Source organism: Capricornis sumatraensis, chromosome 10 (assembly GCF_032405125.1).
Source record: "Capricornis sumatraensis isolate serow.1 chromosome 10, serow.2, whole genome shotgun sequence".
Classification (NCBI taxonomy): Eukaryota; Metazoa; Chordata; class Mammalia; order Artiodactyla; family Bovidae; genus Capricornis; species Capricornis sumatraensis.
Window position 1 is genome coordinate 45,901,223 of NC_091078.1, and position 71,367 is coordinate 45,972,589.

At 40.0% G+C, this 71,367-nt stretch overlaps 1 pseudogene; it reads right to left on the reverse strand.

Annotated features, from left to right (window-relative positions):
* Nucleotides 1-35,793: 35,793 nt before the first annotated feature.
* Nucleotides 35,794-36,178, reverse strand: LOC138087837 (NTF2-related export protein 2 pseudogene; annotated as a pseudogene).
* Nucleotides 36,179-71,367: the final 35,189 nt, after the last annotated feature.

Here is a 71,367-nt window from a genome sequence, read left to right on the forward strand (position 1 = left end):
ACTTGACTTCACATTCCAAGATGTCTGGCTCTAGATTAGTGATCACATCATCATGATTATCTGGGTCATGAAGATCTTTTTTGTACAGTTCTTCCGTGTATTCTTGCCACCTCTTCTTAATATCTTCTGCTTATGTTAGGTCAAGACCATTTCTGTCCTTTACTGAGCCCATCTTTGCATGAAATGTTCCCTTGGGATCTCTAATTTTCTTGAAGAGATCTCTAGTCTTTCCCATTCTGTTCTTTTCCTCTATTTCTTTGCATTGATTGCTGAAGAAGGCTTTCTTATCTCTCCTTGCTATTCTTTGAAACTCTGCATTCAGATGCTTATATCTTTCCTTTTCTCCTTTGCTTTTCACCTCTCTTCTTTTCACAGCTATTTGTAAGGCCTCCCCAGACAGCCATTTTGCTTTTTTGCATTTCTTTTCCAGGGGGATGGTCTTGATCCCTGTCTCCTGTACAATGTCACGAATCTCATTCCATAGTTCATCAGGCACTCTATCTATCAGATCTAGGCCCTTCAATCTATTTCTCACTTCCACTGTATAATCATTAGGGATTTGATTTAGGTCATACCTGAAGATACACTGGGAGGTGTTAAAACACCATGGAAGAAAGAAAGAAAATGTAGGCTAGGATCAGGGTACCAGACATGTGGTGAACGGGCAGCACAGGCTGCAGTAATTAGGTCAGGGTGAGCCTCCTAGAGAAGGCGACATCAAGTGTGAGCTTGGCAAGTGGGGGCATATGGCTGGCTCCATGAGGAGAGTGTTCCAGGCACCACACAGGCCAGAAGGTGCTCAACGTTCAGTGGGAACATGGTGCAACTGTTATAGACTGAGTAGGAGGAAGGCACAGAAGAGGTCAGGTAAGACCAAACTTTCCAGGTCATAGAAAAGACTCTGGCTTTTATTCTGGAAGGTGGTCTGAGTGTAAGTCAATATGCCTATATCATATTGAGAACAGACTAGGGATGAGGAAGATCAGATCTGGGTGGCAGCACCAAAGGCAACAACACAGGGTTGGGCTCTGAACTCTGTACAGGACTGGAGAGCATGTGAGAAAGAGTCTGGTAAACCTCAAATGTTAAGACTCAATAGAGGTGCTACTGTCTCAAATGGGAAGGCCATAGATGAGCCTGGCTGGAGGGCACCATGAGCAAGCCAATGCTTATGTTCTGGCCCAGTACCCACAAACAACCTCCTTGGAGATGCTGAGCAGCACAGGGGACGGGGGCACTTAGGAAAAACAGCATTCCACCATGGACCCAAAAGATACACAGTCTGCCCATAGCAAAGGAAGAATCAACTTGTTATTTATCTGTGATAACAGAAAGAAAATAGAAGAGATCAACTGAAAAATTGCTGTGAGCAATGAGAGAACTCGGTAAGCTGGGGACATACAAAAAAAAATTGTAATAACCCAGTTGCCTTCCTATATACAAACAAGTTTAACAATGTGAAAGGAGGACTCCCATGTAGAGTATCAAAAAAGAAAAAAAAAATTTAATATACATAAAAATATGCAACCTCTAAATGAAAAGAATTTCTAAATACTAAAGAATATAAAAGACTTGAACAAATGAAAAGCCATATCCTTTTTGGAGAAAGAAAGGCTTGCCATAATTTTAAAGTCAATTCTAACTAAATTGACCTGTAAGTGAATTTAGGTTCAAAAACAGATAAGCTGACTCTATTCAGGAATATCTGTACAATAATAATCAGGAAAATTCTGAAAAAGAATAGTAATGAAGGAGGACAAAACCTGCCAGACAGTAAAACACAGTATAAACCACAATAAATTAAAGCTGTAGTTCAGTTAGTTCAGTTCAGTCGCTCAGTCGTGTCCAACTCTTTGCGACCCCATGAACTGCACCACGCCAGGCCTCCCTGTCCATCACCAACTCCCGGAGTTCACTCAAACTCATGTCCCTCAAGTCGGTGATGCCATCCAGCCATCTCATCCTCTGTCGTCCCCTTCTCCTGCTGGTTCACAAATAAACAAAGAGTTCAGTAAAAGAGGAGCCCAGAGTAGGCCCAAATACAGTTGGGAATTTTGTCCCTGATCCAGGTAGCTCTAAGTATCTGGTGATTATTCAATTATAACAACTTCGAAAAAATAAAGGTAAATTCTTACTACTCCTTTCACCAAAATGAAAACTACCTGGATCAAAGAGTTAAATTAGAAAATGAAACAAAAACGCACTGAAATAAATATTTATGACTTAAAAAAAAAATCTCAAAGTAGGAAAGGCTTCATAAAGTCGAAAGGCCAGACAGTGGAAAAGCATGTGTAACACAAAGGATGAAAGTTAGTTTTCTCAATGTACAAAGATCTTCAAATCCATGAGAAAGAACTAAGCTAAATAGAAACAAAGTAACAAAGATATCTCCAAAAAGCATTCTGGGTTTAAAACAGAACAAGGAGGACTGGAACCCACACTGTGCCCTGCCTCCCAGGGAGATGCTTCTCTAATGAGGATGCCAGCTTCTCAGACAGGAGCAGGAGGCAAGGTGCCTGAGTTTTCATTTATGTTCATTTTGAAAATTGAGGGAGAGGGTGGGATGATTTGGGAGAATGGCACTGAAACATGTATACTATCATGTAAGAATCGAATCGCCAGTCTATGTCCAATGCAGGATACAGCATGCTTGGGGCTGGTGCACGGGGATGACCCAGAGAGATGTTATGGGGAGGGAGGTGGGAGGGGGGTTCATGTTTGGGAACGCATGTACACCCGTGGTGGACTCATGTCAATGTATGGCAAAATCAATACAGTATTGTAAAGTAAAATAAAGTAAAAATTAAAATTAAAAAAAAAAAGAAAATTTTACCATGCGCATTGTTATTAAGACAACTAACAGTTTTATAAAAAGTTACAATGCAGAGAATCTAAGACAGAACCACGTCTGAATTACAACAGAAAAAAGGCCTTCCTGACATGCAGGTCATCTCAATAGGAATGTAAAACCTCCTAGAGGGAATTCTTCTTTAAAAGAAAGAGCTGTGTCTAAGTTATTCTACACTCAGCCATAGTTCATACAAGCAAAATTGAGGGTATAACCACTCCACTAAAACAGCTTCTTGCTCCAATAAACCAAGTGAACACATCCTCACTTCACTTTCATTCCGAGCATGCCAGAGATGCTGCATGTGCTTTGTGATCAGAACAAAATACTGAAACGAACATTTTTGTTGTGCCACAGTAAATAAATTTAAACCAGTTATCCATAATGGGGCTGTTAGGCATCAAGTTTTAACTTAAACTTCTTACTGCTAAGTCGCTTCAGTCGTGTCCGACTCTGCGCAACCCCATAGATGGCAGCCCACTAGGCTCCTCTCTCCCTGGGATTCTCCAGGCAAGAATACTGGAGTGCGTTGCCATTTCCTTCTCCAATGCATGAAAGTGAAAAGTGAAAGTGAAGTCAGTCGTGCTGAGCCTCAATTTCTTTATCCTTAGAATACAGGTAATAATAGTACTTACTATAGGGTTACTATGAAGCTTAAATAACATATACAAAAACACTTCAAGAGGGCCTAAAAACACACTCCTTAGAAGCAGGCAGGATCTAAATTTAAAAGAACATTCCCTTGGGCTGGAAAACTCCTGACACTCATGGTTATGGGTAAGAAGAGGCTCTCGTTTAAGTTGAGAGAGAAGTCACCACATGGCACTCCATCTGACGAAGCACTGGCACATCTGACACCCGTGAGCATGTAAGTGGAGTCTGGTGAGCTGCTCTTGCAGAGCCAGGGATGCTTCAGCTATACCAACCCTCCCAGTTCTCTAGTTTTCTCCAGTGGGGACCCACTGGGGTGGCTGCTGGTTCACTGGGCAACCCCAGATCTACAGAGGAAGAGTGAAGTCTGCATCCTGCTGCCAAAGCCACATGCATGGATTCTTTGGAAGCCACAGCAGCTCCTGAGCAGAGGCTCAGGGCTCTTTTGGACTTCACCCAGGAGCAGATATATATACCTCATGTGAGTTCCTCAGTGTCTCATCTTCATGGTGTGATCTGTGGGCCCTTTCCTTCCTCCCCTTGCCTGGCCAGAAGACCCATTTTCCAACCAGTGTGCAGAGCTTGAAGCTCTTGTGGTCCATTTGGACCAGAACAGGCTTCAGTGGGAAAGCTGAGTCCTTCCCAGGAGGGGAAGCCCAGGATCCTTTCCTTTCCCACAAAATGTTGGTGTTGGAGAGAATCTTCCTGGACAGGAAAGACAAAAGGTTGCAGTTAAGTCTGGGGTACTTTTAAATGTCCAGTCGATGTCAATGTGAGCTACTTTCAGTTGCCAAAGGAGATGAATCCTGGGGGAGTGGCCAGGAGGGCAGGTGAGGTGTTCGGTGGCTCTCCTTGGTTCCCCTACTTTTAGTCCAGGACAGATCTCATCATCACTCCAGGCCCTGTATAGAGACTACTTAAGTGTTACAATGACCACATTTTCTAAAACAAAAATCTGAGGGTATGAGTTTACTTATGGGATATTATCAGTGGTTAGAGTTCAATGTTATCAACCAGATCAAAGAAATTAGGACTATTTCCAAGGGCTTTCCTTGTGGCGCAGATGGTAAAGAATCCACCTGCAATGTGGGAGACCTGGGTATGATCCCTAGGTTGGGAAGATCCCCTGGAGGAAGGCATGGCAACCCACTCCAGTATTCTTGCCTGGAGAATCCTCATGGACAGAGGAGCCTGGTGGGCTACAGTCCATGGGGTCGCAAAGAGCTGGACACTACTGAGCGACTAAGCTACCAAGGAGATATAAGGAGTCAGGGATGAAGTTTCTATTTTGAAGACAGGGTGAATGAAGATACCATTAGCTTACTATTTCTTGATTCAATAATTCCATCAGACAGGCAAAACTTTTAAAGTTTGATGTCATCACATGTTGGAAGGTGTAGAGGACCCTTACAATGTGGTGGTGGAAAGGGAATGTGGTACAATCATTTATAAGGATATTTGGTAGCATCAGCTAAAAAACAGACAGGTCCTCTGACCACAATTCATTGTATCTATTTTAGAAAAACACTTGTGCATGTCCATAGGGAGACACCAATTGTACAGCATTATCTTACGAAGAAAACTGAAAGCATTCTTAACTAGATAACATAAGCATGACAGAATATTATATAAATGTCAAATTTTAGGTAGATCTGTTTTTGTTTTCACATGGAAAGCATTTCAAAGCATACTGCTGGATGAATAAAGCAAGCTACAGAACAGTATGAGACCACTTATGTAAAAGAGAGAGCAAAGGTTTAAGATGGCAAATTTTATGTTATGTGTAAAATAATAAATTAAAAAATGGGGGGGGGAGGATAAAACATGTAAATGCAATAGAAAATGTCTGTCAGGATACCTGCCTAACTAAGATGACGGAAGGGGCAGGGGGTGGTGGAGAGTGGAGCATGTCTCTCTGATAAAATAATGGCCTGATTTAAAAAATACAGTTAACTAGGTTTGCTATCCCTCTAGACAGGTATGGATGGATGGTTGTAAAGTTGCTCTGGGTAGGAGCCCCTTCAAGACGGGCTGCAGGTGATGAAGGCCACAGACTTTGGTCCCAGGAAAATACACACTTTGTACAATTTCTTTATATAATAAAGAATACTAATTCTTTATTAGTATTTTATACAAATTCAAGTATATCCAAATACTTTACACAATTTCGAGGAATGAAGGACCTTGGAAGCCCACCTATAAATTATGAACCCCAGGTTAAGAACCTTTGATTTGGACATTTAAAGCTGCAGAAATGGATGCAATCATGCAAAGAATATGTGCTACGTAGGAATTAATGGAGATAGACTGTAGAACCCAAAGAACCCCCAACAATGAAGCAGCAGGCAGAGTAAAGAAGAGATGCAGGCTGTAAGGAGGTGCAGGCCTGCAGAAGAGAGTAGATGGTAGCAGGCTGATGAGCTCCATCTCTCCTGTCCCCTCTGCCACCTCCAAACTGCTGTCACATGAATTGCCCAAGAACTGTATGACAAACATCCTTCCATGAACAGTGGGCAGTAAACCCACAAAAGGAGGCTAGGTCCTGCAGTTTGACCCTGCCTCCAATTCTGGCCTTATCTCTACGTAGCTCCAAACACACTGAGCTGTGAGTCATCTCAAATATATCTTTTCCCTTTCATGACTTCATTTTGCCATTTTCTTTTGTATAATGTCTAGCACATTGGCAAGGTCCTCAAAAATTGTCAGAATTTCTTCTTTCCTTACCAACTCTCTTATGGAAATTGACACTTAGGAAAGAACACTAGATTTGGAGGCTCTTCCATATACAGCCCAGTAGAAATCATGGCTCCCCTCTATCCCTGCCCTTAATCTCTGGACTTATTCCTGCAGCACCTCGTCTAGTAGACCGACTTGGAAAGGCCAAAGGATTAAGAAACCAGGTCTGCCTGGCTAGACACTGGTCTATCAGCAAAACCTCCAGACATCTGGAGATGCGGACTGTTTCCAAATTTGTACATACCATAGTAAGTACATAGTTCTTTCCATGAAATGAAAATAAAGTATACAAAAAATGTGACCTCAGTTTTCAAATGGGTACCTCTAAGAAATAAGTACCAACTGCAGACTTATGAGATCACTCAAAAATACTTCAAACTGTAAATATCAAATCTGCACTTATGTGATCTACCACAGGGACACAGTTTAGGGACTATCAGCTCACAGAAGGGCATACCAGCCCAGTATTAAGTCCACCTCTGACCCATGACTACAAAGTAGTGGACACCTAATGCACCATCACTTGTTAAAAGGCCTCATGGAAGCCCCACCCAGGCTCAGCCAGCCCTGCTGCTTCCAGTCTGCCCTGCCTCACCCTTTCCTGACAAGAGGGCCAGCAACACAGTGGGACCTTGAACCTTTGGGTGAATCAACCCGGCCTTCTGAGGAATGACTGTTTATTATATTTACAACCTCAAAGTACTGGGTACTTCTGACTGCTCCTCCCCAAACCTAGAAAGACGGCAGGTAGATGGAAAATGCCCATGACTTGGCTGGAGTCAAATCCAGCTTGCTCCATTAAGAGCCACTCCACTGAGTTAGTTCATTAAGCCATGGCATGAGTGAACTCCCATCACCTGTAAGGGTAGTAACATCCATCATTTCTACCTCCCAGCAACCCCACCCCCACACCACGAACAGGTAAAAGCCCTTTGAGATGTGAAAGGATGTACAACTTGAATTGTTATCACAGCCACTAGGTCTATGACACTCTCAATAGTGGACAATAGTCAAATGAATACTAGTAACAACTAAAGCAATGACCTTGAGACTAATTTTCCTCCTCTGTTTGATTAATTCTGTCAGTCCTAGCTTTCATGATCATAATGAATTGCTGAGGTTTTACTTTGCAATAAAATTTTTTTGAAATTACAAACTCTGTGCCACCATCACTTCCTAAAAGAACATTTTAACACCAAGACGGTAGAATGGAGGTGATGTCGGAATCGCGGTAGCCACTGTAACCAGGCCCACGGCCCAGATCAAGAAGGAGGCCCCGACCTGGCCAAGTCGAGGGCTGACCCTGCCCTTACCCCTGACGTTCGGGGACATTCACGCTGCGTCCTGACTGCGATGAGAGCCCAGCATCAACTCTAACGAAAACAAGAGGAGAAAACAGATGCGGAAGGCAGGGTGGCAAACCCCAGCCGAGCTCCGGGCGCTGCGGCTCCAGGCCCCGGGCGCCAGTGGGGGTGGGGAATTGCCGCGCCCGCGCTCCAAGCCCTCGTCCCCCCCGCGCTGCCCGCCTCCGCGGCCCGGGACCCCGATCCGGCCCCCCACGCTCAGAGCCTCACCCCGCGCCCCCCCAGCCCGCCCCTGCCCCCGCCTCGGCCGCCCGCGACCAAGGTCGGCAGCAGAGGGCCGCAGGGCCGGGCGGGCGAGGGTCCGGAGCCGCGAGCCGGGGAAGGCCGCCGGCGGTGGGCCAGAGCACCCACCGCGCAGCCCGCACCGGCGCGGCCGCGAGCGCTGCACTCACCCGGACGACGCCATGAGCGCGACGAGGCCTCGGTACTGTCGCCGCCTGTGCTTCCTCCGCGCTGAGCCGCTCCGCCGGGGAGGGGCCTCTCGCCGGCCCGACTCCACCAGCAGGCGGCGGAGACGGCGGGGAGGGCCCGGGGTCAGCGGGAGAACGGTGTGAGCGCGCCGACGGCCAGATGAGGCTGAAGCCGGGCATCGGTTCTGAGCGTCTAGGGCGGTGGGGCCTCGGGAGGGGGTCCAGGGCCCGCTCCGAGCGGCCCAGAGTGGGGGGCGGGGGGCCGTGGGCGCTCTGACGGCGCTGGGTGGCACCGAGGACGAGGGCGGTGCGCGACCCGCAGGCCTGATCCTCCCACCTGCTCAGGTGCACCGCTACCTAGAGGCCAGCAGTCGCTGGAAGACTCGGTGCCAGACCAGCGAGAGAACCTGCCCTGGGGCCACTAAACAGCTTCAGGACCCAGATGAAGTCAGAACCTCCCAGATTTGAGTTTGATTTCCTTAAGAAAATCCTTTTCTTTAGCGCTGGTGTGTGAAGATGTGTTGTTGCTATGAACTAAAACAGTAACTTTGCTATTTCTTACTTGGTGTACTGTGTTGCGTGAATGTTAGCCTCGGAGTCAGTTATCCATTGTAAAAGATGTGTAAAAATCACATTGTGAAGCCTTGAGGACTGTGAGAGCACTTTTTAAAATTATTCTTTACATTATACTGTTTATCCATAGTGATGGCTCTGGAATTCCTGCAGTGGGTTTCACAGCATCAATGATGGGTACTTGAACCTCAGTTCTTGTCTCAGCAAAATGAGTTTTCAGAGGTAAATGAGCTCTTATAAGTAAGAACACTTAGTAAAAAGCTCTGGATAATGAAAATCATTGTTGATAACACTTCTGTGTTATATTAAATATTATTAATCATTATTTCATTATTTTTACTAATAATAAGAGTTAAGAGACAATAAAGTTGTGACTGAAAGCCTTGGCTCTGGAGCCAAAATACCTAGATAATTACCTGTACTAATTACCATCTGTGGAACCATAGGAAGATAGAACCTTCCCAGGGCTACAGTTTCTTCAGTTGAAAAACGAGGATAATGATAGGTCCCTTCCTTTCTATGAGGATTGAATGAGTTAATATTTGTAAAGTGATTAATACGTTGCCTGGTAGATGGCCTTGTTGACTTAAAGATTAACAACCTAAAAGCTGAGAGTTATGTTTTATTCAGTGGGAATTTTTAGGACTTTAAGCCTGGAGACAGCATCTCAAGTGACCCTGAGAGAACTGCTTGGAGAAGGTGAGGGGAGGAGCCAAGTTATATAGAAGTTTTGTAACAAAGGACAGGTAGTCTGAATATCAAAATGTTATCATTAAAGAAAACTAAATAACCCAAGTTAAGGAATTTAGCACTTTTCTATGTATGGAGAGATACAAGAGTCTGGGCTTCCTGAAACCATTGCTTTGATATATACTCCAGCTTTCTGGGGCAGGTATCCTGTTTTTATATCCTGAGCTTCCTGGAGGCTCACTGTAGGTAATAACTGCAGTCTGACAGCTGCTAAATGGCATATATTTTCTCTTTTTTAAAATTTTATTTATTTATTTTTAATTGAGGGAAAATTGCTTTATGATAGTGTGTTGGTTTCTGACACACATCATCATGAATCAGCCATCAGTTCAGTTCAGTTCAGTTCAGTCACTCAGTCGTGTCTGACTCTCCATGACTCAAATGAATCGCAGCACGCTAGGCCTCCCTGTCCATCAAATCCCGGAGTTCACACAGACTCGCATCCATTGAGTCAGTGATGCCATCCAGCCATCTCATCCTCTGTTGTAGCCTTCTTCTCCTGCCCCCAATCCCTCCCAGCATCAAAGTCTTTTCCAATGAGTAAACTCTTCGCATGAGATGGCCAAAGTACTGGAGTTTCAGCTTTAGCATCATTCCTTCCAAAGAAATCGCCTTCAGAATGGACTGGTTGGATCTGCTTGCAGTCCAAGGGACTCTCAAGAGTCTTCTCCAACACCACTGTTCAAAGGCATCAATTCTTCGATGCTCAGCCTTCTTCACAGTCCAACTCTCACATCCATACATGACCACAGGAAAAACCATAGCCTTGACTAGATGGACCTTAGTGGGAAAAGTAATGTCTCTGCTTTTGAATATGCTATCTAGGTTGATCATAACTTTTCTTCCAAGGAGTAAGCATCTTTTAATTTCATGGCTGCAGTCACCATCTGCAGTGATTTTGGAGCCCCCAAAAATAAAGTCTGACACTGTTTCCACTGTTTCCCCATCTATTTCCCATGAAGTGATGGGACCAGATGCCACGATCTTCGTTCTCTGAAGGTTGAGCTTTAAGCTAACTTTTTCGCTCTCCTCTTTCACTTTCATCAAGAGGCTTTTTAGTTCCTCTTCACTTTCTGCCATAAGGGTGGTGTCACCTGCATAGCTGAGGTTATTGATATTTCTCCCGGCAATCTTGATTCCAGCTTATGTTTCTTCCAGTCCAACATTTCTGATGATGTACTCTGCATAGAAGTTAAATGAGCACGGTGACAATATACAGCCTTGACGTACTCCTTTTCCTATTTGGAACCAGTCTGTTGTTCCATGTCCAGTTCTAACTGTTGCTTCCTGACCTGCATACAGATTTCTCAAGAGGCAGGTCAGGTGGTCTGGTATTCCCATCTCTCTCAGAATTTTCCACAGTTTATTGTGATCCACACAGTCAAAGGCTTTGGCATAGTCAATAAAGCAGAAACAGATGTTTTTCTGGAACTCTCTTGCTTTTTCCATGATCCAGTGGATGTTGGCAATTTGATCTCTGGTTCCTCTGCCTTTTCTAAAACAAACTTGAACATCAGAAATTCACGGTCCATGTATTGCTGAAGCCTAGCTTGGAGAATTTTGAGCATTACTTTACTAGCGTGTGAGATGAGTGCAATTGTGTGGTAGTTTGAGCATTCTTTTGCATTGCCTTTCTTTGGGATTGGAATGAAAAGTGACCTTTTCCAGTCCTGTGGCCACTGCTGAGTTTCCCAAATTTGCTGGCATATTGAGTGCAGCACTTTCATAGCATCATCTTTCAGGATTTGAAATAGCTCTACTGGAATTGCAAGAGGGCATCGGAGGGCAGACACACTGAAACCATACTCACAGAAATCTAGTCAATCTAATCACACTAGGACCACAGCTTTGTTTAACTAAATCAAACTAAGCCATGCCCGCGGGGCAATCCAAGATGGGCGGGTCGTGGTGGAGAGATCTGACAGAATGTGGTCCACTGGAGAAGGGAATGGTAAACCACTTTAGTATTCTTGCCTTGAGAACCCCATGAACAGTATGAAAAGGCAAAATGATAGGATACTGAAAGAGGTACTCCCCATGTCAGTAGATGCTCAATATGCTACTGGAGGTCAGTGGAGAAATAAATCTGGAAAGAATGAAGGGATGGAGCCAAAGCAAAAACAATACCCAGCTGTGGATGTGACTGGTTATAGAAGCAAGGTCCGATGCTGTAAAGAGCAATATTGCATAGGAACCTGGAATGTAAGGTCTATGAATCAAGGCAAATTGGAAGTGGTCAAACAGGAGATGGCAAGAGTGAACGTTGACATTCTAGGAATCAGTGAACTAAAATGGACTGGAATGGGTGAATTTAACTCAGATGACCATTATATCTACTACTGCAGGCAGGAATCCCTCAGAAGAAATGGAGTAGCCTTCATGGTCAACAAAAGAGTCTGAAATGCAGTACTTGAATGCAATCTCAAAAATGACAGAGTGATCTCTGTTCGTTTCCAAGGCAAACCATTCAATATCACAGTAATCCAAGTCTAAGCCCCAACCAGTAATGCTGAAGAAGCTGAAGTTGAACGGTTTTATGAAGACCTACAAGACCTTTTAGAACTAACACCCAAAAAAGATGTCCTTTTCATTATAGGGGACTGGAATGCAAAAGTAGGAAGTCAGGAAACACCTGGAGTAACAGGAATATTTGGCCTTGAAATATGGAATGAAGCAGGGCAAAGACTAATAGATTTTGCCAAGAAAATGCACTGGTCATAGCAAACACCCTCTTCCAACAACACAAGAGAAGACTCTACACATGGACATCACAAGATGGCCAACACTGAAATCAGATTGATTATATTCTCTGCAGCAAAAGATGGAGAAGCTTTATACAGTCAACAAAAACAAGACCAGGAGCTGACTGTGGCTCAGATCATGAACCCCTTATTATCAAATTCAGACTGAAATTGAAGAAAGCTGGGAAAACTGCTAGACCACTCAGGTATGACCTAAATCAAATCCCATATGATTATACAGTGGAAGTGAGAAATAGATTGAAGGGCCTAGATCTGATAGATAGAGTGCCTGATGAACTATGGAATGAGGTTTGTGACATTGTACAGGAGACAGGGATCAAGACCATCCCCATGGAAAAGAAATGCAAAAAAGCAAAATGGCTGTCTGGGGAGGCCTTACAAATAGCTGTGAAAAGAAGAGAGGTGAAAAGCAAAGGAGAAAAGGAAAGATATAAGCATCTGAATGTAGAGTTTCAAAGAATAGCAAGAAGAGATAAGAAAGCCTTCTTCAGCGATCAATGCAAAGAAATAGAGGAAAAGAACAGAATGGGAAAGACTAGAGATCTCTTCAAGAAAATTAGAGATCCCAAGGGAATATTTCATGCAAAGATGGGCTCGATAAAGGACAGAAATAGTATGGACCTAACAGAAGCAGAAGATATTAAGAAGAGGTGGCAAGAATACACAGAAGAACTGTACAAAAACGATCTTCATGACCCGGATAATCATGATGGTGTGATCACTCATCTAGAGCCAGACATCTTGGAATGTGAAGTCAAGTGGGCCTTAAAAAGCATCACTATGAACAAAGCTAGTGGAGGTGATGGAATTCCAGTAGACCTATTTCAAATCCTGAAAGATGATGCTGTGAAAGTGCTGCACTCAATATGCCAGCAAATTTGGAAAACTCAGCAGAATCAGCCATAGGTATACCTACATCCTCTCCCTCATGAACCTCCCTCTCACCTCCCGCCTCCCACCCCATCCCACCCCTCTCGTTTGTTACAGAGTCCCCATTTGAGTTCCCTGAGTCATACAGCAAATTCCCATTGGCTGTCTATTTTGCGTACAGTAGTGTACAGAGGATGAGATGGTTGGATGGCATCACCAATTCAATGGACATGAACTTGGACAAACTCTGGGAGATGATGAGGGATAGGGAAGCCTGGCATGCCTGCAGCCCATGGGATCACAAAGAGTTGGATACAACTTGGTGACTGAATAACAAGTGTATATGTTTCCATGTTACTCTCTCCATTTGTCCCATTCTCTCCTTCCCCCCACCCCCCGCACCATATCCATTAGTCTGTTCTCTATGTCTGTGTCTCCATTGCTGCCCTGTGAGTAGGTTCATCAGTACCATCTTTCTAGATTCCATATATATGCATTAATACAATATTTGTTTGTCTCTTTCTCACTTCACTCTATATAATAAACTCTAGGTTCATCCACCTCATTAGAACAGTCTCAAATGCATTCCTTTCTATGGCTGAGTAATACTCCATTGTATATATGTACCACAACTTCTTTATCCATTCTTCTGTTGATGGACATCTAGGTTGCTTCCATGTCCTAACTATTATAAATAGTACTGCAGTGAACATTGGGATGGCAGGTATTCTTTTCTTCCTGAGTTCCCTTGTGGCTCACCAGCTTACCATCCATGGTAGCTGTAATCACTGGTGACTGTGACATTCTTGTTTAATGATATGGGAGGAAATATTCCATTTCTCAGCCTCTTAACCTCCAGAGAACCCATCCAATGTTTTGAGAATCCTCTTTCCTTCAGTAAAATGGAATGTCACGATTGATGCCTTGAGTTCAGAAGATAATGCTCTGTAAATGTGAGCTGAAAAGTAAAGCTACAGGGGTTTGTGAGACCCAAAGTAGGCGTGAATCTTAGAGGGTTAAGGAAGAGTTTGGGGAATGGGCAACTGATAAAGTGGCCTGATTCCAGGCAGCAGTAGTTGCCATTGGAGCAGAGGAGGTCCAGTGTTTTTTAAAAATAAGCTGTTGGTTTTAAAATATGTTTTGAAATAATGACTAGTATTAGTTCAATGAAAGTAAATATTCTTCCTCAATATGAGTTATACTAGGTATGTAGCATTTTACTGCATGGTGGACCATCATATGTTTTAACCAACCCCTATTATTGTGGTCCATGTGTGGATTGGAAAAGCATTTTCTTTTTTTTTGTTTGTTTGTTTGCTTTTGTTTTTTAATTTAAATTTATTTATTTTAATTGGAGGCTAATTACTTTTCATATGAGGCAGAATGAGAGGAGAATAAAGTTATTAGAGTGGGAAGCACTGTTAGAACAGAAGGCCAGCCCGAGAGACAGCAGAACCCTTTCGCAGGATTATAGCCAATTTTTATAGCCTCAAGGCACAGAAAATTCCTACTGGAATGGTGGCATTAGGTGATTGGTTAGGGTTCTGTAGGGTGGGTAATGAAAAGTGAAAGTGAAAGCCACTCAGTTGTGGCCAACTCTTTGCGACCCTGTGGACTATACAGTCCATAGAATTCTCCAGGCCAGAATACTGGAGTGGGTAGCCATTCCCTTCTCCAGGAGATCTTTCCAACCCAGGGGTCGAACCCAGATCTCCTTCATTGCAGGCAGATTCTTTACCAGCTGAGCTACCAGGGAAGCTCAAGACTACTGGCATGGGTAGCCTATTCCTTCTCCAGGGCATCTCCCTGATCTAGGAATTGAAGCTCAGGGTGGGTAATAGGGTGGACATTTTACCTAATATGGGGTCAGGGAACTGGCCTGTTTAGATACAGAGGCTCAAGGTAACAGTTGCTATGAGACTTGGTTAGTTCCAGAGGTTTTTGTCCTGTGACCTTCATACAGGGCTCCACACCTATGACTTTGGGCTTCCCTGGTAGCTCTGATGGTAAAGAATCTGCCTGCAGTGCAGGAGACACAGATTCAATTCCCAGGTTGGGAAAATCCCCTGGAGGAGGAAATGGCAACCACTCCAGTATTCTTGCCTGGATAGTCCCATGGACAGAGGACCCTGATGGGCAGGCTTGCGGACTGCAGTCCTGCAGTCTTGGAGTCACAGAGTTGGACATGACTGAGCGACTAACACTTTCACTTTTTCCATATATATTATTAGACAAAATTTTGCTTCCAATATTTCATTATTATAGAGAATATGGACTATAAATATAAATATAGCCAAAATTCTGTATATATACCCATGAGTATTTCCTTAAGCTAATTTCCCAGGAGTCAGATGATACTAGTATTTTAGGCCTCTTCAGATACATATATAATCTCTGTTTGTATTTGTTTACTTAATTACACAAACACACACACACATATATACTTATGCATGTACACACACACACACACACACACACACACACACACATACACATATATATACTAACATACCCACATAGAGATTGCTGTCCCAGCAGTCACCAACACCGATGATGGTGCCAGTTTGCCAAAACTCTCAATAAATTTTATTATTTCTTTATCATCGCAAATTTAATAGGTTAAAAAACAGTATTTTGACAAAATAACAAACTAGGATGTTCCAAGCTCTCCTTTTCCCATAGAAAGAAACATGAAGAAAGCAAACAAGTTGTCTGAACTAATTTTGTAGATACTCTGAAAAAAATCAAAGATTCATAGCAACCAAGCAAACATTCAAGCAAGAAAAAGCCATCTTTAAAATGACACAAAAGTTTAGTGGCATTTTCAGATTCCATTGCCCTACTCATTCTCTAGTGTGGCAGTGGTCTTGGTCTTGAGATGGTAGCATCCTGTTTTCCAATCCCCACATTCCTATCACCTTGAACTGGACGGAGCAGAGCAGACTTTATTTGTATACTACCTGACCTGTAAGAAATGGTAAAATCAGTCCTTCAGTTTGAAATGAAAGGATGCTAGACAGTAACTCACAGCAGTATGAAGATGTAATGATCCAAAAAAGAAATACCTGGACAATATAAAAGAAATGCATGGGCAATATTATTTTAATTTTGGTAGCAATTCCATTTTTTATTTCCAACAAGACTTTAAAAATACATATTATAAATATATTATTGGACATACAACATATAAAGATGTAATTTGTAATATTAACATAAAGAGGAAACAACTTTTAGGGAGTAGAGTTTTTGTATGCAACTGAAGCTAAGTTGGTATCATCCAAATTAGATTGTTATAACATTAGAATGTTATATGTTTTCCTCATGGTCACCACAAAGATAATATCTATAGAATATACAGAAAAGTATATGTGAGAAGGGAACTAGAAACATGTCATTACAAAAAAAAAAAAAAAGCTGAATAGAAAAGACGGCAGTAATAGAGACCAAAAAAAAACCTATAAGACTTTTTAAAAAGTAGCAAAGTGACAGTAAGAAGTTCCTCCTCATGAGTAGTTATTTTAAATGTAAATGGATCAAACTGATCAAAAGGCAGAGATAGCTGAATGGATTAGAAAAATGATCCAAATATATAGTCTTCAAGAGACTCACTTTAGATGTAAAGATAGACTGAAAATGAAAGGATGGAAACAGATATTCCATGTAAATATTAACCAAATGAAACCTGAGTAGGCTATACTAATTCAGACAAAATAGACTTCAGTTTTAAAACTTACAAAGGATAAAGACATTATGAAATAAACAAAAGTTAATTCAACAAGACCTAATTATAAACATATATGTACAAAAATGAGCCTCAAAATATAATGAAGCAAACATTCACAGAATTGAAGGGGAAGTAGTTCCACAGTCATAGTTGAATACTTCAGTGATCCTTTTCAATAGTAGATATAACCAGACAAAAGAAAATGATAACTTAAACAGTACTACAAGTCAGTTTTACTTAACAGGTTTCAACTGGAAAAAAGTGCACAATCTAAAAGCTGGCAATTATGTTTTAAGGCTTTCTGAGGACTTAATTCCAGAAGACAGCCTTTCATATAGCTGTGAGGGACTGCTCTGAAGAGGTAAGGGAGGAGACAGGACACATAGAAGTTTTGCAACAAAAACCAGGTAGTCAGAACTTCAAAAGACGATTAATTAAAGAAAACTCAGACATTTCAAGTTAATGAATTTATCACTTTTCTATGTATGGCAAGGTTCAAGAGTATAGGCTCATTATAAACATTCCTTTGACATGCACCTTAACTATCTAAGACCAGTATCCTGTTCTTAACCATCCTGAATGTCCTTGGGATATAAAGTCTGGGGTGGCTATAGGCACTGATGGCAGCAACATAATTTGTTTACTGATACAGCAGTCCACACAGACATATATAGAACACTCCACTCAATAACAGCAGAGTACACATTCTTCTCAAGTGTACATGGTACATTGTTTGGAATAGACCCTATGTTAGGCCAAATTTTTTAAAGACAAATCATCTTTAAAGATCTTTAAAGACACTACAAAGTTACTTTTCTGATCACAGTGGAATGAAAGTAGAAAAAAGAAGGAAAACTAGAAAATTCACAAATATGTGGAAATTTAAAAAGTGACTCTAAAAACCAGTGGATTAAAGAATAAATCATAAGGAACATTAGGAAATACCATGATAAAAATAAGACACACCATATGTTAAAGCTTATGTGACACAGCAAAATCAAGGCTAAGAAGGAATTTTATACTTGTGAATATCTGTGTTAAAGAAGAAAGACCTCCAATTAATAACCTAACTCTGTAGCTTAAGGAAAAACAAAACAAACAAAATGAAGAGCACTCAAAGCTAGCAAAATGAAAACAGAAGAAAAAGATTAGGGCAGAGAAAATAAAGAGTAGAGGATAAACTAGAGAGAAAAATCAATGAAGTAAAAAGTTGATTCTGGGACTTCCCTGATGATCTACTGGCTAAAATCCTGTGCTCCCAGTGCTTGGGTCCTGGGTTTGACCCCTGGTCATGAAACTAGATCCTGCATGCCACAAATAAGAGTTCATATGCCACAACTAAAGATCCCTCATGCCTAAACTAAAATGATTCCACATGTTGCAATGAAGATAGGAGATCCCGCATGCCACAACTAAGACCCAGAATAGCCAAATATTTTTTAAGAAGTTGACTTTTTGAAAAGAAGAAAATTAACAAATCTTTGCTCAACTCACTAAGAAAAAACAAAGGAAGACTCAAATTACTAAAATCAGAAGTAAACATGAGGACATTACTACAGATTTTACAGAAACAAAAATAATTTTGGAGAGCATTATAACAGATGTATACCAACGAATTGGATAACCTAAAAAAAATTTTCCTAGAAACACACTGTCAACCATAACTCAATAAGAAATAAGTCTGAATTAATTTGTAACAAGTAAAAGACATTGAGGTGGTAGTCAGAAAACTTCCCAAACAAGAAAACTGCTGTCTAAATAGCTTCACTTGATGGCCAGGTGCATTTCACCAAACATTTAAAGAAAAACTAACTCCAATACTTCTTTAACTCTTCCAAAATAAAGAGCACCTCTGATTTTATGAAGTCAATATTACCCTGATACCAAAGCTTGATAAAGACACTGTAAGAAAACTACAGATCAATATGCCCTATGAGTACTGATGGAAAATTCCTCAACAAAAGCCTTCCAAATACAACACGGAAACACAGCAAAGAATTATACACCATGACCAAGTGGATATACTCCTGGAATGCAAGGATGCTTCAACACATGAACATCTTTCAATGTAATATATGATGTTTTATGATGTAATCTTGTAACATATAATTAATATGATGAAGGGAAAAAACACACAATCATCTCAATTCACACAGTAAAAAAAAAAAGCATTTGACAAAATTCAATAATCTTTCACAACGTAGAACACTAAAACTAGGAATAGAAGGAAAATTTTTAATTGTAATAAAGGTCATATGTGAAAAACCCAGAGCAACGATGACAGCCTATAAATTTCCCCCCTAAATCAGAAATAACAACAAAAAAGAATGCTGTCTTTTGCCACTTCTGTTCAACATCATGCTATAAGTCCTAGAAAGAGCAACTAAGCAACAAACAGGGAACGGCAACCAAATCGGAAAGAAAGAAGTAAAATTATGTTTGCAGATGACATGATCTATGTAGAACACCCTATAGATGCCACCAAAAACTGTTAGAACCAATATGTGAATTCAGTAAATTTGCAACATACACACGTTAGTATACAAAAATCAATGGCATACCTATACACAAAAATCTGTACAAAAAGGAAAGTTAAAAAATATTGTTTATAATAGCATCAAAAATAATAAAATAGTTGGGAATAAACTTAATCAAAGTGGTGAGAGACTTGTACACTAACAACTATAAAACACTGATGAAAGAAATTGAAGAAGACATAAATAAATGGAAGAACATGCCATGTCGTGGATTGAAAGAACATTGTTAAAATATCCATATTACCCAAGTGGTCTATAGTTTCAATGCAATCCATACCAAAATCCCAATGATATTATTTACAGAAATAGAAAAAATAAACCTAGAATTCACTTGAAACCATTAAAGACCTTTTATATGAAAAGCAGTTTTACACAGGAAGATCAAAGCTGAAGGCATTACACTTACTGACTTGAAAATATATTATAAAACGATTAAAATTATACAAAACTAAAGAGTACAGAAGGAATAATCTGTATTTAAATATCTTTCATTCCTAAGAGAGAGAGTTGGCATTCTCAAGTCGGTGTGCCAGAACTGAGCTTGAGTTAATCTACTTATCCTTTTCCTACTATCTAGCAATGATGCTGTTTCAGATATTTATTTTAATCTTCTTTTCAAGGAAAGAAAAAACTTTGAATTTATCTGGTCTTTGAGTTTAGAATAAAAGAAAAGTAGCACATTAAAAAAAAAAACTATGGTGCTGGCATTAAAACAAACATAAAACAATGGAACATAGTAGAGAGCTCAGAAATAAGCCCACACTTCTACAGTCAACAGATCTTTAAGAAGTGTATAAAGAATACTGGGAATTCCCATGCTGTCCAGTGGTTGGAACTCTAAGCTTTCTCTGTTGAGGGCTCAGGTTCAATTCCTAGTCAAGGAACTAAGAATCCATAAACCATGTGGCACCATTCCCCCCCAAAAATGCAAAATTGGGGAAAAGTTTGATCAATAAATGTTGACAGGAAAACTGGATATATACATGCAGAAGAATAAAGTTAGATCTTTATCTCACATAATATACAAAAATGCATTGAAGGCATAAACATAAAACCTGTAACCATAAAACTCTTGAAGAAAACATAGAAAAAAACAAAATAATGGATTTTGCAATGATTTATTGGATATGACACCAAACACTCAGGCAACAAAAGTAAACCCATTCAAGCAGAATTATATCAAACTAAAAAGCCATGAAATTAAAAGATGCTTACACTTTGGAAGAAAAGTTATGACCAACCTAGATAGCATATTTAAAAGCAGAGACATTACTTTGCCAACAAAGGTCCGTCTAGTCAAGGCTATGGTTTTTCCTGTGGTCATGTATGGGTGTGAGAGTTGGACTGTGAAGAAGGCTGAGTGCTGAAGAATTGATGCTTTTGAACTGTGGTGTTGGAGAAGACTCTTGAGAGTCCCTTGGAATGCAAGGAGATCTAACCAGTCCATTCTGAAGGAGATCAGCCCTGCAATTTCTTTGGAGGAAATGATGCTGAAGCTGAAACTCCAGTACTTTGGCCACCTCATGTGAAGAGTTGACTCATTGGAAAAGACTCTGATGCTGGGAGGGATTGGGGTCAGGAGGAGAAGGGGACGACAGAGGATGAGATGGCTGGATGGCATCACTGACTCGATGGACGTGAGTTTGAGTGAACTCCGGGAGTTGGTGATGGACAGGGAGGCCTGGCGTGCTGCGATTTAAGAGTCAGACAGGACTGAGTGACTGAACTGACCTGACCTGAAAAAGCTATTAGGCTTCAACAGTGTGTGAACTGAGAACTTCCAGATGTACAAGCTGGATTTAGAAAAGGCAGAAGAACCAGAAATCAAATTGGCAATATCCACTGGATCATTGGAAAAGCAAGAGAATTCTACAAAAACATCTACTTCTGCTTCATTGACTACACAAAAGCCTTCAACTGTGTGGATCACAACAAACTATGGAAAATCTTAATGGGATGAGAATACCAGACCACCTTACCTGCCTCCTGAGATATCTGTGTGCAGGCCAAGAAGCAACAGTTAGAACCAAACAAGAAACAATGGTTCCAAGTTGGGAAAGGAGCACATGAAGGCTGTGTATTGTCACCCTGCTTATTTAACTTCTATGCAGAGTACATCATGAGAAATCCCAGGCTGGGTGAAGCACAAGCTGGAATCAATACTGCTGGGAGAAATATCAATAACCTCAGCTATGTAGATGACACCACCCTTATGGCAGAAAGTGAAGAGGAACTAAAGAGCCTCTTAATGAAGGTGAAAGAGGAAAGTGAAAAAGCTGACTTAAAATTCAACATTCAGAAAACTAAGATCATGGCATCCAGTCCCATCATGTCATGGCAAATAGATGAGGAAACCATGGAAACTGTGACAGACTATTTTCTTGGGCTCCAAAATCACTGTAGATGGTGACTACAGCCATGAAATTAAAAGACACTTACTTCTTGGAAGAAAGGCTATGGCAAAACTAGTTCACTTCAGTTTCTCAGTCATGTCCAATTCTTTGAGACCCCATGAACCGCAGCATGCCAGGCCTCCCTGTCCATCACCAACCTCAGGAGTCCGCCCAAACCCATGTCCATTGAGTTGGTGATGCCATCCAAACATCTCATCCTCTATCGTCCCCTTCTCCTCCTGCCCTCAATCTTTCCCAGCATCAGAGTCTTATCAAATGAGTCGGCTCTTCACATCAGGTGGCCAGAATATTGGAGTTTCAGCTTCAACATCAATCCTTTCAATGAACACCCAGGACTGATCTCCTTTAGGATGGACTGGTTGGATCTCCTTGCAGTTCAAGGGACGTTCAAGGGTCTCTCAAGAGTCTTCTCCAACACCACAGTTCAAAAGTACCAATTCTTCAGGGCTCAGCTTTCTCTATAGTCCAACTCTCTGATTCATACATGACCACTGGAAAAACCATAGCCTTGACTAGACGGACCACTGTTGACAAAGTAATGTCTCTGCTTTTTAATACGCTGTCTAGATTGGTCATAACTTTCCTTCCAAGGAGTAAGCGTCTTTTAATTTCATGGCTGCAATCACCATCTGCAGTGGTTTTGGAGCCCCCCAAAATAAATTCAGCCACTGTTTCCACTGTTTCCCCATCTATTTGCCATGAAGTGATGGGACTGGATGCCATGATCTTCGTTTTCTGAATGTTGAGCATTTAGCCAACGTTTTCACTGTCCTCTTTCACTTTCATCAAGAGGCTCTTTAGTTCTTCTTCACTTTCTCCCATAAGGGTGGTGTCATCATCTGCATATCTGAGGTTATTGATGTTTCTCCCGGCAGTCTTGATTCCAGCTTGTGCTTCTTCCAGCCAAGCGTTTCTCATGATGTACTCTGCATATAAATTAAATAAGCAGGGTGACAATATACAGCCTTGACGTACTACTTTTCCTATTTGGAAGCAGTCTGTTGTTCTGTGTCCTGTTCTAACTGTTGCTTCCTGACCTGCATATAGGTGTCTCAGGAGGCAGGTCAGGTGGTCTGGTATTCCCATCTCTTTCAGAATTTTCCACAGTTTATTTTATTTTATTTTATTTATTTTCTGGAATTGAGCTGCATAAGTTGCTTGTATATTTTTGAGATTAGTTCTTTGTTAGTTGCTTCATTTGCTATTATTTTTTCCCATTCCGAAGGCTGTCTTTTCACCTTGCTTAGAGTTTCCCTTGTTGTGCAGAAGCTTTGATCCTATTTGTTTATTTGTGCTTTTATTTCCAGTATTCTAGGAGGTGGGTCATAGAGGATCCTGCTGTGATTTATGTCAGAGAGTGTTTTGCCTATGTTCTCCTCTAGGAGTGTTATAGTTTCTGGTCTTACATTTAGACCTTTAATCCATTTTGAGTTTATTTTTCTGTATGGTGTTAGAAAGTGTTCTAGTTTCATTCTTTTGCAAGTGGTTGACCAGTTTTCCCAGCACCACTTGTTAAAGAGATTGTCTTTACTCCATTGTATATTCTTGTCTCCTTTGTCAAAGATAAGGTGTCCATAGGTGTGTGGATTTATCTCTGGGCTTTCTATTTTGTTCCATTGATCTATATTTCTGTCTTTGTGCCAGTACCATACTGTCTTGATGACTGTGGCTTTGTAGTAGAGCCTGAAGTCAGGCAGGTTGATACCTCCAGTTCCATTCTTCTTTCTCAAGATTGCTTTGGCTATTCGAGGTTTTTTGTATTTCCACACAAATTGTGAAATTATTTGTTCTAGCTCTGTGAAAAATACCGTTGCTAGCTTGATAGGGATTGCATTGAATCTGTAGATTGCTTTGGCTAGTATACTCATTTTCACTATATTGATTCTTCTGATCCATGAACATGGTATATTTCTCCATCTATTTGTGTTATCTTTGATTTCTTTCATCAGTGTTTTACAGTTTTCTATATATAGGCCTTTAGTTTCTTTAGACAGATATATTCCTAAGTATTTTATACTTTTCATTGCAATGGTGAATGGAATTGTTTCCTTAATTTCTTTTTCTACTTTCTCATTATTAGTGTATAGGAATGCAAGGGATTTCTGTGTGTTGATTTTATATCCTGCAACTTTACTATATTCATTGATTAGCTCTAGTAATGTTCTGGTGGAGTCTTTAGGGTTTTCTATGTAGAGGATCATGTCATCTGCAAACAGTGAGTGTTTGACTTCTTCTTTTCCAGTTTGGATTCCTTTAATTTCTTTTTCTGCTCTGATTGCTGTGGCCAAAACTTCCAGAACTATGTTCAATAGTAGTGGTGAAAGTGGGCACCCTTGTCTTGCTCCTGACTTTAGGGGAAATGCTTTCAATTTTTCACCACTGAGGATAATGTTTGCTGTGGGTTTGTCATATATAGCTTCTATTACGTTGAGGTATGTTCCTTCTATTCCTGCTTTCTGGAGAGTTTTTATCATAAATGGATGTTGAATTTTGTCAAAGGCTTTCTCTGCATCTATTGAGATAATCATATGGCTTTTATTTTTCAATTTGATAATGTGGTGAATTACATTGATTGATTTGCAGATATTGAAGAATCCTTGCATCCCTTGGATAAAGCCCACTTGGTCATGGTGTATGATCTTTTTAATGTGTTGTTGGATTCTGATTGCTAGAATTTTGTTAAGGACTTCTGTATCTATGTTCATCAGTGTTATTGGCCTGTAGTTTTCTTTTTTTGTGTGTCATCTTTGTCAGGTTTTGGTATTAGGGTGATGGTGGCCTCATAGAATGAGTTTGGAAGTTTACCTTCCTCTGCAATTTTCTGGAAGAGTTTGAGTAGGATCGGTGTTAGCTCTTCTCGAAATTTTTGGTAGAATTCAGCTGTGAAGCCACCTGGACCTGGGCTTTTGTTTGCTGGAAGATTTCTGATTACAGTTTCAATTTCCATGCTAGTGATGGGTCTGTTAAGATTTTCTATTTCTTCCTGGTTCAGTTTTGGAAAGTTGTACTTTTCTAAGAATTTGTCAATTTCTTCCACGTTGTGGACAAGGTTTTAAATGGTATTGTTTTGTTTCTTCTTCTTTCTCTTTCTGGCATTTCATTGTTAGTGTAAAGATCCAAAACATTTCTGTATCTTGAGATTTCTGTATCAAGATTTTTTCTTGTTTTCTTCTACCTTGTTGAATTCATTTATTCTGATAATCATTCTGTGGAGACTTGAGGGTTCTCTTTATGTAATGTTATGTCATCTGCAGATAGTGACAATCATACCTTTTCCATTTCAAATTGTATATATTTCATTTCTTTTTCTTGTCTAATTGCTGTGACCAGAATTCCCAATGCTATATTGAATAGAAATGGTGAGATGTTCCTGAATTTAGCAGAAAGGATTTCAGCTTTTCACCTTTGAGTGTTATGTTGGCTGTGGGTTTGTCATAAATGGCTTTTATTGTGTTAAAATATGTTACCTCTATACCCACTTTGGTGAGTTTTTATCATAAACATATAATAAATTTTGTTAAATGCTTTTTCTGCATCAGTTGAGGTTATCATATTTTTTGTCTTTCCTTTTGTTAATGTATTGTATCACATTGATTGATTTATGTATGTTGAACCACACTTTTGACCCAGGAATGAATCCAGTTTGATCATGGTGTATGATCCTTTTTTATGTGTAGTTGGATCTAGATTGCTGACATTTTATGAGAATTTCTGTGTCTATAATCATCACAGATATTGACTTGTAATTTTCTTTTTTCTTTCTTTTTTTTTTTTGTGTGGTGTCTTTGTCTGAGTTTGGAATCAAGGTGCTGGTGACTTTATAGAATGAATTTGGGAGTGTTCCTGTTTCTTCAATTTTTTGGAATATTTTGAGGAGGATAGGTGTAAATTCTTTGTATGTTTGGTAGAATTCCCTGAAGAAGTTGTCCAATCCTGGAATTTTGTTCACATGGAGTTTTTATTATTATTATTATTGCAAATTCTATTTCACTTCGTGTGATTGGCCTGTTCAAATTACCTAATTTTTCTTTACTCAGTTTTGGCATGCTCTATATTTCTAGAACCTTGTCTGTTTGTTCTAGGTGGACCAATTTGTTGGAATATAACTGTTAATAGTATTCTTTTATGATTTTTTTTTCCTGAGGTTGTTACTTCTCCTCTTTCATTTCTTATTTTGTTTATTTGGGTCCTCTCTCTCTCTTTTCTTGATGAATCTGGCTAAAGGTTTGTTGGCTTTACCTTTTTAAAAATCAGCTCTTAGTTTCATTGATCATTTTTATTGTTTTTAATATTAATATATATTTTATTTATCTCCTCACTGATTGTTATTATTTCCTTTCTCCTGCTGACTTTAGGTTCTGTTAGTTCTTCTTTTCTCAATTCTTTTAGGTGGTAGGTTAGATTTTTCTATCTGAGTTTCCGTTTGTTTGTTTGTTTGTTTTTGTTTCTGGAGGAAGGCCTATATTGCTATGAACTTCCCTTTTAGAACTGTTTTTCTGCATTCCATACATTTTATAAGGCTATGTTTTCATTGTCATTTGTCTTGAGGTATTTTCTGATTTCCTCTTTGAGTTCATAATTGACTGATTGGATTTTTTGGGTAGTATTTTGTTTAGATTTCACATATTTGTTCTTTTCCCATTTTTCTTTTTGCAATTGATTTCTAATTTCATATGACTGTGGTTGGAAAAGATGATTGCTTTAATTTTTATCCAACTGAATTTGTTGAGACTTGTTTTGTGACATCAAATGTGGTCCACCCCAGAGAACTTTTCCTGTCTGCTTGAAAAGAATATGTATTTGGATGTAGTGTCCTATAGATATCAATTAAGTCCAAATGGCCTATTGTGTCATTTTGGACCTCTATTGCATTATTGATTTTATTTCTGAAATATCTGTCCATTGGTGTCAGTAGATTGTTAAAGTCTCCTACTATTATTGTATTATTGTCCATTTCTCCCTTTATTTCTATTATTATTTGTTTATATATTTGGGGACTCCTCTATTGGGTGCATATGTTAAAGTGTTTAATATACCCTTCTTCTTCCCTTTATCATTATGTAATGTCCATTGTTTTCTTCATGGACTGCCGGGGTCCAGCCCCTGCAGGATCCAGGGGAACCTGAAGGAAAAACGGCATCAGCGATTGATTTAGAGAGATATGGAAAGAATGTTGTAGATAAGAAGAAAGAAACAGGCTGATATTCCTTGGTTTACATAGAAAGCCAATAAAACTTCGAGACAAGAAATTTTCCCTGTTCACGGAGGCCAAAGGTGCTTTCCCGGTCTCCCGAGGGGGTGAAAACACAGAACGTCTTCCCATTCAGGTCTTAGAAACCCAGGAAGATAAGTGAATGCAGGGAGCCTCTATGCTCCAAGAGATTAGCCTGAAAAAGAAAGTAAGAGAGAAAAAAAAGAGAAAAAAAGAAAAACACAGGGTGACCAAGCTTCTTCAAGCAAGGCCCAATAGCTTTATTATTAAAAGGTACTTTTATACCTTGTCTTATACATAGAGGGAAATGAAAGATGCAAAGTCATACAGAGTCAGCCCAAACATTACACCTGTTTTTTCTTTATTGAAACCAGGATTTTTCTGCAAACCTTTCCCATAAACAATATTGTGTACATTATCTTCTGGCCTTGGAGGCCTGTGAACATTTTATGACCCTCTTTTGATAAAGGCTGTTCAACCAAAAAACTTATTTTCCCTTGAAATGTTTTTTCTTATGTTTCTAATCTATGTCAGCCTCAAAACGTATTAAACAAGTTACATTTCTCATGGAGCAAAGGTGCAGTGAGTTACAAGAAAGAACCAATTAGCTCAAAAGTTTGATGTGGTTAATTTCAAGGCTACACTTGTTTTTCTTACATTCCAACTATGTTAACTAATGCACTCCCAGGTGCACAGTGGATAAGAGATATGGGAACTTAGCAACAAGCATTGGCCCAATAATGAAATCCTACATTAGCACTACTCGAATAACTTTTAACTCTTTGAAAGACTCTATGTTTTAGGCTTTCCGTGCCTCTCACAGTTGGGAGGCTGTAAATAATCACATGCATAGCTGCAAGAGTCTGGATATACCTGCCAAGCAAGCTAGAATGCTAACAGAGGGGGGTTGATTTGAAATATTTTTCTCATGTCCAAGAGACTTATTAGCTATAGCCCTAAGTTGATTTTCTCCAGAGAAAGGTGGTCAGGAATAGCATCCTGTTAATGTCAGAGGAGTTGGTGAAAGTCATGAAATAGTAAGACAGACAGATTCTGGTTTTGGGGTAGATGCTCGAGCAGTTCTAGGGAGCCCCTCAAGTCCTGAAGCCTTGCTTAACAGTTCTCTTCCACATGACCTTGTCATGGGTGGGATCTCCCGTGGTGGCTCCCGGCAATGGACTTTGTTCTAAAATCTATTTGGGAGACCCACATAAGGTGGCAGAAGAGTCAAATGGGCATATCACCTTTCCCACAATTACATCAAAAATACATCTGCATGTGACCAACCCCTATAGAATACCTGAACACTGGCAGAAGACCCTAGACTTCTAAAAAGGCAAGCTAATCTCCACAGAATGATGTAGGGCAAAAGATATTTTAAAAAAAAGTAGAGACAAAGGATTTGGGACAGGGAACTGTGTCTTGGGAAGGGAGCTATGAAAGACAAACACTTTTTCTGCACACTTGGAAACTCCCTCAAAGATAGGGACAGGTGGAGATTTGGAATCTCAGAGGAGAACCAGCAACAGGTGCTTGGAAGGCAAAGTGGAGAGTTCACCATAGAGATCATTGCCAACCAACACTTTCTAGCCAAAACACTGTTTGCACACCTGCCACGGTGAGTAGGGGCTGGATGCTGAGGCTCAGGCTTTGGGGGCTGGACCCCACGGAGAGGACTCTGGTTGCCTGCCATGAATATACTCTGAGGAGGCCAGTATGACACAGCTGAGGGAGTCCAGGGGAAAGCCTGGGCCTGCCAGAGAAACAAGGAATTATGGCTGCAGTAACCTAACTTTGCACACTTGCAAACTTCAGGACCCCATCTTCATGAGTGACATAGGAGGGAAAAGACCCTGATGTTGGGAAAGAGTGAAGGCTGAAGAAGGGGGTGACAGAGCTTGAGATGGTTGAATGGCATCACTGTTTTACTGGACATGAATTTGGGCAAACTCTGGGAGATGGTGAGGGATAGAGAAGCCTGGCGAGCTGCATGCAGTCCATGGGGCTGCCAAGAGTCAGACAGGACTTGGCAACTAAAGAACAACAACAAATCATGATAAAAGCTCTCTAGAAAGGAGGCATAGAAGGAACCTATGTCAACTTAATAAAGGCCATATATGACAAATCCACAGCAAACATTATTCTCAATGGTGAAACACTGAAAGCATTTCCTCTAAGATCAGGAACAAGACAAGGTTGCGCACTCTTGCCACTATAATTTAACATTGTTTTGGAAGTCCTAGCCATGGCAATCAGAGAAGGAAACAGATAAAAGGAAAACAGATTGGAAAAGAAGAAGTAAACTCTTACTGTATGCAGATGACATGACACTATACATGGAAAATCCTAAAGATAACACTAGAAAATTACTAGAGCTCATCAAAGAATATCATAAAGTCAGATATAAAATTAATACACAGAATTCCCATGTATACCTATACAGTAACAATGAAAAATAAGAGAAGGAAACAATCCCTTTCAACACTGCAACAAAAAGTATAAAATAGCTAGGAATAAATGCCTTAAAGGAGTACGTCAAGGCTGTTTATTGTCACTCTGCTTATTTAACTTATATGCAGAGTATATCATCAGAAACGCTGGCTGGACGGCATCACTGACTCGATGGACGTGACTCTGAGTGAACTCCGGGAGTTGGTGATGGACAGGGAGGCCTGGCGTGCTGCAATTCATGGGGTCGCAAAGAGTCGGACACGACTGAGCAACTGAACTGAACTGATGTTGAGGTGTTATGTCTAGTCATAGTTCATTGCATGTTTTTATCATAAAAATGTGTTAAATCATGTAAAATGCTTTTATGCAACAATTGAGATAATCATTATGGTTTTTTCCCCTTTTTACTGTTAATGTCACAAAGAGTTGGACACGACTGAGCGACTGAACTGAACTGAACTGTTAATGTAACATATTACAATGATTCATTTTATAAATCTGACTTGGTCAGAGTGGATAATGCTTTTTCTTTTGAGAAAACCTGTCACAGGGCAAATATTATTTTAGTTTTTCAAGTTACAAAAATATAAGCATGTAAAGAATACAATCTATTTCATATAAGAATGGTTCTAGTCATTTAAAATTTATAAATAATTTGGTATATACAATTCACATACAAGCCTTAAAACATGCAACACCTACTGAATGGCATACACTAATCAATTCAGCTGTTGCTAGTTAAATGAAGTTTTTCAGACTGTTTTTAAACATAGGAAAGAGTGGTGTCTGGGCAATCTGATGATTACTAAGTGTAGTTTAAGAAGTCAATCCAAAATAAGGATGAGCTAATTTTGAGTTGATATAATGAGTATATCTGATCAGTGGGAAGATGTTGTCTAAATTTCAATTCCAGTCTTCTCTTATTTAATGTTCTTTCATTATTATACCATAAATATAGTGTGTAGATTGGTGCAAAAGTAAATTAATTACTTGTTTTTAAATTAAATGATAAAACATTAGTTTTGAGTTGCAGTGTAGAAACAAAGCAGGCATATCTAGCATTAAAGCATTAAAAAAAATAGAAAAGATTTTTAAAATTTAATTGACAACTAAAACTAGGGTTATTTACCTTTGGATGTTGTGACACAAAATTAATCAACTAATCAACTTGTCCTTTTGAAGTTTATAGTTTTATAATGATCTGCTATTCTCTATTTTACCTCTGAAAAGGCAAAGAGTTAGTTACCTAACAAATATGTTTCAAAACAGCTCTACTTGCTCAATGTCATATGGAAGAACAAGGCATAACATTAAATATTTTTAGCATTAAATGACTAAAATATAACAACAGTACAAAATACAGAGGAAAATCACTTATCTGGAGGGTGGCTCATATACAAGAGACTTCTGACCTAAAATTCACACTGAAGATGTTGAAGTTAATGGTGTCAAAAAGAGAAAGGAATAGCTTTGTTTAAAAATTTTGTAGGATTAGGCTTATTGCTGACATTTTACCTTCATAATTTCTTGCATAAATGTATATATGTGATATATTATATATATATATACACACACACATATATATAGGTGATAAACATGAAGGGAAGTGGAAAAACCTTTAAATTCATTCTTGGAACAATGTGACACATGAGAGTATTTGGCAACTATACACATTAGCTTAGTGATTTAAAATATACTATATTTTTTAATAAGGTAGAAAATAGGTACTAAAAATTTAACATTTGGCAACCTGTTTTTACTCTGGGCTCCAACCCCATATCTCTATATTTCTTATTCATTCAGTTCAGTTCAGGTGCTCAGTCGCGTCTGACTCTCTGTGAACCCATGAATCGCAGCACGCCAGGCCTCCCTGTCCATCACCATCTCCTGGAGTTCACTCAAACTCACGTTCATCGAGTCAGTGATGCCATCCAGCCATCTCATCCTCGGTCATCCCCTTCTCCTCCTGCCCCAATCCCTCCAGGCATCAGAGTCTTTTCCAATGAGTCAACTCTTTGCTTGAGATGGCCAAAGTACTGGAGTTTCAGCTTTAGCATAGTTCCTTTCAAAGAACACCCAGGGCTGATCTCCTTCAGAATGTACTCCTTGCAGTCCAAGGGACTCTCAAGAGTCTTCTCCAACACCACAGTTCAAAAGCATCAATTCTTTGGTGCTCAGCTTTCTTCACAGTCCAACTCTCACATCCATACTGACCACTGGAAAAACCATAGCCTTGACTAGATGGTCCTGTGTTGGCAAAGTAATGTCTCTATTTTTCAATATGCTATCTAGGTTGGTCATAACTTTTTTTCCAATGAGGAAGCATCTTTTAATTTCATGGCTGCAATCACCATCTGCAGTGATTTTGGAGCCCAGAAAAATAAAGTCTGACACTGTTTACACTGTTTCCCTCTCTATTTCCCATGAAGTGATGGGACCAGATGCCATGATCTTCATTTCCTGAATGTTGAACTTTAAGCCACCATTTTCACTCTCCTCTTTCACTTTCAAGAGGCTTTTGAGTTCCTCTTCACTTTCTGCCATGAGGGTGGTGTCATCTGCATATCTGAGGTTATTGATATTTCTCCCAGCAATCTTGATTCCAGCTTGTGCTTCTTCCAATCCAGCGTTTCTCATGATGTACTCTGCATATAAGTTAAATAAGCAGGGTGACAATATACAGCCTTGACGTACTCCTTTTCCTATTTGGAACCAGTCTGTTGTTCCATGTCCAGTTCTAAGTGCTGCTTCCTGACCTGCATATAGGTTTCTCAAGAGGCAGGTTAGGTGGTCTGGTATTCCCATCTCTTTCAGAATTTTCCACAGTTTATTATGATTCACACAGTCAAAGGCTTTGTCATAGTCAATAAAGCAGAAATGGATGTTTTTCTGGAACTCTCTTGCTTTTTCAATGATCGAGTGGATGTTGGCAATTTACTCTCTGGTTCCTCTGCCTTTTCTAAAACAAACTTGAACATCTGGAAGTTCACGGTTCACGTATTGCTGAAGCCTGGCTTGGAGAATTTCGAGCATTACTTTGCTAGCAGGTGAGATGAGTGCAATCGTGCAGTAGTTTGAGCATTCTTTGACATTGTCTTTCTTTGGGATTGGAATGAAAACTGACCTCTTCCAGTCCTGTGGCCACTGCTGAGTTTTCCAAATTAGCTGGCATATTGAGTGTAACCCTTTCACAGCATCATCTTTCAGGATTTGTAATAGCTCAACTGGAATTCCATCACCTCCACTAGCTTTGTTCGTAGTGATCCTTTCTAAGGCCCACTTGACATCACATTCCAGGATGTCTGGCTCTAGTTGAGTGATCATACCATCGAATTTATCTTGGTTGTGAAGATTTTTCTTTGTACAGTTCTTCTGTGTATTCTTGCCACCTCTTTTTAATATCTTCTGCTTCCGTTAGTTCCATACCAAAATGATAGCATACTGAAAGAGGAACTCCCCAGGTCAGTATGTGCCCAATATGCTACTGGAGATCAGTGGAGAAATAACTCCAAAAAGAATGAAGGGATGGAGCCAAAGCAAAAACATTATCCAGTTGTGGATATGACTGGTGATAGAAGCAAGGTCCTATGCTGTAAAGAGTAATAATGGGTAGGAACCTGAAATGTTAGGTCCATGAGCCAAGGTAGATTAGAAGTGCTCAAATAGGAGATGGCAAGAGTGAACGTTGACATTCTAGGAATCAGCAAAGTAAAATGGACTGGAATGGGTGAGTTTAACTCAGATGACTATTATATCTACTACTGTGGGCAGGAATCCCTTAGAAGAAATGGAGTAGCCATCATGGTCAACAAAAGAATCTGCAATGCAGTACTTGGATGCAATCTCAAAAGCGACAGATTGATCTCTGTTCGTTTCCAAGGCAAACCATTCAATATCACAGTTATCCAAGTCTATGCCCCAACCAGTTACACTGAAGAAGCTGAAGTTGAACAGTTCTATGAAGACCTACAAGAGCTTTTAGAACTAACACCCAAAAAAGATGTCCTTTTCATTATAGGGGACTGGAATGCAAAAGTGGGAAGTCAAGAAACACCTGGAGTAACAGGCAAATTTGGCCTTGGAATACGGAATGAAGCAGGGCAAAGGTTAATAGAGTTTTGCAAAGAGAATGCACTAGTCATAGAAAACACCCTCTTCCAATAACACAAGAGAAGGCTCCACACATAGACATCACCAGATGGTCAACACTGAAATCAGATTGATTATATTCTTTGCAGCCAAAGATGGAGAAGCTCTATACAGTCAGCAAAAACAAGACCAGGAGCTGACTGTGGCTCAGATCATGAACTCCTTATTGCCAAATTCAGACTTAAATTGAAGAAAGTAGGGAAAACCACTAGACCATTGAGTGCAGTTCTGTTCAGTTCAGTTGCTCAGTGGTGTCCTACTCTTTGTGAACCCATATATCGCAGAACGCCAAGTCTCCCTGTCCATCACCACCTCCCGGAGTTCACTCAGACTCGTGTCCATCAAGTCAGTGATGCTATCCAGCCATCTCATCCTCTGTCATCCCCTTCTCCTCCTGCCCCTAATCCCTCCCAGCATCAGAGTCTTTTCCAATGAGTCAACTCTTCGCATGAGGTGCCCAAAGTACTGGAGTTTCAGCTTCAGTATCATTCCTTCCAAAGAAATCCCAGGGGCTGACCTTCATTAGAATGGACTGGTTGCATCTTCTTGCAGTCCAAGGGACTCTCAAGAGTCTTCTCCAACACCACAGTTCAAAAGCATTAATTCTTTGGTGCTCAGCCTTCTTCATAGTCCAACTCTCACATCCATACATGACCACTTGAAAAACCATAGCCTTGACTAGACGGACCTTTGTTGGCAAAGTAATGTCTCTGCTTTTGAATATGCTATCTAGGTTGGTCATAACTTTCCTTCCAAGGAGTAAGCGTCTTTTAATTTCATGGCTGCAGTCACCATCTGCAGTGATTTTGGAGCCCAAGAAATAAAGTCAGCCACTGCTTCCACTGTTTCCCCATCTGTTTGCCATGAAGTGATGGGACTGGATGCCATTATCTCAGTTTTTGGAATGTTGAGCCTTAAGCCAACGCATCAAGAGGCTCTTTAGTTCTTCTTCACTTTCTGCCATAAGGGTGGTGTCATCTGCATATCTGAGGTTATTGATATTTCTCCCGGAAATCTTGGTTCCAGCTTGTGCTTCTTCCAGCCCAGCATTTCTCATGATGTACTCTGCATATAAGTTAAATAGGCAGGGTGACAATATACAGCCTTGACGTACACCTTTTCCTACTTGGAACCAGTCTCTTGTTTCATGTCCAGTTCGAACTGCTGCTTCCTGATCTGCATATAGGTTTCTCAAGAGGCAGGTCAGGTATGACCTAAATCAAATCCCATATGATTATACAGTGGAAGTGAGAAATAGATTGAAGGGCCTAGATCTGATAGATAGAGTGCCTGATGAACTATGGAATGAGGTTTGTGACATTGTACAGGAGACAGGGATCAAGACCATCCCCATGGAAAAGAAATGCAAAAAAGCAAAATGGCTGTCTGGGGAGGCCTTACAAAAGCTGTGAAAAGAAGAGAAGTGAAAAGCAAAGGAGAAAAGGAAAGATATAAGCATCTGAATGCAGAATTCCAAAGAGTAGCAAGAATAGATAAGAAAGTCTTCTTCAGCAATCAATGCAAAGAAATAGAGGAAAACAACAGAATGGGAAAGACTAGAGATCTCTTCAAGAAAATTAGAGATACCAAGGGAACATTTCCTGCAAAGATGGACCCTTATTCGTTACTCTCCCATTAATTTATTAGTCCTACCACCATTCACAGGAAAAAATATTTTTAAGAAACTTTGCTTTTAAGTCACCAAATGTATCAGATATTCAGGTATCAACCAGAATATCATCTATCTCTTTAGTAGATGTAGTCACTCAACAAGAAAATTGGCAAACATAAAAGACATTGCTTAACATGAAAAAGATATCTCTACATGTGATCACAGTGTCAAAGCAGTTATGCATACCTGAATCAATATATTTTCATTAAACTAGTTTGAATAAGTCATATTAAAACAGCATTACTGGTGTTTACTGAAAATAGGCAAGTATTTTATTAAAATTAACGTACTAACAACAATTTTTTAACAAGCCACTTCCTCTCAGAATTAAGTTATGCTAATATCTCATAGAAAGCATTATGGAGGGATTTAATTTCTGTGATAGACTGGGCTCACATTAAGTATGTTAGTATAAAGATCATATGTTTAAGAATATCATTAGTATAATATTTATATAAAGAATGCAAAAGCTAGCATTAAAGCCTTTAATGGCACAATCCAAAATGGCAGCACCTAAAAAAAAAGGCTGCTAGAAATTTTTAAAATTAAGGAAATTTAGTTTCAGTACATACTAGTTTATAATGTTTCTACAGTTAAAAGAATTAATTCACATAAATTCCTGTGGCTGGAATGGACCAAAAGGACAACGTTGTCCTCTTTAACATCTAGTCTAATCTTTGAAATGGAAGCAAATCCTTGCAATCTTTGACATAGATTTTTCAGGCGTGGACTGAGCAGTTGACAGGAAGTTCTGGTTGAAGCAGTGTTTTTGTTACTATCAAAATTCACAGTTCCACTGTTCACAACAATTGTACTTTGAGTCTAGGTAAATTGCTCATGAACTGAGTGGCAATATAACATACTGACTTGGAATTCAGTAGAAGGCAACATCCCCCAAAATTAATATTGCCATTCCATAGTAAAGTAAAGTTGTCCATTTACAGTCTGATTAGTATATATCTTTAGCCCATTATCCAATCGTAATTATCGACAAATTCCACAGCAGCTCTACATGTCTCATCTACATAAGTTTTAAAAGAAACAGATGTGATCATCAGGGAGTTCAGAGTAGACTGTCCCACCAAAAGCAGCATCACTACATCCTCACATCCAAACTCACTGACATGCATGACTGAACAGTGGCTGTTCCTGAAAATGGTCATTCATTCCTTGGTGCATTCCCACTATTTCCCTAAGGCCAGTCTTTTTCAATTTCTTCATAGTTTTAATATAGTCTTTATCTGGCTCTCCTCCTAATTAACTGCAGCTACTTCTCAATATAATCACTTCACTTGTCTGTTCACTTCTTACTTGGAAAATAATCATCTTAATATGCTTCTGACTACATTTTGTTAGTGTTTTGTTGAGGATTTTTTCATCACTGAGACAAGAGACAGTGTTTTGTAATTTTCTTCTACAGTTTTTGCCCAGCTTTGGTATCAGGGCAATGCTGGCCTTATAGAATGAGTTAGGAAGTATTCCCTCCTCTTCAATTTTTTTGTAAAAGTTTGACAAAAGTTGGTATTAGTTCTTTTTTAAATGTTTCACCAGGGAATAATTCACCAGGGAAGTTATCAGGACCAGGGCTCTTCTTCGCTGGAAGGGTTATAATTATAATTCTTGTTACTGATTCAATCTCCTTACTATTCAGATTTTCTTCTTTTTTAAAAAAATACATATATTTTATTGAAGTATAGTTGACTTATGTTTCAGGTGCACAATAAGGTGATTCAGTTATACAGACACACATATATTATGCTTGAAATAATTTTACATTATAGAGTATTACAAAATATTTACTGTGGTGCTCTATGCCATACAGTAAACCTTTGTTGCTTGTTGCATATCTATTTTTTAATTAGAAATCTAGCATTCTATTTATAGTAAGTCAAACAAGTTAAATCAAAATGTCATAATATTTTAGTTAGGCAAAAATTCATAAGCTTTCTAAAGTGTATATATTATACATATTTATATATGTATATAAAAGCTTTTCTAGTACACTTGATAAAGGTTTGAGAAAGAACATCAAATATAAAGAAGAAGAGATAAAGAAATCGGAGAATATAAACTAAGTGAAATGGGAGCACTGAATATGAAATAGAAAAAGTGAAACAAACTATCTAAAAGTCAAAGATCTTCATATAGTCCAGTTGTTTTTCAAACATGACTGTTCATTAGGAACATATCTAGAGGTCTGGAGAAAAAAAGCAACACCTGAGTATTTGTATTTTTCAAAAAATTTCAAGATAATCTGATATGCATCTGGATTTTTTAAAATGATTACAAGTTTTTCTATTAGATCCTAGTTTTAGTGATATGGAGTTCTATTATTTTTCTGTTGACCAATCATGATACAATGGTATTAAGTGAGTAACAGCTACATAATCACAATAGTAAAAGTGTTTATCAGTTTTCACAATCAATAGCCAGACCAAAAAAATAAAAGATAATTACAATCAAAGCCATAATAGGAACATGATTAACAACAATATAAAATAATTGCATACACTTTGGCCGGGGAGGGGGGGCGGGGGGGCGGGGTGTCAAGCAGAATGATGTGGTAAGTGGAAGTGAATATATGCACTTGTTGTCATCCCCCCAGCCAGTCTATATCGTTTGGTTGGTGCATTTAATCCACTTACACTTAAGGTAATTATAGATATGTATGATCCTATTACCATTTAAGTAATTGTTTGGATTTATTTTCTGTAGGTCTTTTTCTTCTCTTGTTTCCTGCCTAGAGAAATTCCTTTAGCCTTTGTGTAAAGCTAGTTTGGTGGTGCTGAATTCTCTTTACTTTTGATTGTCTGGAAAGCTTTTGATTTCTCCATCAAATCTGAAGGAGAGTCTTGCTGGTTAGAGAATTCTTGGTTGTAGGTTCTTCCCTTTCATCACTTTAAGTATATCATGCCATTTCCTTCTAGCCCATAGAGTTTCTGTTGAGAAAATTGTTGATAGCCTAATGGGAGTTCCCTTGTATGTTATTGTTTTCTTCCTTGTTGCTTTTAATATTTTGTCTCTGTCTTTAATTTTTGTCCGTTTGAATAGTCTGTGTCTTGGTGTGTTCCTCCTTGGGCTTATCTTTCCTGGGACTCTCTGTGCTTCCTGGACTTTGTTGACTATTTCCTTTCCCACGTTCAGGAAGTTTTCAGCTATTATCTCTTCAAATATTTTCTCAGGTCCTTTCCTTCTGGGACACCTATAATGCGAATATTGGTGCATTTAATGTTTTCCCAGAGGTCTCTTAGGCTGTCTTCATTTCTTTTCATTCTTTTTTCTATATTCTGTTCTGTAGCAGTGGTTTCCACCATCTTGTCCTCCAGGTCATTTATTTGTTCTTCTGCCTCAGTTTTTCTGCTATTGATTCCTTCCAGTGTATATTCAACTTTGTTGGCTTGTTCTTTAGTTTTTCTAGGTCTTTGGTAAATATTTCTTGCATCTTCTCGATCTTTGCCTCCATTCTTTTCTAGTGATCCTGGGTCATCTTCACTGTCATTATTCTAAAATCTTTTTCTGGAAGGTTGCCTATCTCCACTTCATTTAGTTGTTTTTCTGGGATTTTATCTTGTCCCTTCATCTGGGACATAACTTTCTGCTTTTTCCATCACGATTAACTTTCTGTAATACAGTTTTTATGTTAGCTGTTTGAGACTGTGCTTCTTCTTGCTTCTTCTGTCTTCCCTCTGATGGCTGAGGGTAAGAGGCTTGAGTTAGCTTCTTGAGGAAGGGACTGGTGATGGTAAAAAATTGGGTTTTGCTCTGGCGGGCAGGCCCTTGCTCAGTACAGCTTTAATGCTGCTGATGGGTGGGGTTGCCCTCCCACCTCCCACCTCCCACCCCTATAGTTGTCAGGCCTGAGGTGACCCAGCCCTGGGGTCTATGTACTCTTGTTGTTTCTGTTCAGTTGCCCAGTTGTATTCAACTCTTTGTGACTGCGTGGACTGCAGTATGCCATGCCTCTCTGTCCCTCGCCATCTCCCAAAGTTTGCCCAAGTTCATGTCCATTGCATGCACACTATAGTAGGGTTAATGGAGACTCCAAGAGGGTTTACACCAAGGGGAAACTTCCTGTGCCTCCATCCCTGTGGTGAGTTCCTGCTGATTCATGCCTCCACAGGAGACCCTCCAGCACTAACAGGTGTTTTCACTCAATATCCTGTGAGGTCACTGCTCCTCTTCTCTGGGTCTTGGTGCAAGAAAAAATTTGTTATGCCCTCCAAGACTGGATCTCTCTTTCCACCAGTCTTCTGCAAGACCTATAATCAAAACCTACTGGTCTGGTTCCCTGGGTTTCCCAGTCCCTTTGTCAGATTCCCAGGCTGGGAAGACTGATGTGGAATTCAGAACCTTCACAAGAGTGAGAGAACCTCTTTGGTATTATTCTCCAGTCTGTGAGCCACCCACCCACCCACCAGGCATGGGATTTGATATTATTGTGAGATTGTTCCCCTCCTACCATCTTCCTGTGGCTTTTTCTTTGTCTTTGGATGGGGGTAGTATCTTTTTTTGGTGGGTTCCAGCATCCTCCTGTCAATGGTTGTTCAACAGATAGCAAAGTGCAGCACAAGTAAGATCTATTCAGATTTTCTACTTATTTGTCGATTTTATGTCTTTCCGAATTTGTCTGTTTTACCTAGAGTTATCCAATTTGGGGACATACAATTGATTGTGGTACTCTATTTTTTATTTCTGTTGAACCAGTAGTAATATCCCCACTTTCATTTCTGATTTTAATAATTTGAGTCTTCTCTATTTTTTTCTTGTTACTGTTGTTCAGTTACTCAGTTGTATTCGACCCTTTGCGACCCTATGAACTGCAGCACACCAGGCTTCCCTGTCCTTCTCTAGCTCCCTGAGTTTGCTCAAACTCATGTCCATTGGGTCAGTGATACCATCCAAACATCTTATCCTCTGTCGCCTTCTTCTTCTCTTGCCTTCAATCTATCCCAGAATCAGGATCTTTTCCAATGAGTTGACTCTTTACATCAGGTGGCCAAAGTATTAGAGCTTCAGCTTCAGCACCAGTCCTGCCAAAGAATATTCAGGGTTGATCTCTTTTAGGATTGACTGGTTTGATCTCCTCACAGCCCAAGGGACTCTCAAGAGTCTTCTCCAGCATTACCATTCAAAAGCATCAATTCTTCAGTGCTCAGCCTTCTTTGCGGTCCAACTCTCACATCTGTACATGACTACTGGAAAAACCATAGCTTTGACTATACAGACCTTTGTTGGCAAAGTGATGTCTCTGCTTTGTAATATGCTGTCTAGGTTTGTCATAGCTTTTCTTCCAAGGAGTAAGTGTCTTTTAATTTTGTGACTGTAGTCACCATCTGTGGTTGTAGGGAACAAAGAAGGTTGAGAAGTGCTTGCAAATGAGACTCTCAACCAGGGCTGAACATTCTTGCAAACGAGATGTTCTGCCCAGTGTAGGGAACTAGGTATAAGGAAGGTTGAGAAGTGCTTGCAAATGAGACTCTCAACCAGAGCTGAACATTCTTGCAAACGAGATGTTCAGCTAAGAATCCTGTTTGTTCCCGTGGGAAAAGAACATTTCTTGCACACAAGGATGTTTCTCTGATTCCTCAAAAGGAGCAGACCCTGGGACAAAACGGATTCTAAGTTGATAAGGAAGTTCCCCAAAACAAAGTCTTAGCTGCAGTAAATAAGTCAAGGTAAGGTTATCTCGCCCTGTGCCTGCTCACTGTATAGTCTCTGAATCATAGTGCTTGGCAGCTTGCCCTGTAGGTTGTTGTGCAAGGGATATAAAATAAAGCAGCTGTAAGAAGCAAGTGTTAAAATATAAAGATTTAAACCACTCTGCAGTGTTGGTGTTTCATTCCGTCACCAGCATGTGGTTATTTTGAAGCCAAAAAAAAAAAAAAATCTGCAACTCTTTCCACTTTTTCTCCATTTCCCATGAACTGGATACCATAATTTAATCTTAAGTATTGAGATACAAACCAGCTGTTTCAGTCTCCTCTTTCACCCTTATCAAGAGGCTCTTTAGCTCGTCTTCACTTTCTGCCATTAGAGTGGTATTATCTGAATATCTCAGGTTGTTGATAATCCTCCAGGCAATCTTGATTCCAGCTTGTGATCCATCCAACCCTATATTTGGCAACATGAACTCTGCAAAGAAGTTAAATGAGCAGGATGCCAATGTACAGACTTAACGTACTTCTTTCCCAATTTTGAACCAGTCAGTAATTCCATGTGTTGGGGCTGCTTGAAGGAGGATAAGAAGGATTCCCTCTTGAAGGCTGTCAGCCATCTTAAGGCAGGATGTGACCTGGGCCTGAATCCTGTTAACCATCATTAAAACCAGGAAACTCCTCCTCACAGATGGAAAACAAAGATTGGAAGTAAAAGTCAGGTTGTCTCAGTTAGATTAATGACAGTGCCTGCACCTGCATGTTGTAATTGTTAATTCTTCCACGACTATATATTGTAAAACTAATTACTAATGTGTAACCAGTCATGTAGTGGGGAGTATACAACTGAATCCTCCTAAATCACTGGGGTCCTTGTTGGGAAGTGATTCCCCTTAGACCTGCTGGTGTAATAAACTGTACTCCACTGTCTTGAGTGTCCTCTGAGATGTGTTTTGTGACTCTGGATTCTACAACATTTCTGATGCATTGGCCAGGAAGCCCTCAGAAAGGTAGGGCCATTGAGCCTCTGCCTGCAGCTTGCTAGGACAAGAGCCTCCAGGAGGGGAAGATGCCCCCTCCCCTGGATCAGCTCTTATTTTAGCAACTTGTCTTTCTAGGTGGACTTCACAAGACTGTGGATGACAGAAGGGAAGTGCGCAAGTAGGTCCCACTGTAATAGTGGAAGAATGAGTCTGACCAACCCCTTGGAGCTGGATGAGTCTGTGGCGGCTGTGTCCTCATAGGCTCAGTGGAGGAATTGCTTACTGAAGTAAGTAAAACTGTTAACTGAATCTATGCTGATCATTTGTCAACATATTTTCTGGTTTCTAAGGGACAGTCCCCTTTGCTGTGACACCGTCCCATTCTCCTTAGAGATTCAGGGACCTCCCCAAATGTTGTTTAGGACTGGACTGGGAACTGTGGCTCTGGATATACACTTGTCTGCACCAGTCTGTTATAAGGCAGACTTGGATCACACCAGGGTCAGACTTATGCAAGGAAGAGTACATGGAAGCCTTAATTGATTGGATTTGGCTGGCTGCTGACAGAAAAACACAAGAGGTATTACCACTGAAAGACTTATCAGGTAAGGAGGCCCTATCTTGGAAAAGGAGAAAGCAAGATTTTGCTGGTGCAGGCAGCATCCAAGCAAGAAAAGATAAAGGATGATCTGGAGGAGGAGGAACTCCCACCTCCCCCTCCATACTAGGGAACATGAAGGGGACCCCCAGAAGAAAAGGAAGGGACAAGAGAGAAGGAAGACTTTCCTCATCCGCCTCCCCCAGTGGAGGAGGTTTCTCTCCCTCCTACTACGCCACCAAGTACAATGGGAGGTATTTTGCCAACATTATACCTACCACTCCCGAGTTTACAAGAGGGGAAAAAGAGAGAGCCAAGTGTTCAGAGGCAGCTGAGGTCTACAAAGGAACCTCAAGAGAGAGGTTTTGCAAATGTCCTTTGGGAGGTCCAAGCAGCACTGCAGGTGGGGCCAGATGGGCACATCCATCCTGGCCCCACTGCTCTTTACCATCAGCCATTCTCTATCATGGATCTCTTGAACTAGGCAAAGGCACACCCCTCCCTATTCTGAGAAGACACAGGGTATGATTCATCTAATGGAGACTATTTTCAGGACCCACTGACCAGTGTGGGATGACATAACCCAGCTTCTCCTCAGCCTCTTCAGTATGGAAGGAAGACACTGGATCTTCACAGAGGCACATAAGTGGCTGGGCCAACTGGATCCTGAAAGTTGGGCCCGAGATGCCACTCCTGACACAAAACCAGACTGGGATTTCATTACTGACCAGGGTAAGCAATCCTTGGAATGGTATAAGATGGCCATTATAAAAGGCCTCAAGAGTGGGGCTCATAAGCCTACTAACATGGCCAAGACTAACACCATGATCCAAAAAACAGACGAGACCCCCAGAGAATGTTATGAGACTGTGTGAGGCCTTTCAACAGTACACCCTTTGATCCAGAGACCCCTGAAAACCAAAGGCTCATAAATGTTGCCTTTGTGGCCCAGTCATATCCAGATATTAGATGGAGGGGTTCTCAGCTCTTACCAGCACCCAGATGATAGGAATCACTGCTGAAATTGCAGGTGGGAACAGAGACTTTCCTCCTGTCTGTGACAATACCAAAGGAAGATGAATGGAAGCTATATCAGTCATCTGGGGGCAGAGACCACCCTGAAAGCCCTAACAAACATGTTTACTGAAGTACGGGCTGAAAGTAACCCCCTGAACTTGTGAAAAACCAGCCTCCAGTGATAATAGAGCTAAAGGTTGAGGCCCAGCCCATAAGGCTGTTACAGAGGCTCCCACACACTAGGCCTCCCTGATTTAACCAAACCTTTCACTCTGTATATCCATGAGAAAGGACAAGTATCATAGGAGTGCTGACACAAACAGCAGCTCATGGCAGTGACCTGTGGCTTGTTTATCCAAGGGGCTGGATCCTGTAGCCTCTGGATGGCCCCCATATCTGAGAGTAATGTCAGCTATCGCCATTTTAATAAAAGAGGCTGACAAACTGACTATCGGACAGACTATTATAGTAAAAGTGCTACACGCCATCGTCACTCTTCTAACAGGGCCTGGGGGAAAGTGGCTTTCCACTTCTCAAATGTTACATTATCAAAGACTTTTATATGACAATCCCCGAATAAGTGTGGAACCCTGTCAGGCTCTAAACCCAGCAATTTATTTGCCAGTGAGCCAAGGCCCTCCCAACCACGACTGTGAGGAGATGCTAGAGGAAGTCTTTTCTAGTTGACCAGACCTCAGAGATATCCCCTTAAAGTCAACTGGATGAGACTTACTACACAGATGGGACCAGATACTTGGAACAGGGACACAGGAAAACTGGATACGTGGTAACTACAAAGGATATAGTAGTCGAGACAGGATGACTCCCTACACACTGGTCAGCTCAACAAGCAGAGCTCTGGGCATTTATATGTGCCCTAAAATTGACTAAAAGTAAGAAGGTAAATATATATACTAACTCATGGTATGCCTTCACTACCTTACATGTACACGGGGCCATATATAAGGAACTGCTGCTGCTAAGTCACTTCAGTCGTGTCCGACTCTGTGTGACCCCATAGACAGCAGCCCACCAGGCTCCCCCATCTCTGGGATTCTCCAGGCAAGAACACTGGAGTGGGTTGCCATTTCCTTCTCCAGTGCATGAAAGTGAAAAGTGAAAGGGAAGTCACTCAGTCATGTCTGACTCTTTGCGACCCCATGGACTGCAGCCTACCAGGCTCCTCCACCCATGGGATTTTCCAGGCAAGAGTACTGAAGTGGGGTACCATCGCCTACCAGGCTCCTCCGTCCATGGGATTTTCCAGGCAAGAGTACTGAAGTGGGGTACCATTGCCTTCTCCGATATATAAGGAAAGGGGGCTATTAATTGCAACTGGCAAGGAGATAAAAAGATAAAGAGGAAATTCTGCTGCTGTTGGAAGCAGTGTGGGAATCTGCTGCAGTGGTAGTAATACACTGTAGAGACCACCAAAGGGCAGACACACCTTAGGCAAAAGGGAACTGTCTGGCCAATCCAGTGGCAAAGCAAGCAGCCACCCCAGGACAATATAGCACCCAAACTTATGGGGACGCCTGTGGTGTCCAGCCTACTAACTGCCCAAGTGGCCCCAGTCTATGACAAGGAAGAAACCACCTGGGCATGAATTGAGCAAGGAACACTGCAGGACAGATGGTGGAAAATCTCAGATGGGAGATTTTCATCCCCTCTAGGTTGGCATTTCAATTGGTTACAGATTTCTATCAATCCACCCATTTAGGAAAACTTGTGACGTTTTACACTTAAAGAGAACCACTCCATTTGAAAATCTAGAGGTGGACTTCACTAGAGGTAAAGCCATGCCAAGGATACAAATATTTGCTGGTGATGATATGTACTTTTACAGAATAGGTGAAAGCTTACCCGACCAAGACTGAGAAAGCAAAGGAAGTGGTCTGATGTGTGCTGAGAGACCTTATTCCTAGGTTTTGGTTCCCTCTGAGTATAGGATCAGATAATGGGCCTACATTTGTGGCTGAGTTACTCCAATTGGTATGCAAAGCAGTAAATATTAAATGGAAACTACACATAGCATATAGGCCACAAAGCTCAGGAATGGTTGAGGGAATGAACCAGACTATCAAGGTGACTTTGATAAAATGAGTGCAAGAAATTGGTGCCCCCTGTATGAACATGCTGCCATTAGTGTTAATGAGGATCAGAATGACCCGCCAGTTGCATGGGTATTCCCCCTATGAGATAATGTTTGGGAGGCCTCCCCCACTTATTCAGGACAAAGGGGAAAGATGGAGGTGTTGCGGCAACTAGAACAATTGGGAAAGGTGATCCATGGCATCACCTGCTATGTTCATGAGAGAATTCAATTTTCTCTAGGCACTACTATACACCCATACATCGCCAGGAGATTTAGTATGGGTAGAGTGCTGGAAGCAGCAGATGTTGTCCCCCACCTGGAAAAGGCCATACACAATTGTTCTAACCACTCTCACTGCAGTTCAAGTTGCAGTTACCACTCCCTGGATTAACACTTTTAACTGTTGGGTTTGTGGGGCCATGCTTTTATCGACGATGGATGGACTTCCTTGATGGGTGTCTCCATTGTGCAGAGGGACTTTAGCCCCCTCTGCTCGTTCTTGAGACAACAATGAGAAACGTTTCTTTCTTTGGTAACTCACAACCTATCGATTCTTTCTTGGTGTAATCTGGATTCTAACCAAATTAATCAAGGCCATGTGGTGACATTTGAGGTAAAAGCTGTGTCTAATGATAATCCTTTTTCGAATTCAGTATTTTCTTGGATCAAAGGTGATTGGTGGAAAAATCTTCCTGTGATTATTCTGTTAATCATTGTATTATTAATTTTTAGGCCTTGTATTCCCTAATGTATAACTTAGTGTGTAACTGACAGCTTGCTACAGCTACGTAGTCCCCATGTACAATACTTACCCATTACTGATGCCCATTGTTAGGTAAAGATGTGCATCAAGAAGGGGGAACACTGGGGCTGCTGGGAGGAGGGCAGGAGGGATTCCCTCTTGAAGACTGTCAGCCATCTTAAGGCAGGATGTGAACTGGGCCTGAACCCTGTTAACCATCATTAAAGGAAAACAGGGAAACCCCTCCTCACAGATGGAAGACAAAGATTGGAAGTAAAGGTCAGGTTGTCTCAGTTAGATTAAAGATAACGTTTGCACCTACATGTTGTAATTGTTAATTCTTCTGTACCTGCATATTGTAAAGCTAATTACTAATGTGTAACCAGTCATGTGCAGAGTACATCATGAGAAATGCTGGACTGGAAGAAACACAAGCTGGAATCAAGATTGCCAGGAGAAATATCAATAATCTCAGATATGCAGATGACACCACTCTTATGGCAAAAAGTGAAGAGGAACTAAAAAGCCTCTTGATGAAAGTGAAAGGCGAGAGTGAAAAAGTTGGCTTAAAGCTCAACATGCAGAAAACGAAGATCATGGCATCCAGTCCAATCACTTCATGGGAAATAGATGGGGAAACAGTGGAAACAGTGTCAGACTTTATTTTGGGGGGGGGGCTCCAAAATCACTGCAGATGGTGACTGCAGCCATGAAATTAAAAGACTCTTACTCCTTGGAAGGAAAGTTATGACCAACCTAGATAGCATATTCAAAAGCAGAGACATTACTTTGCCGACTAAGGTCCGTCTAGTCAAGGCTATGGTTTTCCTGTGGTCATGTATGGATGTGAGAGTTGGACTGTGAAGAAGGCTGAGCGCCGAAGAATTGATGCTTTTGAACTGTGGTGTTGGAGAAGACTCTTGAGAGTCCCTTGGACTGCAAGGAAATCTAACAAGTCCATTCTGACGGAGATCAGCCCTGGGATTTCTTTGGAAGTAACGATGCTAAAGCTGAAACTCCAGTACTTTGGGCACCTCATGCGAAGAGTTGACTCATTGGAAAAGACTGATGCTGGGAGGGATTGGGGGCAGGAGGAGAAGGGGACGACAGAGGATGAGATGGCTGGATAGCATCACTGACTCGATGGACGTGAGTCTGAGTGAACTCCGGGAGTTGGTGATGGACAGGGAGGCCTGGTGTGCTCCGATTCAGGGTGTCGCAAAGAGTGGAACATGACTGAGCGACTGAACTGAACTGAACTAGTCATGTATAAAACCAAGTCCTCCAAAATCATCAGGGTCCTTCCTTGTTGGGAAGTGATTACCCTTGGACCCACTGGTATAATAAACTGTACTCCACTGTCTTGAGTGTTCTCTAAGATGTGTTTTGTGATTTTGGATTCTACAACACATATAAGGTTCTAACTGTTGCTTCTTGATCCACATATAGTTTCTTAGAGACAGGTAAGGTGGTCTTGTATTCCCGTAACTCTTTAAGAATTTTCCACAGGTTGTTGTGATCCACACAGTTAAAGACTTTAGTGCGTACAGTCAAAGGCTTTTGTGCATTCCATGAAGCAGAAGGAGCTGATTCTCTGGAATTCTCTTGCCTTTTCTGTGATCCAGTGGATGTTGGCAATTTGCTCTCTGGTTCCTCTGCCTTTTCTAAATCCAGCTTGTACATCTGGAAGTTCTTGGTTCACATACTGCTGAAGCCTAGCTTGAAGGATTTTGAGCATTGCCTTGTTAGTATGTGAATGAGCAAAATTGTATGGTAGTTTGAATATTCTTTGGCATGTCCCTTCTTTGGGATTGGAATGAAAACTGACCTTTCCACTCTTGTGGCCACTGCTGAGTTTTCCCAATTTGCTAGCATATTGAGTGCAGTACTTTCACAGCATCATTCTTTAGGATTTGAAATACCCATGCTGGAATTCCAACCCCTCCACTAGCTTTGTCTGTAGTAATGCTTCCTAAGACTCACTTGACTTCATACTGCAGGATGTCTGGCTCTAAGTGAGTGACCACACCATCATGGTTTTTGGGTCATTAAGACTTTTTTTTTTTTTGGTATAGTTCTTCTGTGTATTCTTGCCACCTCTTCTTAATCTCCTCTGCTTCTGTTAGGTCCTTACAGTTTCTGTCCTTTATTGTGCCCATCTTTGCATGAAATGTTTCCTTGATATCTCCGATTTTCTTGAAGTGATCTCTAGTCTTTTTTATTCTATTGTTTTCCTCTATGTCTTTGCATTGTTCACTTACGAAGTCTTTCTTATCTCCCCTTGCTATGATTTGGATCTCTGCATTCAGTTCGATATATCTTTCTCTTTCTCCTTTGCCTTTTGCTTCTTTCCTCTTCTCAGTTATTTGTAAGGTCTCCTAAGACATCCATTTTGCCTTCTTGCATTTCTTTTTCATTGGGTGATTTTGGCCACCGCCTCCTATACTGTATTGAGAATCCCCATCTATAGTTCTTCAGGTACTCTGTCTACCAGATCTAATCCCTTGAATCTATTAACCACCTCCACTCTATAATTATAAGGGATTTGATTTAGGTCATACTTTAATGGTCTAATGGTTTTCCCTACTTTCTTCAATTTAAGCCTGAATTTTTCAATTAGGAGCTCATGTGAGCCATAGTTACCTCCAGGTCTTGTTTTTGCTCACTGTTTAGAGCTTCTCTGTCTTCGGCTGCAAAGAATATAATCAATCTGATTTTGGTATTGACCATCTGGTGATGTCCACGTGTAGAGTCATCTCTTGTGTTGTTGGAAGAGAGTGTTTGCTATGCCCAGTGTGTTCTCTTGGCAGAACTCTGTTAGCTTTTGCCCTGTTTCATTTTATACTCTAAGACCAAACTTGCCTGTTACTCCAGGTATCTCTTGACTTCCTACATGCATTCCAATCTCCTGTGATAAAAAGGACATTTTTTTCTTTTTTCTTTTCTTTTTGGTGTTGCTGTTGCTGCTGCTAAGTTGCTTCAGTCGTGTCTGACCCTGTGTGACCCCATAGACAGCAGCCCACCAGGCTCCTCTGTCCCTGGGATTCTCCAGGCAAGAATACTGGACTGGGTTGCATTTCCTTCTCCAATGCACTCAAGTACTGCATTTTTTATTCTTTTGTTGACCATTGGGCTACTCCATTTCTTCTAAGAGATTCTTGCTCACAGAAATAGATATAATGGTCATATGAATTAAATTCAGCCATTCCCATCCAATTTAGGTCAATGATTCCTAAAATGTCAGTGTTCACTCTTGCTATCTCTTGCTCAACCACGTCCAATTTACGTTGATTCATAGACCTAGCATTTCATGTCCCTATGCATTATTGTTCTTTAGAGCATTGGCCTTTACTTTCAGCGCCACACGTATCCAAAACTGACCATAGTTTCCATTTTGGCACAGCCTCTTTATTCTTTCTGGAGTTATTTCTCTGCTCTTCTCCAGTATCATTTTGGGCACCTACCAATCTGTGGGGCTCATCTTCTGGTGTCATGTTTTCTTGCATTTTCATACTGTTCATCAGGTTCTCAAGGCAAGAATACTGAAGTTATTTTCCATTCCTTTCTCAACTGGTAAAGAATCCACTTGTGATACAGGAGACCTCGGTTTGATTTCTGGCTTGGGAAGATCCCGTGGAGGAGAGATAGGTTATCTACCTCAGTATTCTTGGTCTTCCCTGGTGGCTCAGTAAAAAAATCTGCCTGTAGTGCAGGAGACTTGGGTTCCATATCTGGGTTGGGAAGATCTCCTGAAGAAGAAAATGACAACCCACTCCAGTATTCTTGCCTGGAAAACTCCACGGACAAAGGAGCTTGGCAGGATACAGTCCATGGGGTCGCAGAGTTGGACATGACTGAGCAACTTTCACTTTCTTTCTCCAGGGGACCACCTTTTGTCAGAACTCTCCACCATGACCCATCCATCTTAGGTGGCCCTGCATGGCATAGCTCATAGCTTCACTGAGTTAGGCAAGGCTGTGACTCATGTGCTCATTTTGGCCCAGTTCAGTTCACTCGCCCAGTCGTGTCGGAACCTTTGTGACTCCATAAATCGCAGCATGCCAGGCCTCCCTGTCCATCACCAACTCCCGGAGTTCACTCAAACTCACGTCCATCGAGTCAGTGATACCATCCAACCATCTCATCCTCTGTCGTCCCCTTCTCCTCCTGCTCCCAATCCCTCCCAACATCAGAGTCTCTTCCAATGAGTCAACTCTTCACATGAGGTGACCAAAGTACTGGAGTTTCAGCTTTAGCATCAGTCCTTCAAGTGAACACCCAGGACTGATCTTTACCATGGACTGTTTGGATCTCTTTGCAGTTCAAGGGACTCTCAAGAGTCTTCTCCAACACCACAGTTCAAAACCATCAATTCTTCGGTGCTCAGCTTTCTTCACAGTCCAACTGTCACATCCATACAAGACCAGTGGAAAAACCATAGCCTTGACTAGATGGGCCTTTATTGGCAAAGTACTATCTCTGTTTTTGAATATGCTGTCTAGGTTGGTCATAATGTTCCTTCCAAGGAGTAAGCGTCTTTTAATTTCATGGCTGCAGTCACCATCTGCAGTGATTTTGGAGCTGAAAAAAATAAAGTCTGACACTGTTTACACTGTTTCCCTCTCTATTTCCCATGAAGTGATGGGACCAGATGCCATGATCTTAGTTTTCTGAATGTTAAGCTTTAAGTCAACTTTTTCACTCTCCTCTTTCACTTTCATCAAGAGGCTTTTTAGTTCCTCTTCACTTTCTGCCATAAGGGTGGTGTCATCTGCAAATCTGAGGTTATTGATATTTCTCTCAGCAATCTTGATTCCAGCTTGTGCTTCTTCCAACCCAGCGTTTCTCATGGTGTACTCTGCATATATGTTAAATAAGCAGGGTGACAGTATACAGCCTTTATGTACTCCTTTTCCTATTTGGAACCAGTCTGTTGTTTCATGTCCAGTTCGAACTGTTGCTTCCTGACCTGTGTATAGGTTTCTCAAGAGGCAGGTCAGGTGGCCTGGCATTCCCGTCTCTTGCAGAATTTTCCAGTTTATTGTGATCATTTTGGCTAGCTTTCTACAATTATTGTTTTTGTTCTGGAGGCTATGGGATTGTAGTTCTTACTTCTTCTGTCTGCCGTCTGATGGATAAGTCTTATGAAAGCTTTCTGATGGGAGGGACTGGCTGTGGAGAAAACATACTCCTTATGATAATCTAATGCCTGATGATCTGAGGTGGAGCTGAGGCAGTGATGCTAGTGCTGGGGAGTGGCTGCAAATACAAATTATTATTACCAGAGAGGTTTGACTGCAGAGTCCATAATAAATCAATAGCTTGCAGATATATCAAAACTTGTCAGTGAGTGACAAGTGAAAATTATGCTATATCTGGTGGCAGGCTTTATAATGACAAGTGAATTGATATACTTCAATTGTATAGCTGCATCTGTGGCAGGCTTTAAGTCAGAATCCAACACTTATTTTAGTCTGCACATGGCCTGATTGGAGAAGGAAATGGCAACCCACTCCAGTGGTCTTGCCTGGAGAATCCCAGGGATAGGGGAGCCTGGTGGGCTGCCGTCTATGGGGTCACACAGAGTCGGACACGACTGAAGCGACTTAGCAACAGCAGCAGCAGCACATGGCCTGCCCATTATTTTATTTACCATTTCTGTCCATGCCTTTTCTCCATGCTGCATATGTGTCTCAGTCACAGTTTGGTGAGCCCACAAGCTAACACTAACCAAAATGAGTAAAAAACAAACGTCACTGGGGCGCTTCTTTGAAAGGGGAGGAAGATCCAATAAGAAGAAAACAGAAGATTCTAAGACTGCCAACAAAAAGAAAGCTGAATTTAAAAGAAAATAACAGAGTCCTACTTAAATTACAGGTTTATTGCAACAGGTGATTCATGTTTTCTAAGCCCACTTTGTATAATATGTGGCAAGCAGCTATCCAAGGAAGCCATTAAACATGCTTTGCCACATAGAGACCAAGTACACTGTATCAAAAGACAAGCCTTTGGAATTTTTCAAAAGAAAGTAACGTAAATGCAAAGATCAGAGGCAATCATTGAAGGCCACCACTTCATCAAATGTGTCTACACCAAGAGCATCATTCTTAGTGGCTAACTGCATTTCTAAAGCTAAGAAGCCCTTTATCACTGGGGAAGAGTTGATTCTACTTGCTCCTAAGGATATTTGTTGTGAGCTCTTAGGAGAGGCTGAAATTCAAAAGTACCACCATGACTAGATGAATTAATGAAATAGCAGCAGATATTGAGGTACAATTGTTGGCAAGGATTGATGAGTCACCATGGTAAGCAATCCAGGTTGGTGAGTCTACTGATATTGACAAAGAGGCAAAATGCTGTGTGTGTGTGTGTGTGTGTGTGTGTGTGTGTGTGTGTATGTGTGTGTGTGTGTGTGTGTGTGTGAGAGAGAGAGAGAGAGAGAGAGAGAGAGAGAGAGAGAGATTTTTCAGGAGGATGTGCAAGAGGATATGCTATTTGCACTTTTGTTGTTAGCTAACACCAGTTTCAGAACTATTCAAGTCTTTAAGTGACTATGTATCAGGAAAGTTGAACTGGTCATTTTGAGTCAGTATATGCATGGATGGAGCACCTGCCATTAATAGACAGCTTTCTGGTTTCACTACTCCAGTCAAAGAGGTCGCTTCTGAATTTGAGTGTATGCATTGTGTCATTTATAGAGAAATGCTAGCTGGCCAAAAATGCCACCCAAACATTTCACAGATTATGATTAAAATTAGTTAACAACATCAAAATACATGCCCTTAATTCACATCTGTTCACACAGCTCTGTGAGGAGATGAATGCAGAGCATACACATCTTCTCTTATAAACAGAAGTGAGATGGCTTTCTAAAAGTAGACCACCAGCCAGAGTTGTTAAGTTATGAGAGCCACACCAGATATTTTTTTTAGAAAAACAGTCACCACTGGAAGCACATTTCAGTGGAACAGAATGGGTCACAAACATTCTTACTTGTGTGACATATTCAAGTTGCTCAACAAACTCAATCTGTCACTTCAGGGGAGAAGGACAACTGTGTTCTAGACAGCAGATAAAGTGTCTGCATTCAAAGTCAAATTTAAACTATGGGCCTTCTTTCTCCCAGCTCATGCATGATCATCAATCTCAATTTTCAAAAGAGTTTGAGAATTAGTTCCCAATTACAAAAGATCCCCAAACTGGGAAGGAATGAATCAGTGACCCGTTTGTGAATAAGCCAGGTAAATCGACTTTGTACATGCTAGAAGAGGCAATTGCTTGAGATTGCAAATGATGGTAGCTTTAAAAGTATGTTTGAGACAATGTTAAATCTTCATTCTGGATTGAAGTCAAGGTGGAATATGCTGAGATTGCCACAAAAGCACTGAAAAGGCTGCTTCCATTTCCAACATCCTATCTTTGTGAAGGAAGATTTTCTGCAGTGACAGCAATCAGAACAAGATTACAGAGTAGAATGGACATAAGCAACACACTTTGGGTGTCACCGTCTTCTATTACCCCCAGGTGGGACCATCTAGTTGCAGGAAAACAAGCTCAGGGCTCCCACTGATTAAGGTAACTATCTAATGTCCTTTCTCTTTGCAGCATTCCCTTGAGCACTTCTTCCAGGGACAGTGTAGTGTCACAGACCCCCTTGGCTTTTGTTGATCTGGGAATGACAGTTTTGCTGTATATATGAATCTTAATTGACAGGTTTTTTTAAAGCACTTCGAATACATCTTTCCACTATCTTCTGACTTCCAAAGTTCCTAATGAGAAACCTGCAAATAATCTCTTTTTGGGTCACTTGTGTGTAATGACTTCCTTCTCACTTGCTACTTTCAGGATTTCTTTTTCTTTTGTAAATTTAACTATAATGTGTCTTGGTGTAGGTCTCTGATTTCATTTTACTTGGAGTTTACTGAACTTCTTGATATTTACATGCATTCATTTCTTTAAATTCTAGAAGCTTCTAATATTATCTCTTCACTCTGTCTCTCTGCCTCTTTCTCATTTCTCCTTAGGGGACTCCCACAATGCATATTTTGGTCTTTTTGATGGCATTCAATTGGTCTGTTATGCTCTGTGTGCTTTTCCTCAATAATTTCTCTTTCTGTTCCCCAGACTGGATAACTTCTGTAGTATCTTGTCTTTACTCTTTCTGTTCCTCAGCCATGATCATTTCCAGAGTCCTATATTCAAGTTTACTGATTTATTCTTCTGCCTGCCAAGTCTTCTTTGAATGCTGCTGATGAATTTTTCATTTTAGTTATTATCCTCTTCCATCCCAGAATTTTATTTTGTTTCTTTCTAGGTTTTCTATCTCTTTATTGATATTTTCTGTTTGTTTACTCACAGTTTTCTTGAGTTTCTCCACATATTCTTTTACTTATTTCAGCATCTTTAGAACCATTGTTTAAAAGCCTTTGTCTAATACATCTGCCACAAACTTTTTAAAATTTTACTTTATGATGGAGTAGAGTAGATTTACAATTTTGTGTTCAAGTTTACAGCAAAATGATTTGTTATACATATACACGTATCTATTCTTTTTCAAATTCTTTTCCCATTTAGGTTATTCCAGAGTACTGAGCAGAGTTCTCTGTGCTATATAATAGGCCCTTGTTTGTTATCATTTTTCTTTTTTTTTTTTCATTGGGGTATAGTTGATTTAAAATGTTGTATTCATTTCTGTTGCACAACAAAGTAGATCAGCTATATGTATACATACTTGCCCTCCTTCTTGGACCTCCCTCCCACTCCCTATCCCATCCATATAGGTCACCACAGAGCACCAAGCTGAACTCCTTGTGCTATACAGCAGGTTCCTACTATCTGTTTTACACATGGCAGTACACATAAATCAATCCCAATCTCCCAATTTATCTCACCCCAACTCCTCTCCCTCATGTCCATAATCTGTTCTCTGTCTGTATCTCTATTCTTGCCCTGCAAAAAGGTTAATCTGTGCCATTTTTCTAGATTCCACATGCATTCATTAATATATGATGTTTGCTTCTCTCTTTCTGACTTATTTCACTCTGTTTTACAGACTCTAGGTTCATCCAAATCTCTACAAATGATCTAATTTTGTCCTTTTTAATGTCTGAGTAATATTTCATTGTACCAGATTTTTTTCACCCGCTCACCTGTCAATGGACCTTTAGGTTGTTTCAATATCCTGGATATTGCAAACAGTGCTGCAAAGAACACTGGGGTGAAAATATCCTTTTGAACCATGTCTTTCTCTGGATATATGCCAAGGAGTAGGATTACTGGATCATATGGTAGCTCTGTTTTTAGTTTCTTAAGGAACCTCCATACTGTTCTTCATGGTGGCTTTACCAATTTATATTCCCACCAACTCTGTAGGAGAGTTTGCTTTTCTCCACATTCTCTGCAGTATTACTTGTAGACTTTCTGACAATGGCCATTCAAATTTGCCGGGAGCCAGCACGGGAGATCCCACCAATGACAAGGTCATGTGGAAGAGAACTGTTAAGCAAGGCTTCAGAACTCGAGGGGCTCCCTAGACCTGCTCGAGCATCTACCCCAAAACCAGAATCTGTCTGTCTTACTATTTCATGACTTTCACCAACTCTTCTGACATTAACAGGGGGCTATCTCCAACCATGGTTCTCTGGAGAAAATCAACTTAGGGCTCTAGCTAATAAGTCTCCTGGACATGAGAGGAATATTTCAAATCAAACCCCCTCTGTTAGCATTCTAGCTTGCTTGGCAGGTTTATCCAGACTCTTGCAGCTACGTATATGATTGTTCACAGCCTCCCAACTGTGAGAGGCACAAGAAGCCTAAAACATGAGCCTTTCAAAGAGTTAAAAGTTATTAGAGTAGTGCTGGTGTAGCATTTCATTATTGGGCCAATGCTTGTTGCTAAGTTCCCATATCTCTTATCCACTGTGCACCTGGGAGTGCATTAGTTGACATAGTTGGAATGTAAGAAAAACAAGTGTAGCCTTGAAATTAACCACATCAGACCTTTGAGCTAATTGGTTCTTTCTTGTAACTCACTGCACCTTTGCTCCGTGAGAAATGTAACTCTGTTTAGCATTTTCTGAGGCTGACATAGATTAGAAATATAAAGAAAAAACATTTCAAGGGAAAATAAGTTTTCTGGTTGAGCAGCCTTTATCAAAAGAGGGTCATAAAATGTCCACAGGCCTCCAAAGCCAGAAGATAATGTACTCAACATTGTCTATGGGAAAGGTTTGCAGAAAAAAAAATCCTGGTTTTGATAAAGACAAAACAAATGTAATGTTTGGGCTGACTCTGTATGACTTTGCATCTTTCATTTCCCTCTATGTACAAGTCAAAGTATAAAAGTTCCTTTTGAAAATAAAAATAATGGGCCTCACTCACCAAAGAAGTTTGGTCACCCTGTGTTTTTCTTTTTTTCTCTCTCTCTTTCTTTCTTTCTCTCTCCCTCTCTCTCCCTCTCTTTTTCAGGCTGATCCCTGGAACACAGAGGCTCTCTGCATTCACTTTCCTGCCTGAGCTTCTAAGACTTTATTAGCTTTCTGTGCAAACCAAAGAATATCAGCCTCTTTCTCTCCTCTATTTTCTTATCTACAACATTCTTTCCTTATCTCTCTCTAAATCATCCACTGACACCATTCCTCCTTCGGGTTCCCCTGGATCCTGCAGGGGCTGGACACCGGCACAAATTCTTGTGAAGTGATATCTTTGTAGTTTTGATTTGCATTTTTCTAATAACTAGTATGTTGAGCATTTTTTCCTGTGCCTCACAGCCATCTGGATATCTTCTTTGGAGAAATATCTGTTTAGATTTCCTGCCACTTTTCAAATTAGGTTTCTTTTTATATTGAGCTGCATAAGCTGTTTGTATATTATGGGTGTTAATTCATTGTTAGTTACAGCACTTGCAAATATATTCTCCCATTCTGTGTGGTGTCTTTTTGGTTTGACTATGATTTCCTTTGCTGTGCAAGAGCTTTTGAATTTGGTTAGGTCCCATTTGTTAATTTTTAAAATTTCCCTTACTCTAGGAGTTGGATTGAAAAAGATATTGCTGTAATTTCTGTCAGAATGTTCTATTGATAATTTTCTTTTAAGTGTTTTAGAGTATCCATTCTTATGTTTAGTTCTTTTATCCATGTTGAATCTTTGTGTATGGGGTTAAAGAATGTTCTAATTTCATTCCTTTATACACAGCTGTCCAATTTTCTAAGCATCATTTAGTGAAAAGACTGTCTTTTCTCTACTGTGTATTCTTGCCTCCTTCATCATAGGTTAGTTGACTATAGGTTTGTGGGTTTATTTCTGGGCTTTCTATCCTGTCCCTTTCATCTGTTTCTGTTTTTGTGCCAGTACAATACTGTTTTGATGACTGTAGCTTTTTAGTAAAGTAAGAAGTCAGAGCCCCTGATTCTTCCAGCTCCGTTTTCCTTACTCAAGATTGCATTGGTTACTCAGTGTCTTTTGGGTCTCCAAAAATTTTTTAAAATGTTTTTCTTCTAGTTCAGTGAAAAATGCCATTTGCAATTTGATATGAATTGCATTGGATTTATAGATTTTCTTGTATAATATAGTCATTTTGAAAATATCCCAAAGCAAGAAAAAGGTATATCTTAGTTTGTGTCATCTTCAATTTCTTTCATCAGCATTTTATAGTTTTTGAAGTACAGGTCTTTGCCCTCCTTAGGTAGTTTTATTCCTAGGTATTTTATTCTTTTCAATATGGTAAATGGAATTGTTTCCTTAATTTATCTTTCTGATTTTTTGTTGTTAGTCTGTAGAAATGCAACAGAGTTCTGTATTAATTTTAGATCCTACAACCTTACTGAATTCATTGATGAGCTCTAATAGTTTTATGGTAGCATCTTTAGAATTTTGTATGTATAGTACCATGTTATCTGCAAACAGTGATACTTTTATTCTTCTTTTCCAATTTGGATTCCCTTTATTTCTTTTTCTTCTCTGATTTCCAAGGCTAAACTTCCAAAACTATGTTGAGTAAGAGTGGTTAGAATGAACATCCTTGTCATTCCTGATTTTAGAGAAAATGCTTTAAGCTTTTCACCATTGCATATGATGTTAGCTATAGGTTTGTCATATATGCCCTTTAGTGAGTGTATTCCCTCTATGCCTACTGTCAGAATTTTTATTATAAATATATATTAAATTTTGTCAAAAGCTTTTTCTCCACCTATTGATATGATTTTTCTTCTTCAACTTGCTGATGTGGTGACCACACTGACTGATTTGGGAATACTGAAAAATCTTGCATCTCTAGAATAAATCCTACTTGATCATGGTGTATGATCCTTTTAATGTATTGTTGAATCTCTTAGAATTTTTTTGAGGATTTTTGTCTGTATGGTCATCAGTGATACTGGCCTGTATTCCTCTTTTTTGTGTTATCTTGGTCTTGTTTGGTATCAGGGTGATGGTGGCCTCATAGAATAAGTTTGGGTGTGTTACTTTCTCTGAGACGTTTTGGAATAATTTAGAACTCTTCTCTAAATGTATGATATAACATACCTGTGAAGTCAGCTCTTCCTAGACTGTTTTGGGAAGTTTTTAAATCAGTTTCCATTTCAGCTTGTGATTGGTCTGTTCATATTTTCTATTTTTTCCTGCTTCAGTGTGAGGAGATTGTACCTTCCTAAGAATTTATCCATTTCTTCCATGTTGTTCTTTTTATTTGTATATAGGAGTTTGTACCAGTCTCTTGTGATCCTATGAATTTCCTATGAATTTCTGTGGTGTCTATTGTAATGCCCCCTTTTCTTTCTAATTTACTGGTTTGAGCCCTCTCCCTCTTTTCCTTAATGAGTCTGGCTAAAGGTTTATCAATTTCGTTTATCTTTTCAAAGAACCAGCTTTTGGTTTCACTGATCTTTTTTTTTTATCATTTTCTTTATCTCTACTTCATTTTCTTTTACACCCTTTGACACCGCAATTCTATTCTTGGGTGTATAACTCAACTCAATTCTCACACACTTTGTAAAAGGACATTTACAAAAACTGTTTTTCATGGCTTTATCTATGATGGTGCTGTTGGGAATTGAGACCTAAGACAATCTTTGAATCTACCATTCAGGGTCCAGAGAGGTAAAGCATGGTGGATAGTCTCCATGGGGCATTACACTGCAGCTGAGAACAAAACTTTAGATATATACATAGTATAGCAAATAATTATTAGAAACAAAAAGCTTGACAAACATTTAATAACAGAATTGTATATACTATTACTTAATATATATTTTTTGAAAACAGAAAAACTATTTTCATTAAACATAATTGCCTATAGAATAGAGTTATAATGGGTCACGTTATGGTGATAAAGAGAATAAATCACTGTAAAGGCCAATAAGAAGTTATCATAAACCGAATAGTACAATTGACTCAGCGTCCTTAGCTGCAGTTTCCTCAAAAAAGAAAAACAAAGAAACCTACTCTGTTTTATCCTTCCAATGTCACAAGAAAAATTATAATTCTTCCACATGATTAACAGTTTTTGCTCTTCTCTTCTGGTTACACAACCATGATTGCTTCCACTCCCATTGTTACCACCATGGCATAGTTTCTACTCTTTAATCTTCTGGAAAATCTATCCTCTGCTCAAAAGATTTTTAAATATCTCACTTATGCTTTGGCATCCAGAACTGTATATTCTAAATGTGATTTGATCAGTGGTAATCTTGTCTTGACATTTTACATCTATTAAAGCAATAGTTCTTAGTATTTTTGATATTGTTTACTTAATCCTTCTATGTTTTTATTTTGTTATGACTTATTTTATATTTTATATATTATAGCTACTTCAATGCAAGTAATTTTTTATCTTCTTTATATTTTCTTCCCTTCTTTTGTTCCTGTGATAAATCTATGGTAAGTTCTGGAGCTTTAGAAATAGCCAAGTTGCAGTCACTGCTGAATATACTGCAGAAGGTGTTTCCCTGCAGGAATGAAAGAATTAGGCTCATTTGGCCTTACTTGCATAATCTAATTTTTTATATTTACTAAGCAGCTACCACAGCAGCATTTCTCACCCTCACTTTATTTCATTTATCTCTGTTCTGATCTTTATGATTACTTCTGAGAAGTTGTTGCTGAACCATGAAAGACGCTGGGATTCTTGGCCGCTGGGGGAGAAGAATTCAATCTGGGGCCAGAGATGAGGCTTGATCACTCAGAGCTTTTGTGTAATAAAGTTTTATTAAAGTATAAAACAGGTAGAGAAAGCTTCTGACATAGACATCAGAAGGGGGCCAGAAAGAGTACCCGCCTGTTAGTCTTTAGCTGGATGTTGTATGGCTACTAGCAGTCTGTTAATTAAAGAAAGGAAATGTCTCAAAACTCAGAGAATGTCACAGGCCCCTCACCTACAAGATGCATTTTGAGATAATCTTCGCACCAGATGAGTCATCCTGGCCATAAAAAGATTGACTTGAATCTTGAAGAAAGGCAGGTTACCATACAAATAGTTTCATTTACATAGATTAGGAGAACAATGTATGAGTATAACATACTGGTTTGTCAAGTCAGTTCTGAGCCTAAATCTGAGCTTTTAGGCAGAACCGAAGGCAATGGCAAACCACTCCAGTACTCTTGCCTGGAAAACCCCATGGATGGAGGAGCCTGGTAGGCTGCAGTCCATGGGGGTCACGATGAGTCAGACACAACTGAGCGACTTCACTTTCACTTTTCACTTTCATGCCTTGGAGAAGGAAATGGCAACCCACTCCAGTGATCTTGCCTGGAGAATCCCAGGGACGGGGAAGCCTGGTGGGCTGTCGTCTATGGGGTCGCACAGAGTCAGACACAACTGAAGCAACTTAGCAGCAGCAGCAGCAGATTTGAAGACAGAGTCTAGGGTAAATGCATAGCACATTAACATAGCTTAAGACAAACATTTCCATAAGAAAAATGCATTGTTTAGCTCAAGATGTGAGAAAAGTTAAGTTCAAGTGGAACCAAGTGTCATTATGGTAGCACAGTATTTTAAGAGAAACCTCTTTTTAAATTTGTATAGAGAAGGGGGGAAAATATATCACTGGTTTGTTTCCTCCTTTTGCTTAAGAGAGAGAGAGAAAAAATGTCTGATACTTGCAGCCTATTTCCTCTGTTTGTATACCCCTGGACTTCCTGCCTGTTAGCCTCTCACTTCCTTTCTACTAAGTTGCTTTAGGTATAAGGTTAGGTGTATACCTGAGATATTCCTTATTTCCTGAGGTAAGACTTTATTGCTGTAAACTTCCTTCTTAGAACTGCTTTTGCTGTGTCCCATAGGTTTGGGATTGTTGTGCTTTTATTTTCATTTGTCTCCAGGTATTTTTAAATTTTTTCTTTGATTTCTTTAGTGATCCATCAGTTGTTTAGCAGCATATTCTTTAGCCTCCATGTACTTGGGGGTTTTTAACAATTTTTTTTTCCTTGTAGTAGATTTCTAATCTCATAGCATTGTATTCAGAAAAGGTGACGGGTTTGATTTCAATTTTATTAAATTTATTGAGGCCCACTTTTTGTGATCAATTCTGGAGAAAGTTCCATGTGCACTTGAGAAGAATGTGTATTCTGCTTCTTTTGTATGCAATATTCTATAAATATCAATTTAGCCCATCTGGTCTAATTGGCCATTTAATGCCTGTGTTTCTTTACTTATTTCTGCTGGATCATCTGTCCATTGATGAAAAAGTAGGATGTTAAAATCCCCCACTATTATTGTGTTACTGTTGATTTCTCCTTTATGGTTGACAGTACCTTAAAAATTGAGGTACTCCTATTTTGGATGCATATATATTTACAATTGCTGTATCTTTTGGGGGGATTGATCCCTTGATCATTATGTAGTACCCTTTGTATATCTTAAGATAGTCTTTATTTTTAAGTCTATTTTGCCTGACATGAGTATTGCTACTCCAGCTTTCTTTTCATTTCCATTTGCATGGAATACATTTTTCTATTCACTCATTTTTAGTCTACACGTGTCCCTTGATCTAAAGTGAATCTTCTGTAGACAGCATGTGTGTGTTAGTTGTTCAGTTGTGTCTAACTCTTTGTGATCTCATGGATGGTAGCCTACCAGGCTCCTCTGTCCATAGAATTCCCCAGGCAAGAATGCTAGAGTGGGTAGCCATGCCCTTTTCCAGGGTTTCTTCCTGACCCAGGGATTGAACCTGGGTTTCCTGCCTTGTAGGCAAATTCTTTACTGTCTGGGTCACCAGGGGAGCCTATACAGGTCTTGTTTTTTCATCCATTTAACCAGTCTATGCCTTTTGGTTGGAGCATTTAATCCATTTACATTTAAGGTAATTCTTGATATATATGTTCTTATTGCCACTTTGTTCATTGTTTTGGATTAGTTTTTGTAGGTGTTTTTTTTTTCCTTCCCTTCCTCTTTGGTTCTCTTGTGATCTGACGACTAACTCTAGTGTTCTGTTTGGATTCCTTTTTCTTCTTTGTGCTTATCAGTTCAGTTCAGTTGCTCAGTTGTGTCCAACTCTTTGCGACCCTGTGAACCGCAGCACGCCAGGCCTCCCTGTCCGTCACCAACTCCCAGAGTCCACCCAAACCCATGTCCATTGAGTGTATATCATTATATACTTTCAAACTGATGTTCCCATGAAGTTTTTATATAGGAGTCTATATATGAAAAATAATATATTGTAACTTCAAATGCATTTCCAAAATTCTGCATTTGTGCTCTCTTCTTCTCACTGTTGCTGGTTTTGATACCATCCTTTGGTACAGATGATTTCCTCCCTAAACTGTATGTTTGATTTTACCAGTGAGCTCTTCCATTTGTAATTTTCTTGTTTCTAGTTGTGGCCTTTTATTTTCCACCTAGACAAGCTCCTTCAGCATTTACTGCAAAGCTGGTCTGGTAGTGCAGAATTCTCCTAGATTTCACTTTTGTGTTAAGGTTTTGCTTTCTCTTCCCTGGTGGCTTAGAGGGTAAACATCCACCTGCAATGCAGGAGACCTGGGTTTGATCCTTGGGTCAGGAAGATCCCCTGGAGAAGGAAATGGCAACCCACTCCAGTATTCTTGACTGGAAAATCCCATGGACAGAGGAGCCTGGTAGGCTACAGTCCATGGTGCCACAAAGAGTCGGACATGACTGAGCGACTTCACTTCACTTTCTCTGTCAAATCTGAATGAAGACGTTGCTGGGTAGAGTATTCTTGGTTGCAGCTTCTTCCCTTTCATCAGTTTAAATATATTGTGCCATTCCCTTCTGGCCTGCAATGTTTCTGCTGAGAAATCGGCTGATAACTTTATGGGTTTCCCTTATGTGTTGTTTGTTGTTTTTCCCTTGTTGCTTTTAATATTTTTAATTTTTAAAAATTAAATGAAAAAATTTAAAATTAAAACAAAAAGTTTTTAATTTTTGTCGGTTTGATTACTATATGTCTCAGTGTGTTCCTCCTTTGGATTATCCTGGCTGGGACTCTGTACTTCCTGGATTTGGCTGACTGTTTACTTTCCCACGTTAGAGAATATTTCAGCTATTATCTCTTCAAATATTTTCTCAGGCCCTTTCTCTCTCTTCTTTTCCTGGGACCCCTATCATGTGGTTGTGCATTTAATGTTTTCCCAGAAGTCTTATAGACTGTTCTCATTTTTTTTTTAAATTCTGTTCTGTAGCAGTTCCACCATTTTGCCTTCCAAGTCACTTATCCATTCTTCTGTCTCAATTATTCTAGTATTGTTTCCTTCTAGTGTAGTTTTCATTTATTTTATTGTTCACCTTTGTTTGTTTGGTCTTTAGATCTTCTAGGTCTTTGTTAAACATTTCTTGTATCTTCTCAGTCTGTGCCCCCAATCTTTTTCTGAGATCTTGGATAATCTTTAATATCATTACTCTGAATTCTTTTTTGGCTAGATCTACCTCGCTTAGTTGTTCTTCTGGATAGATTGCCTATCTCCACTGCTCTTAGTCTGTTCTTAGTTATTCTGTTCAGGGTTTATCATTTTCCTTTATCAAGACATATTCCTCTGCTGTGTCATTTTGTCTAACTTTCTGTGATTGCAGTTCCATGTTGCAGCTGCAGGGTTGTAGTTCTTCTTGCTTCTGTTGTCTGCCACCCATAGCTGAGGCCTCCTGGTGGGAGACACTAGTACTTGCCCACTGGTGGGTGGCATTCAGTCTTATCCTTCTGATGGGCAGGATCATGTCTGGGTGTCTGTTCATTATTGGGCAGCTATTTATCCTGGAAGATTTTAAGAAGGCTCTCTGCTGATGGGTGGGGTTATGTCCCCACTCTGTAGGTTCTTTGACCTTAGGCACCACAGTTCTAGAGCCTTCAGGCTGTTGGATGGGGCCAGGTCTTAGGGGAAAAGTGGCAGCCTCCTAGAGGGCCCATGCCAATTAGCACTGGACAGAGTCACTTCTACCAGTCTCCCTTTCCTCACAGTACAACACAGAGGCCCCCTGCCTCTGCAGGGGATCCTCTTTCACTTGCAGCTAAGTCTGGCCCAGTCTCTTATCAGGTCACTGCTATTTTCCCTAGGTCCTGGTGCACACAATGCCCTCCAAGAGTGGAGTTTCTGTTTCCCTGAGTTCTGTGGAAGTCCTATGGCCAAATCCAAATGGTCTTCAAAGCTAAACTCTCTGAGGGCTACTCCTCTCATTCCCAGACTCCAAGACTGAGAAGCCCAATGTGAAAGCCCAATGTGAAAGCCCAATGAAAAAGCTCAGCAGTTTCACTCCTGTGGGAAAACTTCTGTGGTATAACTATTTTCCAGTCTGTGGGTTGCCCACCCAGTGTGTTTGAGGTTTGATTTTATTGTGATTGTGTCCCTCTTATCATCTCCTTGTGGCTTCTTCTTTGCCTTTGCATGTGAGGTATCTTTTTGGTAGGTTCCAGCATTTTTTGTCAGTGGTTTTTCAACAGTTATTTGTGATTTCGGTGTTTCCATAAAAAAGGGTGATCTCACGACCTCTCCTATGCCATATTGCCCTTCTTGTGCCATAAACTCTATTCAGGGTCAGATTTCATTGATATACATTTTTTTCCTTTGGATAGGTCACACTTTTCTGTTTCTCTGTAAGTCTTGTGATGTTTTTGTTGAACACTGGGCATTTGAATGAAATAATGTTATAGCTCTGGAAATCAGATTTTTCCCCCTTCCCCAAGAGTTTGCTGTTGTTGTTTGTGACTGCTGTTGGCTGTCTCTGTCCTGAGTATTAGCCTAAGGTGTAAAGTCAAGGGCTTATATATTTTCTGAGAATTTCCTTAGGCATTTGCAATCACCTTCTAATTTTATCCATATATGCAGTTGTTGTTGTTGTTGTTTTTTAATAGTCTTGTCTTTAATTCCTCTTAAAAGAGAAAAATCTGAAAATGAAGGTGTGAGGAAGAGTGCTGGCTCTTTAAGTATCTTGGAAGACACTTGAGCTAGGAGGGGTAGGAGCTTGCAATAATGGGAAGAGGTGGAACCACAATGGCTCCCTCCTAGCTCTATTTATCTGCACCTCGCTGATCAGAAGTAGCAATCAACTATCATATCAGAGATCCCTGATACTTGAAAGAAAGGGTACTTGTTGCCCACCCTGACTCTCACAAGTTGGGTGCAAGCTGCTTCAGGAACACAGTTACAGCTGCGTTCCGTGTAACTGTATGTTGGAAATTTGTAGCTGCCACTGTGCTAAATGTTGATTATTGACATAAAATTTACCATCCAAGTGTTCCCGTAAATGTTACTTGTGTTCAACAGACTCCAGAGCTCCACAATAGTTTCATAAGATAATTCAGCTGTCAAGTTATTTGTTGAAATAATTGTTGTCGAGTTGGGTAGACAGATGTGTGGTACTTCTGCCTTCACCATCTATCCAGAAGCCTCTTTTTTTTTTTTTTCTTCAATCTCTCTAGGTTAAAATTGATTTTACATGTTCTTTAAAAAATCCTTTGTTTTCATTCATTTTCTCTATAATCTTTCTAATTTATATTTCATTCATCTCTGTTCTAATCTTTATTATATTTATACCTTGTGCTAGATTTTGGTTTAATTTTCCCCTCCCTTCCGAAGGACAGCTTTTGAAAGATGTAGGATTCTTGACTGACACTTTTTAGAGTTTTTCTTCAGCACACACTTTGACTATACCAACCCTGGTATATATGGAATATATACCAGGTTGACTATATACCAGGGTTGAATATATCAACCCTGACCTCTGGTCTCCAAAGTTTCAAGGGAGTAATCTGCTTATAACCTACTGAAGATCACTTTTGTGTGACAAGTCACTTCTCTCTTGCTATTTTCAAGATTTACTTTTATTTTCAACAGTTTTTGTGTCTCCACACATCACATGACTTTCTTCAAATTATTCTGATTAGGTATTCATTAAGGTTCTTGAGTGTTTCTGTTCAGGTGTTTCTTCAAATCTGGGGAGTTTTTAGGCATTATTTCCTTCCCTTTGCTCCTGTTTATCTCTTCTTCTGGAACTCCAATAATGCATGCTGATCCTCTGGAAGACGTTCCACAGATTCCTTGCACTTTTTTCACTTTTCTTCACTCTTTATTCTTTGTTCCCCAGACTTGACAATTATTTTATCTTCTAGTTCACTGATTCTTCTCCTACTCAAATCTGTCTTGATTGCCATCTAGTGAGTGTTTTATTCAAGCTATTGTACTTTTTAATTTCATGGCTGCAGTCACCATCTGCAGTGATTTTGGAGCCCCCCAAAATAAAGTCTGACACTGTTTCCACTGTTTCCCCATCTATTTCCCATGAAGTGATGGGACCGGATGCCATGATCTTCATTTTCTGAATGTTGCACTTTAAGCCAAATTCTTCACTCTCCTCTTTCACTTTCATCAAGAGGCTTTTTAGTTCCTCTTCACTTTCTGCCATAAGGGTGGTGTCATCTGCATATCTGAGGTTATTTTGGGGGGGCTCCAAAATCACTGCAGATGGTGACTGCAGCCATGAAATTAAAAGACTCTTATTCCTTCGAAGAAAAGTTATGACCAACCTAGATAGCATATTCAAAAGCAGAGACATTACTTTGCCAACTAAGGTCCATCTAGTCAAGGCTATGGTTTTTCCAGTAGTCATGTATGGATGTGAGAGTTGGACTGTGAAGAAGGCTGAGCACCGAAGAATTTATGCTTTTGAACTGTGTCGTTGGAGAAAACTCTTGAGAGTCCCTTGGACTGCAAGGAGATCCAACCAGTCCATTCTGAAGGGGATCAACCCTGGGTGTTCTTTGGAAGGAATGATGCTAAAGCTGAAACTCCAATACTTTGGCCACCTCATGCGAAGAGTTGATTCATTGGAAAAGACTCTGATGCTGGGAGGGATTGACGGCAGGAGGAGAAGGAGACGGCAGAGGATGAGATGGCTGGATGGCATCACTGACTCGATGGACATGAGTCTGAGTGAACTCCGGGAGTTGGTGATGGACAGGGAGGCCTGGCATGCTGCGATTCATGGTGTCGCAAAGAGCCGGACACGACTGAGTGACTGAACTGAACTGATTGTTACTTTTCAGCTTCAGAATTTCTTTTTCTTATATTTTCTCTTTATTCATATTTCCATTTTGTTCATACATCATTATTGACATTCTCCATGTCTTCTTTTAGTTTTCTGAACATCTTCAAGACATTTTTTCCCCCAATTTTTTGTCTGTTGTGTCTGCTATTTTGCCTTTCTCACCAGTTTTTGTTGGTTTTTTTCCTTGGAATAGATTCCCCTGTTTCTTTGCACATCTTATATTTTTTTTCTAAAAACTTGATAATTGAGTCCAGATTGTTTCAGTTCTCAAGGGATTTCCTTTTGCTTTTATTTTATTGATATTTTTATTGTTTTATGTTCTCTTTACAAGGGATTCACCTGAAGTATAAACTTAAGGTCTTATCAGGTCTTTCTGAGCCTGTATTTTTACCTTAGGCATGTATGGTGACATGCATATGTAGTTGCTTTTAAATGTCCTAGTCCTTTAATGTCTGGCTCCCAAAATGAAGAAAAGAGATAAATAAAAATGGAGAGAGAATTGCCAGCTCTTTAAATCTCCTGGAAGTTGCTTAAGCTATTGAGCAAGGGGCTTGCAACAATGGGAGTTAGTTGTGCAGCAATGACTGCCCACCTCTTTGTCTGTACTTCCATTATCAGAAGCAGCAATCAGCAATCAGAAGACAGATCCCTGATCTGAGCACAGAGTCTTTATTGCCCACCCTGGGTCAGCAAGCTGCATATAAACTGCTCCTGGTAGAAATGAAAAACTGTCTGTCTCAGAGATATAAGTGGAGGATGGGTAGCCATTGCTGAAATTGACCAAAATTAACTGTAATTTCCCATTCAAACCCTCTCCTTGAAGTTGCAAGTCTGAATAGACTCAAGAGTTACAACATAGCTATATCAAGCAGATTCTGACAGCACAACTGTCTGGGAAAGATAGGTTCCTGACACTTCATACTCTGTCATCTTCCCAGAATCCTATAGTTCTTTTATATATTGCTGAATTCCACTTATTAATGTTTCTTTGAGGATTTTTGCACATGTTTTCATGAGCGCTATTAATCTGTTTTCCTTTCTTGAGTGGTGGTCTTTGTAAAATGAGTTGGGGAATTTCTCCTTTTCTGTTTTCTGGTAGATAATGAGTAGAATTGCTTTTTCTTTAGATGTTTGGTGTAATTCTCCACTGAAAACATCTGATTCTTTCCTGGAAGTTTTTGTTTTTATTTTTTAAATGTTTGAATCATTTATTTATTTGCCCATACCATGCAACATGTTTAAGATCTTGGTATGCTGACTAGGGACTGTACCCATGCCCCTGCATTGGAAGCTCAGAGTCTTAACACTAGACTACCAGGAAAGTCCCTTCTTGGGAATTTTTAAATTAAAAATTCAATTTAATATTTACAGAGCTACAAAATTATATATTTCATATTAGGTGATTTTTTTTAAAAAAACTATTCTATTACCTTTTAGTTGTCAATTTTGTAAAATTTATATTTCCTTATTATTCTTTTGACATCTACAAGATCTGTAGTAATATACCATTTCATTTCTGATATTGTTAATTTCTGTTGTTTGGCAATATTATTGGTCTTTTCAAAGAACCATCTTTTGTATACTTTATTGATTTTCTATTTTCAGTTTCATTATTTTCCTACTTCTGCACTTCTGGGTTTACCCTACTTTTCTTTTTATATGATCCTAAGGTGAGAGCTTACATTATTTTCTTCAGACTTTCCCTTTAAAAAATATTTTTAAAATTTATTTTTGGCTGCATTGGGTCTCTGTTGCAGCCACACACTTTCTCCAGTTGTGGCATGCAGTTTAGTTGCCCTGTAACATATGGGGTCTTAGCTCCTGACCAGTAATCAAACCTTCACACCCTGCATTGGAAGGTGGATTCTTAAGCACTGGAGCATAAGAGAAGTCCACACTTTCCCTTTTTTCTAATGTAAGAATTTGGTGCTATAAATTTTCACTCAATACTACTTTAGTTGTGGTCCACTCAACTGGGTACATTTTATTTTCATTTTCATTTAGTTCAATGTGTTGTTTTTAATTTCCCTTGAGATTTCCTCTTTGATACAAAGATTATTCAACAATTTATTGTTTAGTTTCCAACCATTTGGAGATTTTCCTATTATCTTTCTGGTATTGTCTTTTAGTTTGGTTCCTTTGTGGTGAGCACACACACAGTATGACTTCAAGTATTTTAAATATCTTCAAATCTGTTTTATGGTCCTATTATGGTAAGTGATCTGTCATGGTAAACTACCCACAGGAGAAATGGAAAGTGTGTGTGTGCACGCATGCGTGCTGCATCCTACTGATTATGGTGCTGTTCAGTTATTATATATCCTGCTGATTTCCATGTAGCTAAATTATCAAAAGGGAAACACTAAGGTCTCCAACTATAATCATGGATTTGTCTATTTCTCTTCTCAGCTCTATCCATTCTGCTTTAAGTGTTTTGCAGCTCTGTTGTTTGGTACATACAAATTTATGATTGCCCTGTCTTCTTGACAACTTGCCTTTTTATTCTTATGAGATGCTCCTCTCTGACCATAGCAATTTTCTCTGCCCTAGAGTATACTTTATCTGACATTAATATATCTGCTAATGCATTTTTCTGATTAATGTTTGTATTGCATATCTTTTGCCATCTTTTTCCTTTCAACCTATCCATTTAAGAGGGTAAAAGGCACGAAGGCCAGGGGTCTCCAAATGGAGGACACAGGCTGCAAATGTCAGACATCTCTTATCTCTCTCTTAAGCAGCAGGAGGAAACAGAACAAGTGCTAGATTTTATTCCCCTTCTCCACACAAATTTAAAAAGTTCAAAATTCTGTGTTGCCATAAAGACACCTGATTCCACTTGAACTTAACTTTTCTCAAACCTTGAGCTAACCAATGTATTTTTCTTGTGGAAATGTTTGTCTTAAGATATGTTAATGAACTATGTATTTACCCTAGACTGTCTTCAAGTCGATTCTGCTGAAGACTCAGAATAGTCATAAGATATTACAACAGGTGTATCAGTCTTTAGATAATCTGTTGCAACTGGCTGAGACAGTCTATTATGGCAGGGAATATGAGGAAAGGAAAGAAAGGCAGAGAAAGACAAAGGAACAGGCAGACGCCCTTGTAATGGCTGTCAGAACTGTTCTTAAACAGTCTTGAGAAAAATGCCCAGAGGGACCCAGGTGAAAAGGGATGGGCTTGCTATTACTGTTGAAAGGAGAGGCACCTCAAGCGGGATTGCCCTCAGGCATCTAAGCCGCCCCCGGCTCCATGTCCGGTCTGCAAAGGACCACACTGGAGGAAAGACTGCCCCCAAAGACGTAGATTTCAGGGGTCAGACTCTCAAGACAATCAGGACTGAAGGTGTTCAGGGGTCCCCACACAAGCTCCCATCCTAATTACACCTGAGGAACCGCAGGTATTAATAACTGGGGGGGCGGAGCAATCCATTGATTTCCTTTTAGACACTGGGGCAATTTACTCTGTACTTACTGAAACCCCTGGCCCATGCTGATCTGCTTCTGTAATGGGACTGTCTGGATGAGCCAAACATTATTATTTCAGTCGTACTGTAAGCTGCAACTGGGACTTTGTGCTATTTTCACACAAATTTTTGATCATGCCAGTCTCCCTCACCCCTTTTGGGGAGGGATATATTGAGCAAGATCCATGCCTCTGTTTTC